Raw genomic sequence first — 72,089 nt, forward strand, 5'->3', positions numbered from 1 at the left:
GCACGATCGCTGGTAGGGGCCTGGAGGCCAAAAAGGTGCCAAACCACCGCACGGTTGGCTGAAAGGTGCGTGGGGTTCTGGCGCCCAGAAACCACCACGGGAGCGAGTGTTCGTCCGACCGGTCGCAGTCGCAGCTCTCGACAAACTCATTGAAGCACTCGTGAACAGGGCGCAAGCCAGCCGCCTCATCACAGCAGCGCACCTGCCAATTAGAGTTTGACCCCTGCTACCCCCCTGTCCGCCACCCCCGAAAGTCTGGAGGAAACGAAAGCCTTCCCCACAGCTGCGACGAGGATCGCCGGCAAGGCCGTCCCAAAGGGCTGCCACTCCGCCGACGGATGGGGGGACAACAAAACCAGGAGAAGGGAGGAGGGTCATCGTCCCGACGGAGTGTATCGGCGCTGTCATCATTACAGAAGCCTTCGTCCATAAGCAGTTTTGTGTGACAGTGTTTTTTGACCTTGAGAACGCGTGTGACAAAGCTTGGCGTTATGGGACCCTCAGCGACCTGAATTCATTCGCTGTGTATGGCAACATGTTAAACACTCTTGCCAGTTACATATCCGAAAGGACATTCCGCAGCAGTTGGGTCAGCACTGTCACACGTTCATGTGCAAGAGACTGGTTTTCCTGAATGTGGTGTCTTGAGCTGCACGTGTTTCTAGTGAAGATGAATTCGGTTCGGAAGGCATTGCCATCACCAATCTCTTGTTCAGTTTATGTGGATAATGTACAAGACTCGTGTAAATGTTGTAATATGTCCATATGTGAACCACAAGTTTAGCTTGGGGTCACCAAACTGGCTCTTGGCAGATAAAAAGGTTTTTGAAGTTAATCATCTAAAGAGTGCGGGTGTTGTATTCTCCAAGAGGCGTGGAATCTGTCCCAGCCCTGAGCTAAAATTGCCTGGTGACTTCATTCCTGTAAAACAGGAAGACAAGTTTTTAGGTGCTATCTTTGATAAAAAGCGCACATTCATTCCTCACCTCAAGCAACTTAAACACAAGTGCTTAAAAGAACATCCTGAAGGTCTTGTCAAACCAGTGCTATGGTGCAGACATTGAACTCCTCCTGCGTGTCTATTCTGCCTTGGTGGGGTCTGGATCCGCTGGACTATGTCAGTGTTGTGTATGGGTCGGCCACGAAACCAGCACTGGAGATGCTTGATCCAGTGCTGCACGCAGGGCTTCGCCTTGCCTCGTGGTCTTTCCGTACTAGGCCAGCGCAGAGCCTGTACGTAGAATGCAAGAAATGGTGCGTAGAACATCAACGAATAAGCATAAATTACTATACGCTTTTAAGATCTCATCAAAAATAGTCACGCGTTTAGGTTAGCTCTTACAGATACGTCCCTGTTCAATCTTTTTGTAAATCGCCCATCTGTTTCTCTGCCTTTTTCGAACAGAGTGAGAAAGGAGGAATTGGCTCTGACCATCTCTATTTTAGACGTGTACACATGATCAATTATTGACATTGTGCCACCATGGCAACTTCACTCTGTATCATGTGATTTATCATTTAAGAAAACAGAAAAAAACAGGGTTCCGAAAACTGCGATTCTGCAGAACTTCTTGTCCCTGCAGGATAAATATAAATGTGCTGAATTTTACAGTGATGCTTCGAAAACTAACTATGGTGTCATGTGCCGCTCATGGTCCCAACTTTAATTCCTGCAAAACCATGAGCGTACACACCACAATCTTCTCAGCGAAATTATATTACGGCATTTTATTAGGGCATCTTATTGATCGTATGGCACAGTCTTAAAAAAACAAATGTCTAAGTCAGTCATCTTTGCAGGCTCTTTGAGCATTGTGCGTGCATTGTCATCACACAGACCCAGAAAAAACCACATTGTCAATCTAATTTTAGTGCCATAATGTCTGCATAGATAAAAAATGTTTTAACTAGTCCTGTGATGGGTTCCAGGCTATACGGGAATCACGGGGAACGAGACCGCGGATCGAATAGCCGTTCTGCTGCACTTAAAAATACAGTGGACATAACAACGATACCCTACTCCCACTGCAGACAACACCTTCACAAAAAATGGCAAGCCGACTGGAGTAAACAGACAGGCAACAATTTATACGTAGTAAAACCACACTTAGGACGATACACTACTGACTAACCCAACAGATTCATTCAAGTTGTCCTAGCTAGATTGCGGATAGGCCACACTCACGCGACGCACTTCCATCTGCTCACTGGATCTCCAAGACACTTGTGTAGCAGGTGTGGGGAGGGCCTATCCGTAATTCACATTTTAATTACATGCAAAGCTTTCCACAGAACAAGACGCAAGCATTTCCCGCAACTATACAGGCAACATATCCCACAACCAACAGCACTGTTTTTGCGGATGATGCCATGATTCTTCTACTGCACACTTTTGAGTTTCTTAGTGAAGTCAAGTTTTTACACCTGATTTCCTACCCCACATAGTTTTTGCACCTAATTTCATGCCATGCACTATCACACCCTGGCCTTTTACACCAGCCATCCTCATTGTCTTTCAGTGGTTTTAATTTTGCTTTTGTTGAGCGATTTGTGAGTTTACATCTTCTGCCGTCATACTTAATATTGTTTCGGCGCTCTTTCCCCTAGTTGGCCTTGCGCCATAAACATCGAAACCTCATCAAAACCACGCGAAATAGTACCTATAGGAGATGGGGTGAAAGAAATAGAAACATGCCATAATTGTGTCAACGCTATGAAGTAAAGTTACCACACTACAATTTTACACTGTAGCGCTGCGATAATCTCTAAATGTCTTGCTAAACCAAAAAGGTCATGCATAGCACCAATTCTGAGCGATCTTTTCTTAGCCCACCTACATAAACTGCTGCATGATAAAGTACAGAGTTCAAGTGTAACCAGAATCTTCCGATATGTAGATGATTTTTAGGTAATTCTTAATACTGACGAGGTGGGTCTCGAACCGGTATTGTTTCAGGTTTTACACCAGTTTCGTGAATGTTATAAGCCTCTTGTTTTAACATTTGAATTACCAGTGGAAAAAACAATCAGGTTTTTAGACCTCAAGCTTCGGTTTTCGCCAAATCACATCTGCTGGGCGTATGATCCACGCGCCAGCAAGCCACTTCTTCCGTTTCAGTCATCCCATTCCAAGCTGGTAAAAAGGTCAATAGTTACCACGTGCTTAAAAATGCCTTAAACAAATCATGTATTCACTGTATGCCTGACAGTTTTATTAGGCAGATGGACAGACTTCAGATAGCGGAGTACCCAAAACAGTTGCTATCATCCATAGCGGAAGCGTTTCTACAAAAATTAAAAGGAAACACGCAGGACAGCCTACCAGTATTAGATCAAAACAAAAGCAAAAAGATAACTGTGATTCCCTACTTGCATCGAATTGCGCATAACTTGAAAAAAATAGGCAAACGCGCTAACGTGGAAGTAGTAATTTCCGCCCCCAATAAATTGTCAGCCATGTGCTCAAGAGTCAACAAAACAGCAAGAAGAATGCAGTCTTGCTCAACAAAGCATGAAAATCGGTTTGTAGACTGCATAGAAGGTGTAGTATATTCAGTTCCGCTGTCCTGTGGTAAACAATACATAGGGAAAACAGGAAGGTGCTTAAATGAAAGGCTAAAAGAGCACCACTACAAAGTAACCAAGGCAATCAGTGGCCACCTGGGCCTCCACTGTAGGGACTGTAGCGTTAACGGATGCAGCCCTATTTTTTCAAAAACAAAGGTCATAGCAAAAAATAAGCATAAAACCACCAGAGAAATAATTGAAGCTGCCGAAATCGCCCGCCTAAAAGATAAATGCGTAAGCATGCCCTCTCTGACCCTCTCCCAAAAAGAATTAGATTTTTTGACCCCAGGCTAGTGCAGCACGTGTTTTTTTGTGGCGCAGGGTGAATGGTGATGTGTGACGAGCAATGGTGATAAGAGACACTATCGTGTTAGTCTTGCTTTTCCATGTATTTTTAACCGGGGTGGTATATATGTGCCCGAGCGGTAAAGAATAAACTGTTGTAAGTCAGCGCTGTGCGTGTCGTCTCCTTCTTCTCGTGTCTGTCAAATTTGCGCTGTTCCCCTCCTTTTAGTCATGAACCAACATACCCAAGCCTCAGTCCTTGCTCTAAATGTCATTTTCTTTGAGTGAGTTATGTGTTACTAACCGCGGGCATTTAAAAAATAGCTCATCTACTGAAGCAGAATGGCGAGGTGGGATAGTATAGGTGTATAAGTTCAACCCGGCCATAACGAACAGCGTGACTCAACGCGATTTGTTCGCCATACGAAGTACTTCCATTTAACAGAGCCCGCTTATAAAAAACTGCAGCATCAAGTTCGTCATAAACAATGTGAGCAGTTGATTCAAAACGTGATAACAAAAGAAATACCGTACCTCCCACTATGAATAGTAATCTACTCCCCAAGAAATTTAGAGAAATGTACAGCTATTTGCAGCAGGCGGCACTTCTCACCTGAACAATACGTTTACCACCATCAATGAGAATAGCATTCTCTACACGTGACGTCATATTCACGTTCTCCTGCCAACTTGGCTATATTTTGGCAAAGCTTGCCGCTGCTTTGCCGTCATCTTGCTATAAAGCGCTTCAATGCAACTGCACAGAAACACATTTTACAGGCGTAATGGCAGAGGAACTTTTACTGTTCGCTATAAAGCATATTTCGGTCTATTAGAATTCGGTATATTCGGGTTTTACTGTATGAATAACAAAGCATTCAAAAAGCGTCACACTGAAAAAGGTTATACAGACAGTACAACAGGATGAGCGCTACTATCGACTAAAATTTAAGCAATAAAAACGAGAAACTTATAACCTCCGTGTAAACTTACCACACATGCGTCATAAAAAACAAATGGGGTCCACCGAAGTAAACACAATCACAACTGCTACTAAGTGTGCGACTAACTGCCGATATAGGCAATGTCATAAGGTAACCGGAGGTGGACAATTGCCCACGTGGGGGTATGTGCCGCCCAAAATTTCACTACAAGTGAACCGGTAAAATAGCCCGAAGCGTTACATTTAGTGACGCCCGATGAGGAAGAAGAGGAGCAGGTGATTTCGGTGACGAATCAGGGAAGAATAAAAGGAGCCAGGTTTTCAAAAGCTTCCTGCAAGACGCCCGCAACGCGCAGCCATGGTCTCCCGAAGCCGTCATGGGGACGCCAGGAAACTCAGCCACGCTGCCGAGCCAGCAGCGTCTACTAGCTGCTCATCGACCGCGCATTGAATCGCAGGCCTCGACTGTGTGACGTGGTGTTCCCCGTACCGATTTACCAACAGCTACCGACAACCAGGACTGCCCAACACATCCGATTTCAGTGCGCCGTACTACGTGAGACGTTTTATCGATCACGGGCATGTTGCAAAACTGAACGTGGAGCTGTTATTTTTTTCTTCCTCCCGAACTTTGTGTCCTTTTTATAGAGTTTATTGTCGCATTGTGTTTGCCAGTGTAACCTCCACCTCGCTAACTTGTCCCGCTTCGATAAATGTTCGTCTCCATCTTGTACGTGCCTGTCAAGAGCCAGTCTCATTGTCGCAACATGAATTCCGATGACTAGCCACTAATACCATCACAGGCAATCTCTTTCGTGTGTAAGGAATAAGAAGCCTGACTAGCACAACTGTACCCCCTTCATTTTACTCGTGACGCTTCTTTTATCATCCTAGTCAATTGGTGCGCATGCTTAAACGCAATTTTTGTATCACGGTGGTAGGAATGTGCGCAATGTGAACCATTATACCAGGGTTGTGGAGGAGGAGGGGTGCCTTTATGAAGACAAGTCAGCCTGGCATCGAAGTTGGCCTCCTACTCTAAATGAACATGAGAGGTGGGAAAAAAAGAAAAGCGAAGACATAAAAACGCATACAAAACTCATGCACTACGAAACACAAATAAGCACAGAAACTTACAGACGCAGGAACACGTACAAAGCACACGTCCAATATTAAAGTTAAGGCGAACGTTCACAGGGTTTCGTTCAGGCCAGTGTCACGGAGAAATAACGGCAAGGCCCTTGTACACCGTGCTACTGGGCAGTTGAGTGCCATGGAGCAATGACGTCGCAAAGGTTTAGTGGTGCATCAGCACGAAGTGCCAAAGTTGTCTTCAAGGTTAGCCGAGGGGTGTCATAAGGGGGACACACACACAGTACATGTTCTATGCCCGCACGAACACTGCAAGCATGACAGTGAGGGGAGGCAACTTGGCACGTTTTGTGCAAGTAGTGGCTATAAAAAGCGATGTTGAGGAGAATGCGGTGAATAATTGCTTTGTCGCGCTTTTTCACGCCACACTGCATTCGGAAAGTGCAGGCGGGATCACTACTGTAGAATGGCTCATGCGTTTATGACCCGTCCATACATAATGAGAGTTGTATCTGCCGCGCCGCAGAGTACGCAAGCGTCGTCGCGTTATGTCGAAAGTAATGAATCGCGATGATGACGCTAGATTGGTTGTGGGCCGCGCAGGCTACCGCTTACCCCCTCATCCCGCAATATCCAGGTAGCCACTGTAGGACTACGTCGTGAAGCACGCTGGTAGCATGTGTATGCAATGTTGGTATGTCGTGGGCCAGTTGTTCCGGCAGAAAGGGTGCTAGTTGTTCAAGCGACACCTGTGAATATGTGAAAAATCAGCCACACAGAAGCTTCTCCCCAAGAATATACTGCCCAGCAGATCGCAAAACAGCAAGTTTTGAGGTCGTCGACGTTGTTTTGTGGCTTGATGTCGCCGCAGGTGTTGTCTGCATCGATGGAACCAAAATTCCGACCTCGGATGAGGTGGACGCCACCGATGCCTCGGTGTAAATGTGCTTTCGGTTAGGGTAGCAATTCGAAATTTGCTTTAGAGTAAATTACGTTTGGGCTGGAATAGGCAAACTGAATTTACTGCTTATGCCTGGTATTGTGTTGCCAATTTGCAATGGGCATACAGGGCGGGAGATGAAGCGACACAGGGTACTTCTGCCACAAGGGTGTTAGAGTGTAGTGTACCTCTAAGGCATAGCTAAACTAAACAGATGTCCAGTTGCCCTGGTCGCCAGCTGCAGATGTGTGTGAAGCTGCTTCTCTTTGACCAGTACACAGGGTGAAAAGCGCATAGATTCTGGTATAGTCCCAAGCACAGAAGTTATCTCCGAAAGGTCAAGGAAAAACCGCAAAGCGCGGGCTTGCATACTTTCTAGCAGCCTTGTGTTGGTCTTGGAAAGGCGGCAGAGTGCTGGGAGGTTGTATTGGAGCAGTTTTTCGCAGAGTGATGTGTAGAGACGTGGGAGGGGACCAACAAAACAGCCTCCTGAGCCGCTGGTCAGCATGCGTAACTTCTGAGCAAAAGAGCCCAAATTATCATACAGGAAACGAACCTAGGGGGACAGCGTCATCGACCTGTCGAGCATTTACGCCAGGGAATTGGTGTGACTCTACAAAGGGTAAGGGGACCCCTGCCGCTGAAGATGATAGCGGGAGACATCACGCCTGGTGAAGGCTATTTACGCACATTTTCTAGCCGATATTTCGAGGCCGCGTCTTGACATAAAGCCAGCTGTTGAATTGGTGGCTTTTTGAAACCGAGCTCATAAAACTCTCCTGTTGCGGCCAGAGCTCTAGATGCAGATATCATCGGCATAGAGAGATATTTCAATAGTGTGTGGTATGCACTTCTACATTGCGATGGGGCTAAAAAATAAATAGGGTTGGACTTGAAATGGGCACACCTCGCATGACATTGTGAGATGCTGTTTCGCCGTCCTTCGTGGACAATCTGTCGGAGGGGCAATCGTATATTTCATGTATACATGCGACCTCCGATGCCTACCGATTTCATCGCAGATCTTATGGCTGTATGTCCCACGCAGCCAAATACTGCTCTAATGTCAATGAACACTGCTAGAGTGATGCGACGCTTGGCTTTTGCACTCTTTATGGCACTCAGTCGTTGACAAGGACAAGCACGTTGTCAAAGCTGCTGCAAAACTGTGAATACAGCCATCTGTGGGGTATACACGTTCCCGGTTGTCAAGTCCCAACCTGGGCGAACAAGTATCATTTTCTCCATCAGCTTTTCCCCACCGGTTACACTCAGTTTTAGCAGGGATTATGTGGGGTTTTAGTACAGAAACAAGACGACCGCGTTTCCGGCCTGGTTCGGGGCGGCCCGTTTCCCAGATGTGGTTGTATGTGCCGAGGACACTGTTAGCTTTGTCTCCAAGGTGCGACAAACCTGCACAGCTGATGCCTTCTGAACCAGGTGCAGAAACCTTGTTTTTAGAAGGCAAGGCAGCAAGTAATTCTGCCATTGTGAATGACTTGTCTATGACAGTCACATTTGCAGAGGGAAAAGAGACACAGCTATCAGGCTGGCGGGTAAGGCTGGAGCTGGTAAGCGGTGGTTTTCGCACAAAAATATTTAGCGACGTCTTGTTCACGGAATTTCTGCAGCAGAGCGATAGAGTACAAAGGGGGCCGCGAAGTAGGCGGTGGCCGTAATCTACGTACAAAGGTTCAAATCCTCGTGAGTGGTTCTCGCGGGACTACCTTTCAGCAGAAGGACTGCCATTCCCGCTGAGACAATTTCTTCATATGTCACTGTACGTGCCTGTGTGCACGTCTAGCGACTCGTATATCTTCAGATGTTCGCGCTTTACGAGCATGTCTTTCACGCATGCTAGTAAAGCGCGTTTCAGCGCTGCTGCGCACCGCGGGGAGCCTTTGGTACTCCGCATCGGCCACAAATAACCTGGAGTGTAGCCGGAAAACCTTCGTACAGGAACATATCGCCCCTGTCATTGCGTCTGTTAGGTCCTGTAGGATTCAAATTCCCATTGAACGTCGCAATTAGAGCAGAGTAGGGTGAAGAATTTCTCGGTTCAATGGCCCTCCACATAGACCATCCAGCAAGATATTGTGTAGGCAGGAGATCGTTTCCATTGGACTTGTTGTCAACGTACCAATGGGCACTATATGACAGTCCGAGGGAGACCATGGTGACATCGAGTATGCTCGACACTGCTCCTTGGCTAAATGTGCGCTCACCGGTGTTAATGAAAGCCAAGCTACATGGGCGAGCCGCGTCGAATAGGCGCCTTCCTCTTAGTGTGGTATTAATGCAGTCTTTTGGTCTTACCCACAAGACCACAATAAAGTCTGAAACGCGCACTATCCCCACGAGGGATGCAGGCGTTAAAATCACCATTTAACACGTGCCGTGCCGGTGTGGATCGTACGATGTCCTGGAGACGATTCACGTTAAATGCGGCATCAGGTGGAATGTATGCAATGATAAGTGAAAATAGCAGTGCCACTCATTTAATAGTAACTGTGACATACTGTTTTGTTTCATCTGGAGGTGTGGCATGCTCCATGTCCATCAGGTCATTTTTGATAGCGAGCAGAGCTCTTGAAAGAGCCGCACCTGTTGTAGACTGCAGAACTGTGTAGTCAGAGAGAAGGATGTTTGCGGGTAACCGTGACTCAGATATTGCGATGATTGGAATGCGGTGCTGTTGCATAAAATATTGGAAGTCCTGAAAGCGGCTCCGAAGGCCACAAGCGTGCCGTTGAAAGGCAGTGACCTTGTTCCGTATTTCCAAAGTTTTTCGTGCCACAGCCCCATCATTGAGTGTGCAGAGGCAATACAAGAGAAATATTAGCGCTAACACCCTTGGACCCCGGAAGTGAGAGTGGGGCCAGGAAACCTCGAATGGCCGGCACTACTGAAAGGATGACCATACAAATGTTTCCAGAGTTTTGAAGAACACGGCACCTTGGCCTGTTAATGTTGGCTGTGTGTACAGGCGGTCACAGAATAAACCGGACCAAGCGTGCGGTGCGCGAAAACTATCGGCGCGACACCTTCCGGCCCAGCGCCTGCTGTCGAGATAGCGGAGGGCGCATGCGTGTCCCTCCCTACAGTTTGTGCATGTCAGTTTCCTTGATTTCGGCTGCAGCACTTCGTTCCTGTCGAATGCGACGCGCGGTGGCGCCTTTCCCGGCGCACCTACACAGCGGGCGTGATGCTTGGCAGCAGCCGGCAGCGTGCGACATGCGCTGATACCGCGTAACTGTGCGTTCATCTGAAAATGTTCGTTCGGCGCTCTTTTTATCATTTTATTGACTCGAACGCTAACTGGCGTTGAAGAAAAGCTGCGATAAAGATTCACACATGACTGAACCAGTGCTGGTCGTTATGCGACGAACACACAGTTGATAGCAAGAACTGAAAACAGCGATGGTTTATTCGCTTCGGAAAAATAGACCGAAATACACAACTATCGGTGTGAGTGAATTGCTATCGAAAAGCAATTAGGCGTTTCCTTCTATGTCACCCATTGCACAGTGATGGCTACGAAGCGTATAAAGCACGTAACCCGTCCTGCATGGCCATATTCATGAAGAATGCCGTCCCGCGTTCCAATCGAGCAACGGACGCACATCGTGCGACTTTTCATCGAAGGGACGACCCGTCTCCTCCCGCCGGACAAATAAAGTCATTTCTCTCTCTCTCTCTCTACTCAGCGGGAAATTTGCCGCGTCACCGGGAGGACTAGGACTTCTGTAAGCCGCATTATTCAAGCCTACCGCGATGATCAGGGCAGACTTATTGACGCTGAGCGCAGCGGGTGGCCTTAAAGTCACCAGTGAGGAGCAGGAACTACTGATTGTCGCAGCCGCTGTGGCAGATCCCTGCCTGTCTGCAAAAGAAATTTGACAGGAGCTGTCATTGAATGTCTCTTGCGAGACAATTAGAAGACGACTGAAGGAGGCGGGACTCAGGAGTTGCGTGGCAGTGCAGAAACCACACTGCCACGCAACTCCTGAGTCCCGCCTCCTTCAGTCGTCTTCGAATTGTCTCGCAAGAGACATTCAATGACAGCTCCTGTCGAATTTCTTTTGCAGACAGGCAGGAATCTGCCACAGCGGCTGCGACAATCAGTAGTTCCTGCTCCTCACTGGTGACTTTAGGCCACCCGCTGCGCAGAGCGTCAATAAGTCTGCCCTGATCATCGCGGTAGGCTTGAATAATGCGGCTTACAGAAGTCCTAGTCCTCCCGGTGAGGCGGCAAATTTCCCGCTGAGTAGTCCCTTCGATGAAAAGTCGCACGATGTGCCTCCGTTGCTCGATTTGGACGCGGGACGGCATTCTTCACGAATATGGCCATGCAGGACGGGTTACGTGCTTTATACGCTTCGTAGCCATCACTGTCTAATGGGTGACATAGAAGGAAACGCCTAATTGCTTTTCGATAGCAATTCACTCACAACGACAGTTGTGTATTTCGGTCTATTTTTCCGAAGCGAATAAACCATCGCTGTTTTCAGTTCTTGCTATCAACTGTGTGTTCGTCGCATAACGACCAGCACTGGTTCAGTCATGTGTGAATCTTTATCGCAGCCTTTCTTCAACGCCAGTTAGCCTTCGAGGCAATAAAATGATAAAAAGAGCGCCCAACAAACATTTTCAGATGAACGCACAGTTACGCGGTATCAGCGCATGTCGCACGCTGCCGGCTGCTGCCAAGCGTCACGCCCGCTGGGTAGGTGCGCCGGGAAAGGCACCGCCGCGCATCGCATTCGACAGTAACGAAGTGCTGCAGCCGAACTCAAGGAAACTGACATGCACAAACTACAGGGAGGGACACGCATGCGCCCTCCGCTATCTCGACAGCAGGCGCTGGGCCGGAAGGTGTCGCACCGATAGTTATCGCGCGCCGCTCGCTTGGTCCGGTTTATTCTGTGGACGCCTGTACGTGATTCCTTATTCTGGATGTGAGAGTACATTTGACGAACTAGCAGGCGCGTCGTCGTGCCACTCTGACAGCTTGAATTTTCCTTCAAAGGAGCTACCTCGTGTCCCCTCGCAACGCATTGCAGCGCTTCCCGGTTCAGGGGTCGGTACCACACTGTTTTTGTGGCACAAAAAATGTGTTTAATTGATGTGCCAATCGACGTAGAAGATAGCCGAAGCGTTCCAGATAAGCGGTAGAGGTGACGACTGTGTTAGTCACGCTTCCTTTTCTTACGAATGAGAGTGATTTCCTATATTGGAAGCTAGTGGGTCACGCACTTTCTAACAGTTGTGATTGTTTTTACTGGGGTTGAGTGATATCTGTTTATTATTGCACATACATGGCCAGGTCACTGAGAGAATATATCTTCTTCGTTTTTCTTGATTGAATTTCATTTGCGAGCAGCGCCCTCCCTGTTTCTCTGTCTGTCTTACGTCTTTTCAATGTTGCACTTTTTGAAAGTTTTGCCAAGCTAACCTAGGCTACCTACTAAATGAGACCCGTGGCACGAGAGGTGGGGAATCCCCGCGGCTAGGAAGAGTTGGTGCGTTTGCTGCTTCAGTTAAGGCGAATGCGCGCACGGTAATACAATGCTAGTCATCTGCAACGACCCCTTTGGTGCACCGTAGTTGCCACGAACACTTTACCTATCTAGAAATATTTTGGCATATTCGCTGGGAGTATTTAACCAAATGCATCTACAAGGTCACATAAGCCGCTAAGAAAATAAAGGCAATGATTGACTGCTTTGCTTGCAATGATGGGTTGTTGAGAGCCTGCTTGGCTGCATCCCCAGATTGTCCAAAAATCAAAACATACTATTCCCTATGCCTTCCGGGCGAAAGGCGCCTAATTCCTCCTCTTAGCGTCGCCTCATTCCATTCCCATGCTCTTCCCGTGTTTTTGCTTTTCCGGATTGGCAACTCTGCAACACTACCTCCCACGACACATTACTTATTGCACATCACCAATTATCTCTTTGACCTGCTCACTTCTGTATGAGCCATTCTTGTGCTACCCCGCCTTACACAATCACTGGTCACTGAACACCGTTTTGGTGTTCTGTTGTTTAGCGACAAGTACCGTCGCCTGGACTGATTCTTCCAGTCGGAATTTTAACAGCAAAGGTGTTTAGAAAATTGTAATTGTTCGTGTCCTCCGTTAAAAATTACCAACAAATTGCCGAGCACGTGAGTGCGGGCCCTGCGACGACCGCCTAGGGTCCTGGGCGCATGTTTTTTTCCAGCCAAGCATACCCCTTAGGGAGATTGGCAATGATTACGGCGACTACCCGGCAGTTAAAAAAAACAAGAATATGCCGAACGCTCGTGAGCGCGTGCCTCGCGGCGACCCCCCAGCGTCCCCTGTGCGCGTTTGCAAGCTAAGCATACCCACTTAGAGGGATTGGCCAAGATTGGCCAAAATAAAACCCCAGCGTTCGCTGTAATCCTGGCAACACTTGCTCCGGACGAAAAAGACACGTCATAGCGTACGCCCCTCCAAGGTTCTGTTCAATGATTATGACAAAAAAATGAAGCTCACACTTATAGCAACAATTATGGAGTAACTCTCGTTGCGGCAGCGAAGAAGAAGCAAATCGGCTGCAACCATGAACTTAAACCATGGTCATGGAGGTTGCGTACAGGTTCGCCGCCTTGAAGTCGTTGGCGTTGGTGCAAGCTTCCTTCATTTTTTTCCTGATCGTAGTTACTGGAACAGGTCTATCTGGCTGAAAAGACGTGACTATACGTTTTTTTGTGATTTTGTGCGAGGCTGGCGAACTTTAAAAAAATTACGTTTTGTTTTTCTTCGCAATTAGGGAAGTTCAGTTCTTTATGCACATTTTTCATATTCACACTTGCCCTAAAAGTCCTATTTCTCCCTAAAAAACAGTTTTCCCTTGAGCAAGTCGTAAGTGCCCACATCGTCTTTAAGTATGTTCTCAGTGTTTATTGTCATTTTTTTCATCAAAAAACCTCCAGTCCAGATCATAACGCTTTTCTGGAACCAGTTGTATCTAGAAAAGTATCTTAGCAACCATTGCATAGCTGATTTTTCAGCGAGGGCAATCCAAAGGCCCTGGTGCACGTTTTTTCCACGTTTTCTCTTCAAAGCCGCGCACGAAAAAACATCTTTTTTGGGCTTCACACTCTCATGATTGCAACATTGGATGCTGTTATTTCATTAAATGATGATAGCAACGCATGAGCCACCATTTTGAAATCATTCAGACCAAAAACTGGGCGCAACACCACCATAAAGTGGCTTAAAGATGTTGACCACAAGCGAAATACGAAAAAACGGGGAAACCATCCCCGTTATGAGACACGCCTTAATGAAACTTGGTATATACCGCACGCACGTACTAACTATGGCACCCAGATGTTGAGCTATGCGTTACCATTTTTACTGAATTCGCTATAACTTTGAACGTAAAACTTCAGCGTTACCTGTATGAACTCCACCTGTATTTCTGATCATGCAATTTTTCGATGTGTTATAGTGTATTATAATTTCATATTTCGCCTGACTAGCACTATGTACAAAATGTGTTCAAACAATTTCGCAATGCTCCAGTTGTGCATTGCCCCATTCTCTTATTCTAAACGTTGTATAATAACCAGATTGACACTATTCTTGTTGCCGTTTGCTTTAGTTTTATTTGTTTTTTTTTCTATGTTCTCTTTTATCTCTGTTTCCTCTCTCTCTTTTCCACCACTCTTTGTTTTCCATCTCTCTCTTTTTATCTTGCTACATGATGCAGCAATGTATTACTATTACGGGGGCGCAGACCTTTGTCAAGCCGCGTATCGCAGGCTTTTTGTCTGCCCCCTGGCACCTGTATGAACTTGCAGTTGTCAAATAAAAATTGATTGAATTGATTGATTGATTGATTGATATGTACGATGTTGCACAAAAATAGTCAAAGAAGGACAGAAAAGCGGCTGAAAAGCAAAAAATGACTTCGATGGTGATTACGGAGCTGGTGCTTTTTAAATAAATGGCCCCAGTAGTGTTTTTAGCAAAAAAGTATTGTTTTTCACCTCTTTTTCAACTTTAAACTCAATTATGTCAAAACAATGTTTTTATTACATAGGTACCATTATTTCCTATATCTTCCTGGACAACAAGCTGATTTTCCCCCTGTAATCTACGTAACTTGTCACACCTGCTGAACTAGAATTGAAAATATGCACGCACCAGTTTTTTTTGTTACACAACTTTTAATACTAAAATAATGCCAAAAGTTAGGTACTAACGAACAAAGATTATAAAAACTGATTTTTTAAGGATGTTCATATTTATGGTTCAGTTAAAAGAGCACAAAATTGAAAAGAAAATGATATATACGGTTTTTAAATATCGTTATTAGAAGCCGAGAAAAATGTACCTGAAAATGGCCAAAAATGTATTGAAAGTATAGGGCTTACCCTGTGCCCTTAAAACTCATTCCTTAAGTATGGTGGCAATTTCTTGGAATCCCTTTAGTGGGGCACGACCCTGCTATGTTCCCCGTCATCATTTAAAGACAGGCTTCACGATGCACGGCTTTAAACCATGTGACCTGGACCTGCCTTTCCTTATTTTGCATGCACTACAGGAAGTAGCGCATTCCTTCTCATTTCGCATGGCAATTCCTACCATTCGACAGCCACACAACGTGATTATACCTATTCCGGTCTTGGCGCTTTCTGAAGCCCAAGTGCTACGTTCTGGCGTACTTCAGTCGAGTGCGAATTTGGGCTTATGCCGGCAGTGGGTCTTCGCCAAGCCGGGCCTTCCTTGCTCAAACCTGTTTTTACTATGCCGAGCTTACCACTTCCAAGTATTAATAAGCATTGGTTGTAGCTACCCCTTCATGCATGTACTGCCCTTGTCCATTGTGATCTTATAATTCGGTACGTAGACCTGCTGTAGGCAAAGGGTACGGCACAGCCCTACCGAGCGCTTACCTTCGTACAGAGCACGAAGTCCATTGTAGTCGGCTAATGCAGCATGGCGTGTATTTTTGTTGCCTGCAGTTGTTACGGGCTCTGCCTGGCCCACTAAGGACGTTTACGGCATGGACACACAAAGCCAAGGTCCACCTCGCGAGACCAAGCATTATCTAGTATGGCTGTAGCTTCTTGAAAAGACCATGCTCGTCTTGCCAGACATCGCCACTCAAGCCCTGGACGACCTACAGGTAAGGACTAGGTGCTGCCCGACCTTACCCCACACGAAGTCACCATACCTCGCTTTGCGTTTCCTTCGTCCAGTCGAGATTTCTCGTAGACAGATTGTGCAGGCTGGCGTGCCTTTCTGCAGGTGCCTCAAGTTACCTGGTCCTGCGTCACTCTACATGACCATACCGGGCTCAGCTATATAAGGTTGTGAACCACCTCACCTGAGCTTGAGTTGTGTGGTTGTGCTTGTCCTTGGATAAACTGCACCGCCGGTTTGTCCTCACTACTTAATTTAGAACCTCGTGCAGACAAATATCACACACAGCCTTACTTCGGCTTACTTTTGTCTAGAGCACGAGGTTGGTCGTAGCCTATTCCCTGCATACGGGTTTCTATTTCTGAAATCGCGTCCATTAGGACGTCGCATTGCGTTGAATATTCTAAACATACCTACCTAAGCCATGTTTCACTCACAACTACTGGACTTCACGTGCGTTTGTCTGGTTCTGCCTGTTTTGTTTTATTGGACTAACCGGGAATGTCTTCTGTCTGGCCTGGTCATTCAAGGAGCAATCATCCTTCAAATTGAGGTTTTTTAAACTTCTATTTGGGATTGGTACAATGCGACTCTACCTCACCTGGCACTACCTTATTCTCCATCATAACTTATTTTGTAGCGAGAACCTCCAGCCGATTATCAATTTCTGATATTGCGTGAGCTGGAACTGACGCGGCCTATTCTTCTTTGAGCAACCTTACTTTCGCATGCAAAACTTAAAACACTTCACGCAGGCCTGCGTTGCCTGGTTCTGCTTGGTTGTCTTGCCAGAATCGTTTTTGTGCTGTCCACCCTCAGCTTGAAGATCTGTGCCTCCTCCCGGGTGAGATCAAGAACAGTCCGACCTGGGTACACCTCCCTCCATACCTGGAGCTTTGTAGTCGCCCGGCACGGCAGTCTGGTGTCAATTTTAAGGTATGGCAGGCACCACCCTATACTTTACGGTCCTCTAACTATACCACGTATATGGCCATGGCAGCCTTAAGACCTGATCTTGTGTTTTCTGGTGCTGTGTACCTCTTCTAGTCCAGTATATCCGTTTACTATCGGGCTAAAGTTGAGATAACAATCGGAAAAGTCGACGATTACCGAAAACAATACATACGTGCAAGTCAAACGCTGAGTCTCAACTGTCTAGGGAACACTAAGCATGCTACTTATGCTGTAGAAAGGCAAATGTTCATTGCAGTGCTAACGTTCTAATTGTGTCAGCCATTTCCAAGACGCACCACACTGCCCTGGCCCGCCCATAGCATATCTAGATGATGCTACAAGAGTATCCAGGGCCTTCAATTCAAGAAATAACCCACGTAGTATGCGCTTTATATAAAAATGCAAAGTGCCACGTAATAGTGACGTTTAAACTCTAGGAAAAAATTCACGATACCGTTTTGTCTAGCACCCGCTTAGCGCTGGAATCTTATCAGCGTAGGATTTCAGGGTCAAGGTTTCAGGCTTTCTATGAGGGAGCAAGTTGGTAGGATAATTTTTGGGGTGAAGAACCTTAGGGGCTCCGGCTGTCGGCGTCTGACGTCGTCGTCGTCTTCTCATGTTGTCGTATTTCTTGTGGTCCCGGTACTAAAACAACGGGAGAGTCGTTTTCCAACGCCTCGCGCTAGAACGTTTCGTCACCATGGGGCGAAAACGCCTACAAAAAAAAACACACCGTGACAATCGGTTTTCGTTCGCGCTTGATCGCTTGCTTTTATTTCGCTCCGCACTCGCTATAACTTTAAAATTTGTAGTTCACTGTTTTGAATTTCACTTCTCCTCCGTATTCGAATTGGAATGCCGCGTATATCAACACGTGCGGTGTGGCAAGAAAGAGACTTACAATCTTTAAATGCACTTTCACCCCACATACTTTGCCCCTCCCCAGTTTTGACGTTAGTGGAGATGGCACGGCTTTTTCGTCAATTCAAAGCATACTGCCATAAACGGCCATGTAGACACAACGTCGTGCTGGTCTAATAAAGTCCACCCATGCTTCGGAGGGACGTTGTACAGGGCCTGTTACATTTGTTGCATCGAAAAAAGCATCTCGAGGAAGATGACGAACAGTCACCCGGAGAAGTGTGGTGTGCTTGAAAGAAGAAGACAACAAGAATCAGCGGGCGCCATTGTAGTTGCCAACAGTTCAAATTCAGTGTAATGTAAAATACACCAATTATTCCTCTTTTCATGGTGTTGGACTCAATTATCGGACGGGGCCCATGCCCGGAACCCAGGAAGGGGCTGGGATGTTCACCTTGACAACGTTTGTTCAGCTTGCTGCCTTCTTCATTTTGTGCAGGGGTCCCTCAAACTTGTTTGGTACTGAGAAAATAGTGGCCACTTCTTGCATCTTCAAGAAATCTTCCAACTTCTATTGTTCACTGAGTTGAAATATCAGCACGTTTTCTGCCTTCAAGCCTATTTTATTCCGCAAACCCCTGCCAGAACACTTAGCTTCCGGCCTACAGACGGTCCTTTCGGTATTGATATTTGCACTATTCAGAATCCCCGTGTGTCTGTCGGCACGAACACGTTGATTCAGCATGGCGTAGGTCATATCAAGCTTGAGGCTTGCCACTAAACCAGCCCCCTTTTGCGAAGAATGCTTGTACAACAGTTTGCTTAGGTTTGTGACTACCCACACGTCGGGTAAAGTGAAATATTGGTTAGTAGTTCAGAGTTTGTAGAAAAACCAACACAAATAAAAAAAATCACTGCCCAAATTAAGCCGCCTGCTTTCTTTCAACAAAGCTGTCAGCTTCTTTTTCAGCTTGTTTTCGCCTTTTTTAATGAACAGATCAAGGACAAAACGCTAGACGTTCTTGCTATGATTATCGTCCTTCTTTTTATGAACGGGCCCCTTTAGTATGAAAAAAGGAGTACTTGGTTTCCTATCGGCGTTACTTTCTGCTGAGATGGTTAGTTTCATCATTTGAAAGAGTTGAGATCGTTAGTTTCATAATTTGAAAGATGGTAGTCTTTCTTGAGCTACTTAGACACAGGAATTTGTCTGTCTGTCTGTCTGTCTATCTGTCTGTCTGTCTGTAACTCCATTGAGCCACCCGGCCAACGTAAACAGAAGCTGCTCGATATGGATCAATCTAAAGGCTTGTCAACATTGTTGAGCAAGAACAAGAGATTAGGCAAAAATACGGCATAAAATCAGTACATAAGTGAAATTTCCATTGTTTCTTTATTTAAAAATTTATGGATGCTTGGTTTTTGCGACAGCACATAAAATACTACATCAACTTGTGCTGTGCTCTTCAGAAGCTGCCTTTACCATTATACCTTTTTTGCATTGAATTGTATGCCTGCCGATAGTCCCCTACGTCAGTCTCTACGTCTTGAATGGGTCCAGAACTAGCCGAAGGCTAGAGACCCAGACGTTGTAGTTTGTATTTTGTACCTGTGGATTGTTCACAATAAACAAATTTCAATTTGAATTTCAAAACTGCAGAAAACATCAAAACATCGTTTGAACTGGGCGTCTGCAAGCTCATCGAGCCCCGCACCATGCTGACCGCCACTCACCTGACGTACGCCTGACCTACGGGATGACGTCGCCAACCAAAGAGCCTATACATGAACCGAATTTGACTTGGACCTTGAGCGGGCGAGACGGCAGTGCGTCTGCGACCAAGTTGACCAAGCCTGCCGTATTTCTTGCGCAGGTTAGTTCCTTGCCTGGCGGTAAAGGCTGCCGTAGCAATAATGTCAACCTTTCGCGGCTGCCTTGCCCCCAGAGCTTGAAGTGTGCTTGCGACGCGGTTTTGTCTGTTTTTGTTGATTCACTGGATCTGTGTGGCGACATGGAAGAAAATACAGGGCCCCATATAACTGTTTCCACATATTTGCAGGCCGATGGAGCAGTATGACTAGCCGAACTGGCGACCATGATCTTATCCTTACGGTTTTGCCTCGCCAACAAGAAATGCTGAAATGCAAGAAGGCAAGAATTGTATTCTTTTTTGAGCGCCTTAACTCGTCTCATGATAAGGTTTGCGCCATCGAAAATCAAATGAACGCAATAAAAAAAGGCATGACATTTTAAGCGGACAAGGTAGAAGACCTAGAAAATCGTAGCCGCCGCAACATTATCATACATGACGTTGATGAACCTTCAGACGGAACACTGATTACACTAAACGAAAGTATAGCCGAACATTTTTTCAACAGCAAACTAGGTATGGGCGTAACTGGAATAGAATGGTGCCACAGGTTACGCAGTAAACGCCCTAACAAAATCAGGCCCGCAATTATTAAATCCATTGACTTCCGAGGGAAGCTACTGATACTGAAAAACTGACCAAACTTAGAGGGTCTAACACGGCTAGGTCCGCTGATATACCACCAGGTAAGCGATAATTGCGTCAATGGCGCCGATTTCCCCCCTGGTGCTTGGTAGGCCAAACTGTCAAAACCAAAAACGACAAAAAATTACTGATGCAGCTATGACAAAACTTTCGTTGATGCGCGAGAAGGAAACGCCGTGCCACTTGTTGTCGGGTATGGGCTGAACGAGCGCGACTGTCTTCGTGTGCCGCAAGCGTGAACAAACGCCGCTTGCATTTTTTCTTTTCAGATTGTGTTGCTGCTGCACAACTTGTTTTCGACAGCTTTCAGTTGCTAGTTTGTTTGGACTCTCAGCACGCGCATGGAACATTTTTTTGAAATCTTTCTTAGTTAAATACGCGCGAGCCAGCACGCAGCGTGACAATTTTGTTTTGGGAAGAAAAAGTAGTAGGCGGGAAATGTGGTTTATTCACTTATTTTATTAGCAACGTATCGCAAGCGAAGCTCAATACATTCCACAATAGGAGACGGCTGTGTATCTTGTATACTAAATACAAATCTCCGTATTCTGTGCCGGTTACATAAACATAAGGGACACCTTCATAGAATTCCTCATATACAGAAAATTGCGGCAGAGGTGACCACGTTCATTTTCTGTTCACAATACAATTCTACAGAAACGATGTTTCATAAAAACACCCTTTCATAAATAATAAAATGACTATGAAATGAGATGACTAGCGTGTTTCGCCACACTTAACAACCACTCCATATTCTTGTTCTCGTAAACTTGCTAGCCCAAAAACCATTTTATAGCCGCCGAATTTTCTGCCTAATTCAGCCGTACGACACACCTAGAAAATGTAAGAAATACTGCCATGGATATCAATAAACAACATGTAAATGCGAAACAAATATTTAGACTGCAAACACGGAAAAAAAAATGTGTCCTAGCACAGGTTGAAAAGCAAAGTGCAGCTCAGCGGTCGCGCAAGTAACTCCAACTTCTCGTAACACAGAATGCAAGCGGTCAGCTGCCGTGTAAATTTTCTTGGGGGCTTCTTTCGTAATTATAAACATTCAAAGGTGGTAATGCCACTATAAGAAACTGATCTTCGGAACTCTCTAAAGCCGAACCAGTTCAATAAATAAGCATTTAAGGCCATTCGGCGAATATAATTTCCACGCGTTTCTTGGTAGAAAGAAGATGAAGAGTAACCGGTCACCTGACGGATACTGAAGCAAAATTTCCGTCTGCGTGTCCCCTGGCATCAATCGGCCAATGAGAAACGGTCAAGTAGCTTCACATGCTTACAACTGTACTAACAAATGCGTTGCACCAAACAAAGACAAATTCACTGTAAAGCAACAGCAGAAGGTTTTTCGGTTCGCCCTGCAGATTTTTTGACAAGAATAGCACTTGATTCTTTATAACTTTGACTAAAAAAAAGTGTGCTGACCTGCCGTCTGCTGGGCAGCGAAAGAATTTCGCTCTGCTATTCCTTTCCGAGCTGTCGCAGCGCACAGCAGAGAAGCATGAGTTGTGTCATTTTCTCAGTTTTTCAGACATTTTGAGCCTGTTCGCACTCATCGACACCAAAAGTTTTACCTTCAATGCATACTACCAAACTTCTGCACGTGCACACAGTGAAAGCGGCAGGAGGAGACGGACAGGGAGGGAGCAGAAGAGATAAGAGCGATAAGAGCGGTTCATTCGTTGCGCCGCCCGTCGGCGCAACGAATGAAGCGACTAAACAATAAATAGGGTGTCTAGAAAAAAGGAATAGCCATGAAAACATTTTATTTGTACACATAATAGCATCACTTCACTTTGTTGCTGCGTATGTTGGAAAAATAGACACATGTGCAAAGGTTGCTGAATTTTCACTTGGCTACCAGTGTCATGGCGGCATTTTATTTATTCCCAATACCAAAACTTGCCGAAGTTCCCGGCCCCTGGTTCCACTTTATGTGTTACTGAAGACTACTCTTTGAAGGTCCGGCAAACAAGAAATGAGTTATGGCACAGCATAGCCAGCCACAGGGAACAAAACAGCGTCAAACTAGTGTTTCGTAAGATTTATGGAAGGGAGGGAAAGCTTTATGGTTGGAATGATCAAACGAACGATAGAGTTCTTGTTGCGAAGCATGCGCAGACATTACCTCAAGGGTGCAGTGATTCCCTGAAGATGATATATGTTAATTGCCGGAGTGTCATAAAAAAAGCCTGAATATTGAACACTTCATAGCAATTCATGACCCCTACCTTGTAGAACTCAGAGAAACGTGGCTCCATGATAGTGTTCTGGATAATAAATTTGCGCCGCCAGCGTACTGTGCGTACAGACGAGACCGTGATTCGAGGAGTGGGGGCATCGTCCCGCTCTTCAAGAGACACTTGAAGGTAATGGAAATGCTGGATGCTGCAGGTGTTGAGGCGTTATTCTGTAAGTTGTTTTGAGATAGCGTCTGCCTAGTAATTGTAGTTGTTTACAGGCCACCGGGGCTGATCTTACGGTGTTAGAAAGCCTGAAGCACCATTTTACTTTAATAACATCCCGAACTACAAAGCTTAATTTATTTGGTGATTTCAAATTATCCACAATCAACTGGTCTTCTTTCACCACCGGTAGCAATAGCTCTAATAATAATGAACACCTCAATGATATTGCATTTAGTTTTGATTTAACCCAACTTATAAATGCTATACCCGGGTACGGGGCTAGAGGAAGTCGATTCTTGACCTTGTGTTTGTTCAGAGCAATATACCAGGTGAAAATGATTGTGAAGTAGAATATGGAGTTTTAGACCGTTATGCTGCTCTAGTACATTTCAGTTCGATTGAGGCCAACCAGGTTGTTATATCCACTTGTTTACTCGTTTTCTCGTTAGAACGTAGCCGTTAGAAAGTACCCGTACAAACTAGAAAGTATCCGTAGGAAGAAAGTACCCGTTTTCTTGAATGTCCGCTTAGAGGCTGTTGTACAGCACGTGCTGAACACCACGACAGTCAGTGTACACCGGTTCACCGACACATGAAGTGAGCGAGACGTGAGGGAGGTTCTTGCTAGTGAAGGGTTTGCTGGGTTTGGCGATGAGGGCGTTTATAGAGTACTTCCATCGGAGAGGGAGTGTACCTGTCTTCCAGTTGGAGTTGAAGATTTGCAGATATTTTTGAGCGGCAACGTATTCAGGAATGCGGAAAAGGTTTTTTTGGTACCCGGTCCTTTCTTGGTCTGTGCGGCGGGTTAGTCAGCGGCTTCTTGTATTTCCGACATGGTACCAGGGGTGCACATGCCTGGATAGCGTTTGCCTGTGTGTAATGAAAGTGGCCGATGAGTAGCGTATGTGGGTGCTTCAAGCGGTTGCTGAAACTCTTGCAATAAATCCGGTTCTGTACCCTGGTAATTATGTATAAAATTATTCAGATGGTGTTGCTTGCTGGGTATTGATTCTTTGCTCCCTAGATGAATCTAAGCACCAAATTTGTTGGATACCGGTCATTCTTTGTAGTTTGTTTCAGAACTGAATCCAGATTTTCTGGGCGAAGAGCTTAGCGTAGTCATCTCCCTCTCCAGACGGTAAGTTTTTGCTTGTTTTGTTCCTTTTCAACCTTCGAAACAGGCCTTTCCGTGCATACCGAATATGGGCGAGGTGTGCGTCGGTGGTCGTGGTATTCTCGGGTTAGTGCAATTTACTTGGTATGCTTTCTAGCTGCATCAACAACCGTTGGGCCAAGTCATGTAGTTTAGTGATGGAGTCCACGGGAATGTATCTGCGATAGTCTTCCCAGTTAGATAGCCTGGCTGTGCTGATGCGTTGATTATCATGTCTTCGGCGTGTAATTTGCAGTTGTATAATATGGTGGCCACTGCCAAGTGTCTAGTCTAGTTGCGTCGAGAAGGCTCTTTTGATATGTTATATGTGGAGGTGAAGTGAGGAGTAGTATCTCGGCAAATGCTGCTGCCATTTCTTGTTGGGAGATCTGTAATGTTGCATCAACGCAGTTGAGTTTTAATAGAGGGAGCCCGAGTAGTCCGAGCGGGGCCGGGCCACGGTAGCCTCGGGACCTAGGCCCGACACACGCCTATGGGACTGTAGACGTAGTGTAAGACGGGGGAGCACCGCGCCCTGCGTGGCCGGATTTGCTCCCTCCCATGCAGGATGCTTTGAATAAAGTCTTTTCTCTCTCTCTCTCGAATTGTTTAGGGTTTTGACTGTCTTGGTTTCTTTTCTGTATACCGAGGCCATGTATTGGGAATTGACGTCTACGAGGATGATTTGATTGTGTGGGCTCATGCGCTGATAATAGAAAAAAGCAGAAGAATCGACATCGTCCCAGGAAGATGAACATATGGTTTGAAGGCTATGTTACACATAATGCTGTCTAGGCTTCTCGTGTTATTAAATTCGAGGCGGTTACGACATTCTTCTACATGGACGAGTAGGATTTGGAGGGCAGCAAAGGCTTCATTTGGGAGAAACGAAATTTGTTTTCGTGCTGGTGATTTCATTCGAAAAAAAAACGTTGTTATTCGTCTAAGCGATAGGAGACTAGGACTTAGGCACAGGCGGCCGCCTGACAAAGGGTCCTCAACCCCCTACAGACTGTGTCAGCAGCGTTGCAACGCCAAAAAAAATGCAGAATTTATATAACACTACAACGGTCTGTGTATACAACAAACAGAGAAATCATTAACGCAGAGGATAAATAAGCAAGAATAATCAAGAAGTCCGAAAGAGAACATGAGAAATGAGCAACAAAAATGCAAAGGATTACAACACAAAAGTTTAGAAATAACTCTGAATCATGAATAAAAAGATGAGTAAAAAGGGATATCTGCCTACATATACATATAAATAGAAACAGACCCACTCATACACAGATAGTTTGAGAGAAGACGCGTTCAAGTACTAAGTGCAAGACAAAAAACGGAGGTATGAAAAATTGTATGCATCTCGAAAATCACCAATCGGAAATAATAACAAGGGGCGGAATATCTCCTACTTGCGCGGTAATAAAAAAGCAGAGGAAAACCCTTCATCAGTCTGAGGAAAAAATAAAAAAACAAACACAGAAAAAGTATAAGCCATTCGAAAAACCTTGCATTGTCAGTGCGCAAATTTGTGTAACGTCCTTTTTGAATTTTTTTTTTTGAGAAACGTAAGCTTACTTCTCATTTTTGTTTAATATTTCCGCCGACAAAAAGGAAGTTTTTTGTTATTTGTTCTTGTTTTTGGTAGGTGCCGGTTCTTATGTGTAAAAGCATAGTAAGATATATCGGTGGTTATTGTATTTTATATTTTTTCTTCATGTATGGTGCACAACATGCGTTTGTTCCCTGACCAACTCCGCGCTCTTTTCGTCCCTTAACGTTGTACTTATCATCTTCTGTTCGATGGCTCATTGAGTTGTTCTCAATTTAAGTTGAACTGTTTTGTGACCCTCCAAGTTTATTCCCCGTAGGTGGGTGCCAGTGAGGTGCAGGTGAGTACCGGTAATATGGGCGTAGGCGGGGCATGTAATGCGAAGGCCAGATAACCGGTGGCCATTAAGGGTAACAGTGGATTCCTAGAAAAGGCAAGCATGACAGGGGCGGCAGAAAGCTAGTTGGGCAGATGAGATGAAGTTTGAGGGGATAAATTAGTCCCAGTTAGTACAGGACCAGGACAATTGGAGAGCTGTGGGAGAGGCCTTCGCCCTGCAGTGGGCGTAGACAGGATGCTGATGCTGATGTGGAAGCACAAAAGCTTAAAACAATATATCCTATCAGCTTGAAGCATACGTGAGCTCTCAAACAACGGAGCCGTTCGCAGATCTGCATGGTGACCGTAGTAACTGCAACAGAGGAGAAGCATTCGTTTTTGTAGAAGAGTTAGTTTGGCGTAGTGTGCTTTCGTTCTGCTCCACACGAGTGCGCCATAGCCCAGTTTTGAATAGAAAAGTGTGTTATATAACTGTTGCTTCACCCAAAACGGTATCAAGTGTGCAATTATAAATATTACACCGGCACATTTAGACAATTCCCTTTATTGCGGAATGGAGTGTTCAGTCCACATGACATTTTTCTAAGAAGACGCCCATGAAATTTGTTCCTTCATTTATTCTCTTGTCGCACAATTAAAATCAATGAGAAGTATCTTTTGTACTTGTCACATGGCCTAAATATTGTGTAGATGGTCTTTTTTAAGTTAAGTGTCTCGCTGTTCGGCGATATCCTTATGGACAAACACTGTAAGTATTAAATAACCTCCGATTCCAGTTAAGGTATATAAAAAAAAACGTTGTATCATCAGCGCGCCTAACAAGTTCAGACATCTCGGTATACCTATATTATCATTGAAATTAATTAGGAGCAACAAGGGCCTTATTTCGATTCTTGTACACCTCGTTGAATACTCAGTACTAAGGACGAAACTTTCCCAAACTGCACATAGTGTTTTCTATTAAATAAGTAACTTCGCAGAAGACTATTTGCGATATATAGCTTAATTTTCTAGCTTCCCTTTATTAGCGAAATTTTGTGAAGTCGAAAAATAACTCAATATTATATTTTTGCTATTCTGTGTTCTTGAGTATTTTCTGTTTTATGTTTACAAACATCTGTTTACGTAGATTTGTTTTTGAAAACCTATGCTGGCTCTGCGCTATAACGTCTTGCGTGTTTAAAAATATCGCCAGTCTATCAAAAATTATTCCCTCAAACAGGTTAATGTTCATGTGTTCATTTTGTGTGTGTTTTGTGTGGAAACTGAGAGTGGTTATTTGTGCGGAAACTGAGAGTGGTGGATTCGGTTGAGTCATTTTGAACTCTTAGCGGGGGTAGTCATGGGGTTATTTTGTGAAGTAGGAGGGGATGTTGCAGGAGCCAGTTGAGGGAGGTTCAGTGCGGGTAGGAGGGTTAGAGGGGTGGCTTGTCAGTTCTTCTACCTTTTTATGGAGATCGTCTGTTTGGATTGTCAGTCGTTTTATCTCTGTCAGGAGAGCGAGGATTTGGGTTTGCTGCATTCTAAGTTCAGATTGCAGGCTTTCGTTGTCGTTGCGAAGTTGAGCAAGTTCAGAGACATCTAAAGTGTGTGTTTGTGCAGTGTCTTCTTGTGTGGGAAAGGTTACAACATCGGTGGATGGACAAGCAGCGACTGTTGGCCCGTTCACATCACGCGCCATGTTTTGCATTTGAAATCGCAATTTAAAATAACGACCGAACCAAATGTATTGTTCCCAAGCCGCGTTCAAACATTCCATGTCTTTCCATGTCAGCTTAATTGACAGCTTGTTCACATGTGCCTTGTCGAGGTGTTCCGTTAACCAAGACTCAACGCATTTCCTTTCGGTTTCGTTTTCAGTCTGGCATACTATAATACAATCCTCAAAATTTGGTGTGTACCCCTCTGAGCAGTGAGCGGCTAAGTTCCCACGGTTTTTTCTTTTTACGTTATATACGTTACGCTTGTGCTCGTTGAGGCGCTCGTATACGCACTTTCCAGTTTGTCCGACGTAATACTTCCCAGAACTTATGGGAAACATGTATACCACTCCCACAGTGCAGTGGTTCGTTCTGCAGGCATGAGCAGTTCCCGGTCCAGAAAGAGTTTGTTCGCTCCAAGCCTGAATTAGCCTTGTAACTTGTCGTGGTGCTGTATTCTTCGCCCAGCGCTGTACATCACGATGCATTGGAGGTATGCGAAAACTGTCGCATCCCGCAAGACAGTCTACCATGCGTTGTTGTTCCGGCGGGCAATGAGGTGCATTTTGGGCCATGGGTGACAAAAGCTGTAGTTCCGTGAACACGAACACCTTGTTGAAATAAGGGCTGCTGTGGGGCGTGCTGAAGAGCCCAGTATACTGCAAAAAGCATTTTAAATTTTAAGTAACCACACCACTTCGCCAAGTATTCATAGGCAAGCATCGCCAACATTGCCTCATGTTTCGTCTTCTTGCTAAAAGCTCCAACCTAACCGAATGAATTTTTTCGTTTCCTGCAACATCTGTTAAATTAAAGTAAAAAGAGGACAGGGCACATTCGATAGAAATAAATTACACGTTGCATTGCAAAACTTACTCCTGCTTGCACAGAAAGAAACTCCTTGGAAGGAACACTAAAGTGAGTGATGAACATTGCATGCTCTAGAATAAGTATAAAATTTAAGGCACTGCTGCGGGTTCTTACTTACAATTCTCACGAAAGGGTGTTCAAATAATTGAGTGCTCGTTCGCTCTGTGAACTAGGATGACCAACAAGATGTGCGCGGTGCAAGGAGCGCAAGAAACAAAACAAGTTTGTTTGTTATTTGTCATTTAGCGCAATTCCAGCTAATTAGTGAATGAAACTTGGAAGGACTAGAGTTTTGTTGCAGTTTATATTGGTCTGCACGTTGTCCTCCCGCGTCGTAGACACCTAAATGTCTGTTTAATGCACCAAACCAAAGAGATCGAACGCGGAACACAACGCTCAAAATCCCACGGGGCTGTGAGGCGTCGCTGTTTAAACCTTCCACCCGCTCAACAGGCGCGTCATCCATGAGTGCCTGAAGCTTGGCTGTGCGTGTACGCCCCTGCCCGTTCACCTCCCTGATATACAGACACCTCTTTCCTTCGAAATATGTGCGCCCAGTATTAAGTCGAACTCTGCCTTGCACAAGCGCACGTTTTATAACGCCGCCTGCTCAGTGGGGAACAAGTGGTCTACGCTGATGCGGCCGATTACCTGGACGGGGAAGCCATGGCCGCCGCAGTCGTAGATTGAAAGGGTAGCTCTGTCGTCTCTGGATTATTCTGCTGAATCTACCCGGAAACTCGGGGTAAAATGGACATTGCACTCGCGCTGAATTCCACATCTGCCAAGAGAATAATCTGCGACTCTGAAACTGCCCTCCAAAACTTCGGTGTGGGTACAATCTCACCAGAAACTCAACACAAAGTTCGGTGATACGTCGGTTCCCACTTACGTCGTGTTCAACTTTACTTGTGCTAGCCAAATCGTCTCCCCCACCAGGGTGGCTCAGTGGCTAAGGCGTTGCGCTGCTGAGCACGAGGACGCGGGTTCGATTCCCGGCCGCGGTGGCCGCTTTTTTGATGGAGGAGAAACGCAAAAACGCTCGTGTGTATGATATTTCTCCGCACGTTAAAGATCCACAGGTGGTCAAAATTAATCCGCAGCCCTCCACTACGGCGCGCCTCATCGCCTGCGTTGCGTCGGCGCGTTAAACCCTACAGTCAGTCAGCCAATTCGTCTGTGCCTGGAAACGAGCATGCTTAGGTGGCGGCCTGATACTTTAGATGCCGGGAGCACCTCGACTCTTCCGACAACGGGCTCAACGTGGGCAGCAGGCAGAGTCTATAGACACATATAAGAAAATTTATGCCGCCACAAACACCCGGCGCCATATCACTACCTGACCAGGTGGAAATCCTAATCGCCAAATACTATTTAGCGATGCAGTGTTTTGCGTACTGAGCCCCGGCGGTGTTTCGAGCGTCCTTTACTACTTTAAACGCGGTTGCGATCATATACACAAACTAAAAGACAAACGAAAAAACGAAGAAATAGTTAGGCGGCGCCCGGTTTCGATCCCACGACTCTGGCCGCAACGCGAGGTACGTGGCGCTCTTCCCACTGCGCTACAAACCGGGACGGGAGCATTTGCTACAAATGCGCCTTATGTCCTCCACTCATTCAAACTACGTCAAGAAGCTACTGATACAATGAAGGCCCGCGAAGCTGAACGTCAATGAAAGCGACGAACTGAAAACTAATGGAAACTTCGTCGACCCCATGGCTGCTTCGCATACTGCTCAGGGTTCCCCTACGGGAAGATGGTGTAATTTTTTTCACTTCACCCACGGTAATCATCATCGTCAAAAAAGTTGGCTTTCTTGCCGTGCGTTTTCGAGGCGGCATGCGCCATCAGTGAGACATAGTTTCGCTTTACTAACTGTAATTCTGTTGGAAAAAAATTGAAATAATTATGACTTTAGAAGACCATAACTCAGGGGCTCCGGAATGCAAGTCGAACACGCATCTTTGAAGTGAATTTGGCTCGTTGCCTTTTACTGGCTAATGGTAAACCCTAGTGATTGTGTTGTGACATATATGACTTAGAGAACGCCGACGAACGGTACACTCAGTTCGACACACGCTAGGTATGGCGTTTCTTAATAGCGTCAACGTAAGCTCACGTTAACATTGAATAATGGCACAACGAACCCACTAAGGTATATCTGTCCGTGTCAATAACAGCTACTCAGCGGCTTTGCATGGACTCGTGTCACTAGATTAGGGTACAGAGTATTGACACTTTTTTCACCTATTGTTGGGTGCTATCGCAATAATCATTGGTCAGTTCGCATCATGTTTACACTACACCGGCTCATCAACGCCGCCATTTTGCTGCCTATGCGTTTTAGTCGGTCAATTCTGCAAGACTGGGCTTGTCCCCTTTTCTCTGCGGCTGCGCGCGACTGACGTCGTTCCGAACGCACCTCAATAATAACGCCTATACTAGCATTTCGACAGCAGAAGTGTGACCGAAGATGCGGTTTTGCTTCATCTTCGGCAGTGTTATTAGCCGACGACCCGGTCGAAATTAGCGGCCAGGCTGTAGAAGCGGCAATCTCGCCATACTGATAAACGACAAAACGGCCGCCGTTGATGACTTGCGTGTCTCAGTGTCGGTATTGTGATACCTTATCTAGTGACACTAGCGTGGACCCCATTGGTGACATGAGGCTCTGCTTTTTCTTCACGAACTTGGTTCCGCTCGCAGCGAAACCTGACAAGAATGCTCTGGTCCGGGATTTACCTACCCCTAGTCTGAAAAAAGTCTGATTTCGATTGCTCCAATTACCTCAGTTAAACAACAGAAGAAAGCGTGCGTCAGTGAAAAATAGACCCTGCGTTCAAATAAGGAAGGAATTGATTGATTGATTGATTAATTGATTGATTCATTAAATCTGGGTTTTAACGCGCTGCCGCTAAACCTGGTGTGTGAGGCGCGAAGTAGTGGAGGTCTCGGGATTAATTTTTGCCCACGGGTGGAGCTTTAGCGTGCGCCCAAATCTTGGCCCACGTGCTTCTTCGGTGTTCGCCTCTTTCAGAAAAGCAGCCACCACTGCCGAGATCGGACCCGCGTCCTTGAGCAGGTGATCAGCAAGAACTGGAAGTTGATTTAACAAGCCACAAGCCAGCAATACGAATACTTTTCCCCTTGACCACAGTTGGAACAGGTGCTCGACAGCCCATTTCTTACCGTTCAAGTGCTTTGTTTTTTTTCGCTCGAGAAGCAGTCGTCCCGTGTGGAAATGAGTAGCTCAGACGTCGTTTAGCACACTCCGGAATTGGCTCTCAGGGTGCTCACTCAAAGGAATTCTCTTCCCCTCCTCGAATGGCGGAGACCCTGCATGGAAATAGCGCAAAATTACACTACAGTGAGAAAGAGAATTAAATGACTGTGACGATTTCTAGTTGAATTCGTCCGCTCATACTGACGAACTTTGAATTCTTATGAGGTATGCAGCCCATTCTATGAAAAACAACTATCATTTGTGAGCGTCTCTCGCCCTTATTTCATCACTTTCATATAAACCTGCTTATGCTACCTGCCGAAGGATTTTCAGGCAGGGAACCCCTCACTATAGTTTTGGTATTCCTGCCTCAATGGCTGTATTCTGTACTTTACAATCTGCCCGGAGAGCAGCTGTTGGAATTTAAAGTTTTTGGGGTGGGCTCGAATAATTCCTACGCACTTAAGCCTGGTTGCAATTCACCTACTGCTGCATGCTTGTGATCGTAGCTGCAGGTTCTGCAGGCCATGATCTCTGCCTGCAAGGGGGTCTGTCTATTGGCGTATTGAAAGAAAGCAAAGCTGTAAACGACACCCACAACGACTGCCCAAGCGACGTCACTTAAAGTAACTCACGTGGCTCTGCAAATAGTGAAACCGGAGACAAATGAAATGCACTTCACCCCACCGTTTATTACTTCAAAGAGATATTCTTTGCAAAGGTTAAATCAATCTGATGCATGAATGGTGTTTGGTTGAGTTGTATTGGTGAAAACACGGGTGGAAACTTTTTTTTGTAAAAGTAAAGCAAGAAGCTCGAACCCGGTGTTAGACGATCTCACTACCCCGTCTCTGCCGCCGCCGACGGAGGCGACGAGATCGGCGGCAGAGACGGAGGAGAAGGGAGATGCCATACATTGGTGAGAGCTTGCTTTAATTTTTGTAACTCCTAGCGCACGCACACGGCCGCTACACGTGCCGTGGGCAAAGCGCACAGCGGCTCGAGAGGTCGCGTGACGCTATAACATTGCATTCACCGAGAACACAAGGGTGAACCCGCAGATGGGCTTGATAAGTGCACTGCGCGTCTTCCACGTCGGCGCGTGGGCTCGTAGCTCAAAGGGTAAGACAACGTGCTCTGGCTCCGTTATGGTATTCGTTCCAGGTGAGACCCCTGGTGGTGCAAGTAACTTCTTTTATTTGTTCGCGGGAGTTTCCTGTTGACACCAACGGTTTGCGAAAGTACGCTTGGTGGGTAGAGGTAAAAAGCTTTGCTTTAAAACATCTTGTGAAACTGAAAGGCCCTGTACATGTCAGGACGGACACCAAGCCTGATTATCACACGGTTTAAAACCTGCAATTAAAGAACTCGAATACCCATTTACGCTGGTATGAAACACATTCTTATTTGCATGTTTATAATAAAGCCGTTTGATTAGGCAAAACAAAAAAAATTGAATGAGGGCTCCGAGCCAACATTTCAAACCATTAACTTGTACAGACCCTTCTTGAGTATGGAATGCACCATTCTTAACTTTCCCTAAACTACGCTGTTTGGGTGAACTTTTAAACGTTGTGTCAATTTCAAAACTCTGAAAGTCAGATCGCCTTATTCAAGTATCTTGGTAACACAATGTCTGTCAAGCCGGACATCCGCTTACACGTCACACACGAGGGTGGCCGCTTTTATTATTAGCTGTTTTTAAGTAACCATGTGTAGAACTTTTTTGTTGCTTCTTTTAAGCGCACCGAAATATTTCTTTTGAAGCGAGCAATTTTAGAAACCGTGAGGACAAGTAACGTGTTGTGCTACCTTTTCAGCGAGATTGGGTGAGGAGAAAATCATTGACAGACGGATACAAAGCCCATTGACATAAAGTGTTTGTCCCGTTCACGTTTTCTACTCTTGTGTCAATGCGTCCACCTCAACCAAGCTTTAAAGTAGGTATCCTACCTTGCTGTGCACGCTAGAAGGCAAAAAAAGTCCCAGCAAGCATGCCGAGAACCCCAGCAATTGCGTGGGAGCAATTGGAAAGAACTCACCATTCGTTTGCGTTGATTAAAAGAACAAGGGTACAGGGAGCAGGGTTATTACGAAATCGCAATGTATTCACGTGGAAGACAGTTTAGAATGAGCAGATGCTTTAAAGAGATGCTGCTTGGGTGAAGGCGCAATCTTTTCTTGACAGTGCTTCAGATTGTCTTGCTAGAATGTTCCGTATTCAGAGAACTCAACGACGAAAACTTCGCACCGAAGACGAATGAGCAAGCAGAGAGAACCCATAAAGGGAAACATTTTATTCGCAAACTGGAAGATATATATTTCTACAATTATTTTTAGGCGGCAACAGGTATGCGACACGAAGTACCAGCGTCATCGGTAACGCTATGTAAACGGAAACAGATGCTAGGAGCCTACGTCTAAAGTCGAGCGCGACGTCGCGTTTTTATCAGCTTGTTTGTAAATGTACACCTGAATTACAATTAAAGCGCAATAAAAGAACAGCGAACCGAAAAAAATGAGGTGTTAAGAAGGCAACACGTTAAGATCGCGCGATCCTGGCCTTCTCTCTCTCGCTCTGTGATAACCCAATATCACATTTTTGTAATGACGTTTTAACAAACGGATTTTAACAAAAAAGGAAGAGTAGAAAATATATCACACCGTCCTATCTCTTGGCGGTGGCTTTATGTATATTCGCTAGGACAACATTACGTCTGGGTGGACAAGTACGTGGTAAATAGTCACTACTGTCTGTGTTTTTCTGATATCTCGTCAAATTATTTAATGTTTGCTTGGAAAAGGCCCCACTATTATTGGGAAACATGAGAAGTTGGAGCTTTTGATTGTATTTTGATTTGATTGTCGTTGTAAGCAACTAAATCTTTTTTGCTCATCAACTGATAATTCCCGGCATCGAACCGGTTCTCAGGCGGCCTCAAGCTTCCGGGCCGGTACTAAGCCGGAGCAAAAGGAAGGCGCCTGAACCCGAACCGTAAACTAACTGGTGTTTTTTTTGTTTCGACAAACTAGTATATATATATATATATATATATATATATATATATATATATATATAGGAAATGAGGGGCTCGTTGAAAATAACACAGAAATAAGGGTTGGCAGTCGAGAAAACCTCGGAAAGCAAAGGGGAGGATGTGGTAGATCATTGAAACAGATTAAGAATTTGGAAAGAAAGAAAGAAAGTGAAGAAAAAATGCCCGCCAGGTGGGATCCGAACCCACGACCTCCAGAATACCGGTCTGGTGCGATAACCACTACGCTACCGGAGGGGCGATTTTCCCATTCACTTTCTGGGGTATTTATGTTAGGTATGTTTGTTTCCTGTGCTTGGGGGTGGTAGCCAGCGCCATTCGGACTAATCGGGGTGAAGGGGACCTTCTTTTTAACCCCCGGGTCGTGACTCGAGTGTCTACGACATGTCCAGAGTGGTCGACCAGCTTTGAACCCTCTTAAGCTCCCTTTGGCAACAAGACTGCCAGAACAGAGGCCCTCGCTATGCATGTAGCGAATCAGAATAGGAAATGAGGGGCTCGTTGAAAATAACACAGAAATAAGGGTTGGCAGTCGAGAAAACCTCGGAAAGCAAAGGGGAGGATGTGGTAGATCATTGAAACAGATTAAGAATTTGGAAAGAAAGAAAGAAAGTGAAGAAAAAATGCCCGCCAGGTGGGATCCGAACCCACGACCTCCAGAATACCGGTCTGGTGCGATAACCACTACGCTACCGGCGGGGCGATTTTCCCATTCACTTTCTGGGGTATTTATGTTAGGTATGTTTGTTTCCTGTGCTTGGGGGTGGTAGCCAGCGCCATTCGGACTAATCGGGGTGAAGGGGACCTTCTTTTTAACCCCCGGGTCGTGACTCGAGTGTCTACGACATGTCCAGAGTGGTCGACCAGCTTTGAACCCTCTTAAGCTCCCTTTGGCAACAAGACTGCCAGAACAGAGGCCCTCGCTATGCATGTAGCGAATCAGAATAGGAAATGAGGGGCTCGTTGAAAATAACACAGAAATAAGGGTTGGCAGTCGAGAAAACCTCGGAAAGCAAAGGGGAGGATGTGGTAGATCATTGAAACAGATTAAGAATTTGGAAAGAAAGAAAGAAAGTGAAGAAAAAATGCCCGCCAGGTGGGATCCGAACCCACGACCTCCAGAATACCGGTCTGGTGCGATAACCACTACGCTACCGGCGGGGCGATTTTCCCATTCACTTTCTGGGGTATTTATGTTAGGTATGTTTGTTTCCTGTGCTTGGGGGTGGTAGCCAGCGCCATTCGGACTAATCGGGGTGAAGGGGACCTTCTTTTTAAACCCCGGGTCGTGACTCGAGTGTCTACGACATGTCCAGAGTGGTCGACCAGCTTTGAACCCTCTTAAGCTCCCTTTGGCAACAAGACTGCCAGAACAGAGGCCCTCGCTATGCATGTAGCGAATCAGAATAGGAAATGAGGGGCTCGTTGAAAATAACACAGAAATAAGGGTTGGCAGTCGAGAAAACCTCGGAAAGCAAAGGGGAGGATGTGGTAGATCATTGAAACAGATTAAGAATTTGGAAAGAAAGAAAGAAAGTGAAGAAAAAATGCCCGCCAGGTGGGATCCGAACCCACGACCTCCAGAATACCGGTCTGGTGCGATAACCACTACGCTACCGGCGGGGCGATTTTCCCATTCACTTTCTGGGGTATTTATGTTAGGTATGTTTGTTTCCTGTGCTTGGGGGTGGTAGCCAGCGCCATTCGGACTAATCGGGGTGAAGGGGACCTTCTTTTTAACCCCCGGGTCGTGACTCGAGTGTCTACGACATGTCCAGAGTGGTCGACCAGCTTTGAACCCTCTTAAGCTCCCTTTGGCAACAAGACTGCCAGAACAGAGGCCCTCGCTATGCATGTAGCGAATCAGAATAGGAAATGAGGGGCTCGTTGAAAATAACACAGAAATAAGGGTTGGCAGTCGAGAAAACCTCGGAAAGCAAAGGGGAGGATGTGGTAGATCATTGAAACAGATTAAGAATTTGGAAAGAAAGAAAGAAAGTGAAGAAAAAATGCCCGCCAGGTGGGATCCGAACCCACGACCTCCAGAATACCGGTCTGGTGCGATAACCACTACGCTACCGGCGGGGCGATTTTCCCATTTACTTTCTGGGGTATTTATGTTAGGTATGTTTGTTTCCTGTGCTTGGGGGTGGTAGCCAGCGCCATTCGGACTAATCGGGGTGAAGGGGACCTTCTTTTTAACCCCCGGGTCGTGACTCGAGTGTCTACGACATGTCCAGAGTGGTCGACCAGCTTTGAACCCTCTTAAGCTCCCTTTGGCAACAAGACTGCCAGAACAGAGGCCCTCGCTATGCATGTAGCGAATCAGAATAGGAAATGAGGGGCTCGTTGAAAATAACACAGAAATAAGGGTTGGCAGTCGAGAAAACCTCGGAAAGCAAAGGGGAGGATGTGGTAGATCATTGAAACAGATTAAGAATTTGGAAAGAAAGAAAGAAAGTGAAGAAAAAATGCCCGCCAGGTGGGATCCGAACCCACGACCTCCAGAATACCGGTCTGGTGCGATAACCACTACGCTACCGGCGGGGCGATTTTCCCATTCACTTTCTGGGGTATTTATGTTAGGTATGTTTGTTTCCTGTGCTTGGGGGTGGTAGCCAGCGCCATTCGGACTAATCGGGGTGAAGGGGACCTTCTTTTTAACCCCCGGGTCGTGACTCGAGTGTCTACGACATGTCCAGAGTGGTCGACCAGCTTTGAACCCTCTTAAGCTCCCTTTGGCAACAAGACTGCCAGAACAGAGGCCCTCGCTATGCATGTAGCGAATCAGAATAGGAAATGAGGGGCTCGTTGAAAATAACACAGAAATAAGGGTTGGCAGTCGAGAAAACCTCGGAAAGCAAAGGGGAGGATGTGGTAGATCATTGAAACAGATTAAGAATTTGGAAAGAAAGAAAGAAAGTGAAGAAAAAATGCCCGCCAGGTGGGATCCCAACCCACGACCTCCAGAATATATATATATATATATATATATATATATATATATATATATATATATATATATATATATATATATACCGTTGAGCGAACAGACGAACGGGTAACAAACAAACTTTATTGACGTTTCGGACTGGGACAGGCCTTCGTCAGAATAAAACCCAAGCGCACGAGCATAAGCTTATAAGGTTTCAAGGGCGAATCACAGCAAAGGGCCAATCACAGTCCTATCGTAACCGGCATCGGCACGGTAACGGAAATACTCTCTTGTTATGTGGACTCGCTGATAAACAAAATGCGAACTAAGTTTCCTTCGTTTGTAAAAGACACAAACCATTTCTTGAGTGATATTATTGAACTTCGCGTCCCACCCGACTCACTACTCGTCACTTTGGACGTCGCTTCTCTGTACACCAATATTCCTCACGACGATGGCGTCCGAGCTGCCGTAGAAACGTATGACGCCTTTCACTAATCTAATCCCATCGACAGTGAAACACTGGCAACGCTGCTCAAACTAGTTCTAGAGCTTAATATCTTTGAATTTGATGATATGCACTATATTCAGATCAACGGAACGTCAATAGGCACGAGGGTCGGACCAAGCTACGCTAACATTTTCATGTGCTCTCTCGAAACCGCATTTCTCGACAAACGTTCTCTTAAACCTTTCTATTACAAACGCTTTATCGATGATATTTTTCTGATTTGGCAACACGGCGAACAAGAACTTCTTTCATTCATTAGAGACTTCAACAACTGCCACCCACACATTTTTTTCTCGCACCAATATTCGGCTGAAACAATCAACTTTCTTGGCGTCTGAGTGTCATTGCATGACGGAAAATTAACCACAAAGCTTTGCAGAAAGCCCACAGATCGCCATCAATATTTACACTTTGAAAGCAGCTACGTAAAGCATAACAGGACCAGCATACCTTACAGTCAGGCGGTTCGCTTCAAAAGAGTATGCTCGCAAGAAGCCGACTTTAACCGAAACTGCGCAGTACTCCGTGACTCCCTTACAAAGCAAAAATACCCGGCACAGATTATTGATGACGCAGTAAAACGCGATAGCAAACTTGAGCGGAACGAACTATTGCTCCCTACCAGGCCGCCTCTTGCCCAACCAACTACTAATCTGATTCTAAGTTATTCAGCCTCAGCCCCAAAAGTTACTTCAATTCTTAAAAAAACACCATAATATCCTCATGCAAAGCCATAAACTTCAACGCGTTTTTCCACATCCGCCCCGCGTAGTCTATCGGCGTTCCACGAACCTACGAGGTTCACTCACTTCATCTAAAACCACTCGCCCATCTTACATCGGTTGTCGGTTCTGCCGAAAACCGCGATGCCAAATTTGCCCCCATATGACGACCACCACAATAGCCACTAGTACAGCTTCACATTTTAAGCTTAATATCAAAGGAAATTTAATTTGTGACACAGAAAATGCTATTTTTCTGCTAGAATGCGCACAATGCCGACTTCAGTACATTGGCCAGACCACCAAGTCTTTCAGACTACGTTTCAACAATCATAAGTCACACATTAGGACCCTTCCCAATCTGTCGTTATCCAAACATATAAACGCAGCAGGCCATGCGTTCGATAAAATTAATGTGACAATTCTTGAATCCGGTTTCCGTTCGAACAATGATAGAGAAGTCAGAGAATCCTATCTTATTCATAAATTCAAATCCATGACACCAGGCTTAAACGAAAACATCGGCGCGCTGACCTTCTTGGCGCACTCATAGTGGTCTGTGTGAAATTTCACATCTTCATTACACATCTTTGTGTATGGGCATTCGTGTATGATAATGCGCGCGTGCTCGCAGTTTCACTGGTACAGTTTTAATGTTTTTACTCTATTATCAGTTTCTTTGGCCCCACTTATATTGTTTAACAGTGACACATTGGTCGAATGTCGCGGTTGCTCTCTTTCTACTTTGCACTGTAATTTAATGCTGGTCCTGTTGTACTGCACCCTCTCTTCGTTTTTTCTGTTTTTGTTTTGTTCGCTACAGCCATGAATGACATGTTACTGTGAAAACCAGTTATATTTTGTAATTGCATCGCACATCACTTTTAAAGATTTATCAGTTGTTCTGACGTACCACGCAGCACATGTAACCCTCTTTGCTATGATTGGCCCTTGAAACCTTATAAGCTTATGCTCGAGCGCTTGGGTTTTATTCTGACGAAGGCCCGTCGCAGGCGGAAACGTCATTAAAGTTTGTTTGTTACCCGTTCGTCTGTACGCCCTACGGTATTTTCACCGGGCCCATTGCATCATCTTCTGAAGTGTATATATATTTTAATGAAGAGAAGTGAAAGGACTAACGGACCTCGATCGTCCAATCCCTGCTCGGGTATGTGCCGGAAGCATCAAGCTGGCATCATATCTGTGCGTCCTCGTGGTCAGATCAGCGATCCCCTATCCGGTTCACCTGGAACAGACGGCGCTGCTTCCCGCCTCTTGCTTTTACTGCTTGTTAGCAATTAAACCGCCTTTCAATATATATATATATATATATATATATTGTAGTGAACAATATTAGCTATGTTCCCCACAAGCATCAGGGTCGTCATTACCCAGAATGGGTCATGTTGACCAGTGCGAGCAGCGTCATAATCAGCAAAAAAGCCGCCCGCATCTTCCAACGGGGAGAACTCGAGTAAATGCGTCGCATCTACTCGAGTCAAGCAAAGCGTCACGTCAAGCGAAAGCCAAGCAAACACGCCCTTGACTGAATTCCGAACGCGCGCTCCGACGCTTATATACGTTGAGGGGACTGCGTAAGCCGGTCCCAGTCGACGACATTGGCGTACTTGTAAAGTGGCGTGGACTCTAGGTGTTTGAGCCAAGCGCGGATGTTGCTTCGCCGGAGAACGGCACACCGGTTATATGCGCACCGCGCCCGAAGGAGAGGAAACCGAGGAAGAGAAAGTACTGCACATGCGCCGGCCCCAGCGCGTCTGCCGCGGCTATGATGCAACGTGCCGGGGCTATGACGCAACACAATCCAACACAATCCACTTTAATCCAATCCAATCCAATCCAATCCAAGCCAAGCCAAGCCAATCCAATCCAATCCAATCCAATGCCCCTCGTGAGAGAGTGTTCGCTATCGCCTCGACTCGACGCGCATGCGCAGTGAGCGTGCGGACTACGACTACGGACGTCAACGCGGGTGACATCGTGAGTTACTGAAATGCTCTGCATTTAAAAGACTGTCGGTAATTCTCATCGCCATCGCCTAGAACGACGGGGTTCACTCGGACTGCTTCGATCGGCTCGTGTCTGCTTCCCTGATCGCGATTCCTAACCTCTTGCATTCAGAAAGATCTTCGTCAATAAATCACCTTTCAATATAAATACAGTCGAACACGGGTATATCGAACACGGGTATGTCGAATTATTGTCTATATCGAACACATAAATTATCCCCTCGAAAATTCTGTGTAAAAGTATAGAAATTAGTACGTTTATATCGAACGGTTTTTTTCCTGTCATTAGCTATATCGAACGCCAAGTGAGCTGGAAGGTGGTGTTTGGCAGTCGCTTAGCGGGCGACATCGCGCCCTCGCCGGAACCCGACAGGGACAGAAGCCCGAAATGCCAGGAAAATGCCACAGTTCGAGGTAGGGATGCCCCGACTGCGCTCCGACTGCACACGTTCTCCGAAATGAGGAACAGCTCTTTTTTTCGGCTAGCTACGTTCCCAGGCTTGCCGAAAATATTTTTTCTCTCTCTCTGGGTCTGTCTTCCCCCGATGTCGCCTCGGAAAAGGGAAGAGAAGGAACGAATGCTCTGACGGCCTCCTCCTCCTTTGGCATTTTGCTGTTGTTGCTCTTTCCAGAGTTGTCTGGCACCTTCCGTACATTGCTGTTTGTGTTGGAAGTGACCATCGCGAGCGCTTTTTAGAGAACGTTCAGAGCACCTTGGAATCGTTACCATCAAAGCTTTTGTGTTGTGTGCGCGTTGTTCTTCTTTTGCTTGCGTGTTATTTGTGCATAGTGTGCGAAGGCGCAGCGAACGGCTGGAATTTTGGAGTTGTGCAGGCGTCGTGTACGTGTCTCACGACACGTGTGACTGGGTGAGGGTGAACCGACCCGGAAGGAACGGCCGCTACAACTGCTGCCAGTGTAGAGAAGCGCAAGAACCTGGACTTTGCGACAAAGCTGAAAGCCATTCAGCGGATGGAGGCGGGAGGAAAAAATTCGACTGAGTGTCTGCCGACGACTTAGTGAACGCTGACAGCAATGTTGAGGCTGTTTCGAGCCTTGGTGACGAGAATATCGTAGCTGCGGCCGCAGTAGCCCAGGCTGATAAGCTCGAGTGGCGCAGATCGTCCGGACGAGGAGGCGGCTGCGCGATCGTACTCCGCCGGTGAAGTGGCGGCTGCGTTCAGCTTGATTCGCCGTTGTTGCGGCGACATGGAAGGAACGGGGCTGTCGCACCTGGATAGTCTCGAGAAGATCGAGACCAGCGTCTTGAATTTTATTTCCAGGACAAAGAAGCTGGCCAAGATCAGAGATTTTTTTTTCACGCAAATAAAGCACCCTGTTGCGTCGTGAGTTTGGAATTAGTTGTCATTCTTCAATGCACAGATCGGTAAATGATCGTCCACCACAGGTGAGGTCTCAGAGCCCATATTGTTTTATATCGAATTTTTCATATATCGAACTATTTCGCGATCCCCTTGGAGTTCGATATATCCGTGTTCGACTGTATATACATAGTCTGGAAACAAAAAACAAAAACTCACACAGAGCGAGAAAAAATAAGGTTAGTAGAGACAGAGACTAACGAGAAACATATTAAAAATAAAAATAAAGGTTTACTGACGTTTCGGGAAGAGGACTTCTTTTTTCAGAGACTTCCTTTCTTCACTCTGAAGAAAGGATGTCCTGACGCTCTTTAGGTTAGACGCTCTTTAATTCGTCCACAGCAGTACTCCCCTCCGCAGGTTTTGCTGTTTCCTCAAATCACCTGTCCGCTCACTATTCTGTAATTGCTTCTTTTAATACATGAATTGCATTTTTTCAGCCTCGCCGAACGCACTGTTTTTTTTTTTTCAATTATCGTACCAATGCCGTCTTTTCACGTGGTGTGTCTGAGGGCTATCGAAAATGTCATATGCCCTTTCCATTGCTTTGTCGTTTTTTGAACATTCCATTCCCGCTTGTGTAAAGTACTTGTGAGTGCCTTTTTCTGAATTATTGTAATAATGCAGTATTTTTTCGTGGCATGTCTTCAGCTATTTGAAATGTATATATGCGTTCTCTTATAACTTGCTTTCTTGCTTGCTGATAAGTACTTCTTGTGACTGCCTTTTTGTACCCCCCCCCCCCCCCCCACTGTAATGCCGCAAGGCGCTGTGGGTACTAAATAAATAAATACATAAATAAGTAATAAACGAGTTGCAGTAGAAATAATGTAGCGAGTTGGGCAGTCGGTACAAGTGCACCTTCGAAAAAAAGCAGATCCTAAAGAGGCAAAACTGCATCAGCAGCACGGCTTTGCCACTGAGCAGCTTCTGCGGTCACACTTGTCAAGTATTAACAATTTGCAGGTGTGGGACCTTTTAAACAAATTATGAAACGCAAAAAGTGTGCACAGATCGGGTGTGGGCTTTCGCTGTTGCGGAGTGGAGCACTCCTGCAGCCTGATTGCTCCAATAAAGTCGCAGCTACGGAAGGGGAAAGTCGTTTTTTATCCCCTTCAAGCTGCCAAGAATGACATTTCATTTGGTCAGCTTGCACTGCGCTCGCGCTTCCAGCAGCAACTGACCATTGCTGCATTGTTGCTCATTCATTTCCCCTGTTGTTACATAAAGCGTGATAGTAGAGAGTTTTAGCTGACCGTTTTTGACACTCTGCTATGCTCCCGACGTCCCTCCCAGCACAACCGGAGCGTCAGCAGCCGAAAGGCTTTTAGCTAAGCGATAACCGTATCTCCCTCGACGGGGAATGATTCGCGTGACTGGTTCGCGCGAATCATTGGCGTAACCTAACCTAACCAAAACTTCAACCTAAAGGAAACATAAAAATTTGTATTTGGTCGCCCAAACAAATCAAAATAACGTGTTTCTTGCCCTCATGAAACCTTTTTTTTGTATTATGTAGTCATTGACATAGTATAATGTTTCTAAATATCAATAAACAAGCCGATAAAATTTGGAATAGCCAAGCCAAGGCGGTCTTTCTCGGCGCTCCATAGAAGCAGCCCCGCGCTTCGGTCGACGTTTTTCGCTTCCGCTCTAAAGATCTTTGAGGTGTATTGCTCCACAGCCTATTCGGACGCGCGTTCGCGGCTTCGTCGGTCGTGTTTCAGCTGAAGAAACGAAGTTCGCCGGAGCGCGCTCGCATTGCGGGCGCAGCCAGGCTAAAATTCCGCCCGGTAGCGTAAGCTGCCGCGACGGTCCGCTAAGAGGCCCCGGTTAGTGGAGCGAGGCCCCGCTCCGGTATCGCCGGTTGCGCGCTAGCGTACCACGTATGCGCAATGGCGCTCCCGCTTGCTATCCGAGCGGAGCGGACCGTCAGAAACGGTCAGCTAAAACTCTCTAGTGTTCAATTGTCTGGAGGGGAAAGTGCGCGAGCGGGTACGAAGTTGAATGTACGTGAAAGAAAAAAAAAGCCTGAATTGCATTGACTCTGCAATATCAACCGCGGAGGGTCGAACCGTTTCGGCATAAACCGGTAACCATTATTTGTTTTTTCGGTTCAGTTCCGGTTCGGGTTCAGCCTCCTAAAAAAAAAAAACGGTTTGGGTTCGGGTTCAGTTCCGGTTCGACACCCTGATATATATATATATATATATATATATATATATATATATATATATATATATAAGGTTAGTAGAGACAGAGACAAACGAGAAAGACTTAGAAAATAAAAATAAGTTTACTGACGTTTCAGGGAGAGGACTCCCTTTCTTCAGAGTACAAAATAAGTTCGTTTCAGAGCTATATATACAGAAAATGTAGCAAGCGCGAGGGCAAGGTAAGAGGAGGGAGAGTTTGTACAAATTGATTCATGGTTGGTGGGTAGCAAAAGAATGAAGGGAGAGCGGGAAAATTAATTACAACAAGGATAATAAGAACACACAGTCACGCGGTACGAACTTGGAAAAAAAGAGAGAGAGAAGAACCAAACACAGAGAAAAAAATAATACATAATTAAAAAATAAAAAAATAATAATAAATAACAAGGTAATTTTCCTCCCCCGTGGCAACGGGGGTGAAAGAGGGGTCAAAACAAGATAGGCCCATGCCCGTGTTTGACATGGGCAAAAAGATTTTTCACGCGGAACGAAGACGTTCCAAAGAAGATATGCACACAAAGGGCGAACATCTGCCCATTCACACCCGTTTTAGGAATCCAAGTAAGGTCATTGAAACAAGAGACACGTGGCTTCTGTTGGTGGGGGTCGCGCCCAAAAGCAGTAGGACAGGCAGTTTCGACAGGAAAGAGTGTACATTGGTATACAAAGAGCGAAAAAAATAAATAAATAAAACATAACCAGGTAATTTTCCTCTCCCTTGTGGCAACCGGGGTGAAAGAGGGGTCAAAACAAGATATGCCCATGCAGGTGTTTGACATGGGCAAAAAGATTAGTCACGCGGATCAAGGAAACGAAGATATGCAAATGCACACAAAGGATGAACATCTGCCCATACACACCCGTTCTAAGAATCCTGGTAAGGTAATTGAAACGTGAGACACGTGGCTTCTGTTGAAGGGAGGCGGGGGTCGCGCCCAAAAGCAGTAGGATAGGTAGTTTCGACTCGAAATGAGTGTACATTGATAGGGGAAAACAGACAAGGTCAAACAAGTCATGACAAAAAAAAAAACAGGCAGGTGCACGCGCATGACGCGGCAGCAAGTGGTATTCATCCTCCCGGCGCATGGTGCCAGTTCAGGGAATGCCGAGGCGGTCAGCAACGAATATTAGAAAACAACAATACAAAAAAGAAAGAGAACACGAAAACAATCACACACGCTCGCGTTCACAAATTAATTGCAAGGTGAGAATATCACAGCTAAAAATGGTACTGCAGCCTTCTACCCAGAACACAATGTCCAGACTTGTTCATCAAATTTGCTTCAGTGAAGCCATTGTGCTAAAAAACGTCGTGCTAGCACGAAACTATACCCAACTACGAGAGCTCGCCAACTAATGGGAGAATATTATTGAGGGAACGAAATGAACAGGCATAACACTAGCCTGAGAAATGCAGCCGAAATTTTAATCGGAGGAAAGACAGGTTAATTTCCCATAACTTTCATTTATGCCAAACGACGCTGATTTAAACTTATAGATAAGGTAAGACTCACGAACCTCGCGATCGTGATGCGTTTTAAAACTAGATTCAAGAATTGTGGCCTTCAGTTGTTCAAAAGAATGACCAGGAGTGTTAACATGCTTTGATAGGGGCAAAGAAGGGCAGGTTTTTGCATGGGAGCGGTGATTGTTAAACCTCAAACCAAAGGGTGTTTCAGTCTGGCCAATGTATTGTTTGCCGCAGAGGGTGCATTCCAGCAGGTTTACGACGTTGGTGGAATCACAGTTAAAGTTCCCTTTTACATTAACATAATAGTTTGAAGCTGTGCTGGCGGCGCGCTGTGTGGTGGTCATTTGTGGGCATACCTTACACCGTGGTTTGTTACAGGGCATGCAACCAGTAGTCTGTGGTCGGCTGATGCTGGATTTAGTGAGAACATCACCCAAATTTTTGCTGCGTCTATAAACAACACGTGGTGGCTCGGGGAATATTCTCTTTAGGCGTTCACTTTGAGCGAGGATATTGTGATGTTTCCTTAGTATGGAAGCAACTTTCCGAGAAGAGGCCGAATGGGTCAAAACGAGGTTGGTTTGTTGAAAGGGTTTTGGAGCTTTTTTTCGGAGAATTTCGGTGCGGTTCAACTGGTTAGCTCGTGTAATCGCGTGATCGATGACGCGATTACACGAGCTAACCAGTTGAACCGCACCGAAATTCTCCGAAAAAAAGCTCCAAAACCCTTTCAACAAACCAACCTCGTTTTGACCCATTCGGCCTCTTCTCGGAAAGTTGCTTCCATACTAAGGAAACATCACAATATCCTCGCTCAAAGTGAACGCCTAAAGAGAATATTCCCCGAGCCACCACGTGTTGTTTATAGACGCAGCAAAAATTTGGGTGATGTTCTCACTAAATCCAGCATCAGCCGACCACAGACTACTGGTTGCATGCCCTGTAACAAACCACGGTGTAAGGTATGCCCACAAATGACCACCACACAGCGCGCCGCCAGCACAGCTTCAAACTATTATGTTAATGTAAAAGGGAACTTTAACTGTGATTCCACCAACGTCGCATACCTGCTGGAATGCACCCTCTGCGGCAAACAATACATTGGCCAGACTGAAACACCCTTTCGTTTGAGGTTTGACAATCACCGCTCCCATGCAAAAACCTGCCCTTCTTTGCCTCTATCAAAGCATGTTAACACTCCTGGTCATTCTTTTGAACAACTGAAGGCCACAATTCTTGAATCTAGTTTTAAAACGCATCACGATCGCGAGGTTCGTGAGTCTTACCTTATCTATAAGTTTAAATCAGCGTCGTTTGGCATAAATGAAAGTTATGGGAAATTAACCTGTCTTTCCTCCGATTAAAATTTCGGCTGCATTTCTCAGGCTAGTGTTATGCCTGTTCATTTCGTTCCCTCAATAATATTCTCCCATTAGTTGGCGAGCTCTCGTAGTTGGGTATAGTTTCGTGCTAGCACGACGTTTTTTAGCACAATGGCTTCACTGAAGCAAATTTGATGAACAAGTCTGGACATTGTGTTCTGGGTAGAAGGCTGGAGTACCATTTTTAGCTTTGATATTCTCACCTTGCAATTAATTTGTGAACGCGAGCGTGTGTGATTGTTTTCGTGTTCTCTTTCTTTTTTGTATTGTTGTTTTCTAATATTCGTTGCTGACCGCCTCGGCATTCCCTGAACTGGCACCATGCGCCGGGAGGATGAATACCACTTGCTGCCGCGTCATGCGCGTGCACCTGCCTGTTTTTTTTTTTTTGTCATGACTTGTTTGACCTTGTCTGTTTTCCCCTATCAATGTACACTCATTTCGAGTCGAAACTACCTATCCTACTGCTTTTGCGCGCGACCCCCGCCTCCCTTCAACAGAAGCCACGTGTCTCACGTTTCGATTACCTTACCAGGATTCTTAGAACGGGTGTGTATTGGCAGATGTTCATCCTTTGTGTGCATTTGCATATCTTCGTTTCCTTGTTCCGCGTGACTAATCTTTTTGCCCATGTCAAACACCTGCATGGGCATATCTTGTTTTGACCCCTCTTTCACCCCCATTGCCACAAGGGAGAGGAAAATTACCTGGTTATGTTTTATTTATTTATTTTTTTCGCTCTTTGTATACCAATGTACACTCTTTCCTGTCGAAACTGCCTGTCCTACTGCTTTTGGGCGCGATCCCCACCAACAGAAGCCACGTGTCTCTTGCTTCAATGACCTTACTTGGATTCCTAAAACGGGTGTGAATGGGCAGATGTTCGCCCTTTGTGTGCATATCTTCTTTGGAACGTCTTCGTTCCGCGTGACTAATCTTTTTGCCCATGTCAAACACGGGCATGGGCCTATCTTGTTTTGACCCCTCTTTCACCCCCGTTGCCACGGGGGAGGAAAATTACCTTGTTATTTATTATTATTTTTTTATTTTTTAATTATGTATTATTTTTTTCTCTGTGTTTGGTTCTTCTCTCTCTCTTTTTTTCCAAGTTCGTACCGCGTGACTGTGTGTTCTTATTATCCTTGTTGTAATTAATTTTCCCGCTCTCCCTTCATTCTTTTGCTACCCACCAACCATGAATCCATTTGTACAAACTCTCCCTCCTCTTACCTTGCCCTCGCGCTTGCTACATTTTCTGTATATATAGCTCTGAAACGAACTTATTTTGTACTCTGAAGAAAGGGAGTCCTCTCCCTGAAACGTCAGTAAACTTATTTTTATTTTCTAAGTCTTTCTCGTTTGTCTCTGTCTCTACTAACCTTATTTTTTTCGCGCTCTGTGTGAGTTTTTATCTTTTCAGTCTATATATATATATATATATATATATATATATATATATATATATATATATATATATATATATATATATATATATATTTATATATATATATATATATATATATATATATATCAAGGTTGCAGTCGTCATTGCCAGTGCTATTCGGCTTTTTCCGAAATATATAATAGGGCCGAATGACGTGTGCTTGTCACGTTTCTTTGATTCATTGATAAATAAGCGAAAATATAAGTCGAGAAGTTCGGATATGCCAATTTCGGATATGCCAGCTCGGAGAAGTTCGGAGAAGTTCGGATATGCCAGCAGTTCGGATATGCCAATTGCTAACCCCGACCTCTGACCACGTTCTACGTGGCGGCCGCTGGGAAAGAAGACGTTCTACGTCTCCCGCGGTAGTCGAGGGGCGGCGCTAGTTGACCGGCCTCAGAGCTCTTGTAAATATAAACCCCCGCTTTAAAGTCGAGAGAGAAGCCGCTGTGGGGATAGCGTAATTGGTTAACGCACCGCACCGGTTATGCGGAGATGTGGGTTCGAGTCCCGCTCCCGGAAAACGGCGGATTTTTTCTCGACTTATATTTTCGCTTATTTATCAATGAATCAAAGAAACGTGACAAGCACACGTCATTCGGCCCTATTATATATTTCGGAAAAAGCCGAATAGCACTGGCAATGACGACTGCAACCTTGATATGTATCTTTACCGAGTCCCTCGTCCCGTATCTCTCTGTTCTGCTATATATATATATATATATACATACATATACATATTAAGGATTATGTTTGCAGATTGTCTTTGAGGGCTAGGAAGGATTAGATTCCGTTACACGGGCTATTTTTGACTCGCATTCGGAACGACGTCAGTCGCGAGCCGCCACAGAGGAGGGAGGACAAGCTATGCCTACCAGAGTTGACCGACTAAAACGGATAAACACAATGGCGGCGCTCATGCACCGTCGCAGTGTAAACAAATGTCAAGTAATGCGAAGTGACCAATGATCATGGCGACGGCGCTGGCCAATAAGAGAAAAGAGTGCCGATACTGTGCACCCTTATCTAGTGACGCTAGAGTTGCCTAGCGCAACCGACAAGCCCCCCGAAACGACAAGAAATATTTCATACCCTCCTTCATCACCATTTGTAGTGGCTTACCACAGCTTTTCTGGACATCCACTTTCGCAGGATGGCATGGCGACCAATTTTTTGTCCTTATTTGGATACGTTAAAAACGGGAACTTCTTTGTCCTCCTCTTCATCATCATCATCAGCCCACTTAGGTCCACTGCAGGACGAAGGTATCTCCCAGTGACCTCCAACCGCCCATGTCGTGTGCTGCTCGCGTCCATATTTACCCCCGAATTCCACTATTTCATCCCTCCATCGGGTTAATGGTCTTCCTCTTCTTGCAGACCCATCTCTTGGTATCCACAATGTTGCCCTAAATGTCCACCGGCTGTCGGTTCTTCTCACTACATGGCCAGCGCAGGTCCATTTCTTTTCGATACCTTCTAACGTATTTCTCCGATCCAGGTAGCTCGTTTCCTGTCCCTGAGTGCTATTCCTAACATTACTCGTTCCATGTCCCATTGAGCCGACCTAAGTTTGCTTTTTTGTTGTTTAGGAAGGGTCCAAGTTTCAACTCCGTATGTCATCAACGGCAGTATGCACTGGATGTAGATATTTCTTTTCAGTGATAAAGGCAGCTTACTTTTTATTATTTGGGAGTGCTTGATGAGTGATCCCAACCCATACCTATTCTGCGCCGGATTTCTCTCTCATGATTGGGGTCAGCAGTAACTATGTGTAAGAGCTAGTTATCTTTTTTTACTTCTAGCTTTTCATTTCCTAAGCTGAAGAGGACGGTTTTGGTATACTTATTGGTCATTACTTTACATTTTCTCTTGTTAATGTTTATCCCGAAAGGCCGCGCTTTCTTTTCCAAGCATTCTTTTAATGTGATCTACAGTCTCACTCAGCGAGACTACGTCATCCGCAAACTTCAAATGGCTCAAGTGTTCCCCCTTTATCCTTAATCCTATGTTTTCCCAGCCAAGCTTTTTAAAAAGCACCTCGAGACATGCTGTGAATAGTGTTGGCGAGATGCTACTCCCTGTCTTTCTAGCTTTCGGATCGGAAATGTATCACTTTGCTTGTGGAGGGTTCTCCTTTCCGTGTATCCTTTATATATGTCTTCTACAAGTCCTATGTAATATCTCCTCTATTCCTTCGTCTTTTAATACGTGAAGCACGGCTGCGGTTAGCACTGAAACGCTTTATCGTAGTCTATAAATTCCATGTAAATGGGTTTAGTGTACACTTTGGAATTTTCTATCACATATGTGATCCACGGTTGAGTACCCTTTCTTAAACCCAACCTGCTGTCTGGGTAGCTGGAAATCTAGGTTGTCACCTATGCCGCCAACTATAGGTTTGGTAAACAGCTTGTATACAACTGAGAATAGGCTGATGGGTCTATAATTTTTAGGCCCTTAGGATCTCCCTTCTGATGAATCAGAATAATGTTGGCGTTTGTCCAGGCTGTGAGCACTTTTTGAGTATTCAAGCATTTCAAATATAGTGCTGCAAGCTTCTTCCGGCCAAATATCTTCTCCCTCCTTCAAAAGATCCATGGCTATTTCGCAATCACTTGCAGCGTTTCCTATTTTGCGGACCTTTGCCAGGCTTTCCAACATAAATATAGTTATTTGAGGGACATCGCAAGTCGGGGTTCTACTCTCAGTAGCTGCTGTAACGTTGCTGGAAAATACCCTTGTGTAGAATCGTTCTGGTGGACGAGATAATAAAGCTGGCAGAGCAATTCTCCTCTCGACGGGTCCTCAAATACTGGCGATTATCCCAGCCACCACAGCGTTCCCTGCCTTCACAGTGGTGACACGTTTGGTTGTGAAAGGTCGGACAAAGGAAGGGACGCATACATGAAAATATTTATCTTGGTGTTTTCCTTATTCGATGACCGAAAGCAGCTAAAAAAAGAATGAATGTTTTGTGTGGGAACTCGGCGCACAATAATTTAAAACCACGTGGGGAGTTCCTGTCTTTTTCCCTAGAAACCTGGCCCCTTCCCAAAACATATTGATGTATTTGATGCCTCGAAGCTACTCATGCCTGTGTTATGAGGTATACTTATAGTGCAGGCCGACGAAGCAATTAAACCGCCAGGAGATCTTTAAGGTGCGTCGAATTCTCGTCACATGAAGTTTTTTTGTTCGTCTGCTTAAAAAAACTGCAGCTGGGTGCAGTTTTTTTTTTTGAAAAAAACCCACGACCTGCAGAATACGCGTCTGTGGCGAAGACGTGTAATCTGGAGGTAGGTCGTCGGTTTGGATACCAACTAACGGGCATATTTTCTCCACTATCTTTCATTCTTTCAAAAAATATCTGAGCTACCACATTTTCCGCTTGCTTTCTTTGGCTTTCTTGACTGCCTGCCCTTATATCTGCATTCATTCTACAGTCACCTCCTTTCCCATTGTATTTCGCTATATGCATAGCGAGGGTCTCTGTTCGGGTACTTTGGGTGACTTAGGTAGCTTAAAAGGGTTTAACGCCCGTCGACCACTCCCAACATGTCCTTGACGCTCGAATCACGGCCCGGGGGTTAAAAAGTAGGTTTCCTTCACCCCGAGCAGTCGAAGGGGCGCTGTCCACTACCCCCAAGAACAGGAAATAATTACCTTGAGATAAGTACCCAGGAAAGTGTAGGGTAGAACAGCCCCGACGCTAGCGTAGTGGTCATCGCACGAGACGCGTATTCTGGATGTCGTGGGTTCGGGTACACCCGGCAGGCATTTGTGCGTTTCCTAGTCAGTAGTCAGCTATCACCTGAGCTTGCTTATGGGGGTTATATCGGAGTATAAACGTACTTAAGCATATAGAACCACCTGAACTGAAATAAATAGCAGCGAAAACAGACCTGGAATGGCTGAAAACCGCGGTGTAGAAAAATATTCAACAGAAATAACCGAAACCGACCTGAAAGGGGAAAACCCGCAAGAACGTACAAGGAGCAGTAGCTGAAACTCACCAAAAGGCGACAAAAATACCTGAAATCCTATTTATAACGCATAAAGATGTCATAAATAGATTATATGCATGATCACAAATAAATGCCAACCCTTACAAATAAAAAAAAAGCGGTAACGGGATTTGAACCCGGGCTAGGATGTTTACTTCGCAAGAGCCGAACCACTACCCTACGAGACCAAGCGGTTCTGAGCGATTAAATTGAGGGCCAGATGCACGTAGACATAGCTTCAAACATGCGCGTAGATGGCGCCATGCGTCGCTTGGCTGTGCTGACTAAGAAAAGCATATACGCCACCTGGCGGGCATTTTTTCTCCACTTTCTGTCACTCAAAAAATAAATATGACCTACCACACTGCCCCTCTTGCTTTCTTTGGCTGTCTTGGTTGCCTATTCTTATATATAGTCTGAAAAGATAAAACTCACACAGAGCGCGAAAAACATAAGGTTAGTAGAGACAGAGACAAACTAGAAATTCGTAGAAAAAAAATAAGTTTACTCTGAAGAAAGGGAGTCCTCTCCCTGAAACGTCAGTAAACTTATTTTTTTTCTACGTATTTCTCATTTGTCTCTGTCTCTACAAACCTTAAATATATATATATAGCGAATCAGAAAATGGGAAATGAGGGGCTCCATGAAATAAGACAGAAAATAAGGGTAGGCAGTCAAGAAAACCTCGGAAAGCAAAGGGGAGGTTTTGGTGGGCCATAGAAAGAGATGAAGAATTTTTTTAGTCGAACACAAAGTGGTGAAAAAATGTCCACCGGGTGGGATCCGAACCCACGACCTCCAGAATACTGGTCTGGGGCGATATATATATATATATGTATATATATAGGGTTTGTAAATGAGGGGCTTCCTATATATATATATATATATATATATATATATATATATATATATATATATATATATATATATATATATATACACAGTAATAATCTCGTTAACTCGAACTCGCATATCTCGAAAAATTGGCTAAGTCGGAATTTTCCACGGCACCGAACATTTTCCTATACGTCCCATGTATATTTTTCCCTTTATCTCGAAGTATTTTTGGGTCGGATTGCGGGTAACTCGAAATCTTGACTGGGAGTGGAACGAAAATTCCGCCGCCGGACCATTTCACAAGATTCGCGCGATGCTGCCACGCCTGAAGTCCGTCGATTTTTTTTTCTTATTTAGCCGCGCCTGCCATACGTCGCTGCTTTCTGCTAACGAAGGTAACGGCGGAGACGACGGCGATGACGAAGCACCTCGAGAGGTGCCGACATCTTCTGAGACGAGAAATTTGCTGCGCTTGCTTCGAAATAAGGTCGAGTGCCGCGGCGGGGAAGATCGACTGATGCGATGCGTCAAGCAGCTGGAGGACGCCTTCCTAGGCCCGAGTACGACCGCAAAGCAGACGAGCATTAGGCAGTTTATCTCTGCTAAATAAAATGGCAGTGCGGCAAAACCCAGCCGGTTCAAGTCTCTTGTATGTTATTTTTTTCTCTTTTAAACCTGCACGAGAATAAAGATTAGAAACTGCCGCTGAAGAGCCGGTAAGTAGTAGTGATTTTTCTGAAGAGCGCTCATTTTTCCCGGCGATTAGCGCAACTTTGCTTATCTCGAAAATCCGTTTATCTCGAAATTTTCCCTGGGTTTTTACGACTTGGAGTTAACGAGGTATTACTCTATATATATATATATAAGGAAGACCATCACCAGTGGCATAGTGATTTAAACAGTCGAGAAGCGTAGACAACGCCGGTCATTCGCCATGAATGGGTATGCGACAAACAAGCCACTAGCCACCCCGACATACACAGAGAAGAGGGAGCACCTGCTGGCAGTTGCATCGCCATCGCTGGGACAAAGAAGAAGTCACGTCGCGTTGGCTCTCTCCCTCGACTGACTGAACAGTGCGACTTGGTGCTAACGTTTCCATTAAAGGAATAAAGCCTGAAAACTATTGAAGTGCCTAGTTAACGCGTACTCGGATATCTCGTAATATCGAATAAGTCGAAAAAGTTTTTCCTCGTGCATTTACCTCCTTTAGGTGCTATTTATTTCCCACTCTTTATCACGAAAGGTTCTTCCGGCGAGCCACGGATATCTGGAAATGTTAACAGAGAGGACACAAAGCAAAGTCGGTTACACGCAGCTGATAAGGTCTCAACCTACACGCCGAAGGCTGTCGTGAACGGCAAATTTACGTGGAGTACGCGCTGGGCGAGGCCGATGTTCCCGTTACCGGAATATTTTTCTGCAGCTGCATAGTTCATATAGATGCGGACGACCCAGCTGATCATTCGGACGACGAAAAGCCTTGAGAATGCCTACAACGGCAGAAACAAGAAACATGCTGCGCCAGGTAGAATGTAGCGGTGGCGACCAACAATTGAGAAGCTCGGGAACGCTTTTCTTGGACTACACTCAGAAACGCCGAAGAGGCGAGCTTCACGCAGTTCTTTCCATCACACTAGTGATATTTATTTTGCCTTGCCAATCCTCCTGCATTTATTACAAAACCTCTATGCGACGTGGAGCGTTTGTTACAAGCACTATCTCTTAGTTCAGCGAGTAGGTTGCAAATCTTCGGCATTTTGTTTATCTCGAAACTCCGATTATTTCGAAATTTTAAGCGTATTTTACGACTTCGTGTAAAGAATGGATACCTGTATAAAATATGTACATATTTCATATGTATATGTATATCTTACACACCAAACAGCAATCTAACAACCATGCCTGTACAAGCAATGGGTGGTATAAAAAACCCATGGCCAAGGTATTCTACAAACCGTTATTCGAGCACCAAACAAAATTTCTACAAGTAAATTGAAGGAGAGAGAACCTGAAGTGATGGCTGCGATGTCGCCCGGCAACAAAACAGGATAATAATGGAAGCGACAAGGTAATACTCACTGTGAGACAATCGGCCAGCTGAAAAGCAAGAAGCAGCAGGCACCTACACACTGCGAGCGAGCGACCAATGAGTTTCGCGCTCCTAGTACCAGGAGCTTTGGACTAACGCCCGCCCGGCAATACTACTTAAAGATGCCACAGTGCCTTGAAAAGATTCATTTTGTATCATAGCGACTCCACTCACATAAAAACTACATTAAACGCCTCCCAGATTACTTATCTCTCCACGTTACAACTACTCAGCGCATTGCCAAGTCACGGAGTTCACGTAGGCTGAATACATTAGACAGTTTTAGCTGACAGTATTTGACGCTCCGCTATGCTCCCGACAGCCCGCTAAGCACAACCGCAGCGTCAGCGGCAGAAAGGCTTTTAGCTAAGCGATAACCGTATCGCCCTCGACGGGGAATGTTTCGCGTCACTGGTCGTGCCCTGTGCGTGTGCAAACCGAAACGCAATGCCAAAGTAAAGATACGAATTGAAATTTGGTCGCTAAATCAAAGTAAAATACCGGGTTAAGTGCTTCATTCCACCTTTCTAATAATACGATGTAGTCGCTTACACGGTGTAATGGTTCTAAATAAATTTAAAAAGCCGACAAACTTAGGAATATAGCCAAGACAAGGCTGTCTTTCTCGGCGCTGCATAGCAGCAGCCCCGCGCTTCGGTCGACATTTTTCGCTTCCGTTCTAAAGATCGTTGAGGAGTGTGGCACGTTTGCCTATTCGGAAGCGCTTTCGCGATTTCGTCACTCGTGTTTCAAATGAAGAAACGCAGTTCGAGGGAGCGCACTCGCATCGCGGGGGCAGCCATGTTGGAATTCCGCGCGGTAGCGAAAGCTGCCGCGACGGTTCGCTAAGACGTCCCTGTTAGCGGAGCGGAGCCCCGCTCCGGTATCGCCGCTAGCGCCCTAGCGCGCTACGCATGCGCAATGGCGCTCCCGCTAGCTATCAGAGCGGAGCGGACCGTCAGAAACGGTCAGCTAAAACTCTCTATTATGCTCAGACTCCCCTTTTACCGAGAACCGTGCATTGTCAGATTTATCAGATTGCGGCCATACTTGTAGTGATTGCGGAAGGCGTTTCGGTCTTAACGGGAGGTGATCTTGGTCTGAGAACAAGGTCGATATATGCCACGACGAAGCTAGACCCACATGACGTCGGGCACGCAGGAGGAATCCCGGCACGCGGCCTTGGAATTAGGAATATTCTCGACGTGCCATACTAAAGCAATAGACGTGTTGCTCGTCAACTGCTGCCGTGGTGCATCGAACCTTTACCAGTTTCTGTAGTACTTGCTCGCATGATACGTGTGCTCTCTTTAGCAGAACCAATGGATAAAATGAAAGTGTTATCTTGTTATCCTGACATAAAAATAGTTGGATTTGTTGGCCTCAAGGAAACCTGTAAGTTGTTCAAGTATTTTTTAATTGTTACTTTGATGCAGCGTTCGAAATATACAGGTGGTGCTGTTTTCCTATACCGAAACAATAAGAGAACCGGCCCTTTTTTTTACTGTTTTGTTTTTCACAATAAAAATTTTGCATCATTTCTCCTGGTAACTTCAGGTAGGCTTGCTGGATAATGCGGAGTTTGTTTTTTTCTTTCACATAAAGCGGCACTTCGGGTAGCAGTGTTGAGGAACAGCGCAAAAAAAAAAAGACTGTACGAAATTACAAATTGTCACCATCTACCCGTAGGGGAACCTTAGTAGTATGCGAAGCAGCCATGGGGTCGACTCAAGTTGCCATTTGCATATAGTTTCTTACAATATACACTAGAGAGGAATCTGGCGCTAGCGTCTATGCGGCTCACATCAAGGCCACCTGTGTCGTCATGGACCGCCATTATACATCGCGCTCGCCGGATTGAAACGTTTTATGGGCTGCAAATTTAAACAAAGTGCCACAGACACGCGAAGAATAGTGTGCAATTATGTAAGTGGAAGATAAAAACAGGCTGTTTTAAACCTAAGCAAAAAAATCGCGCCAATCCACCCTGTGAATGTGGTTGGAAAGCAAAGCTGTAAATGGCACCCACAACAATTACCCATGCGACGTCACTTAAATTCACTCACATAGGTCTACAAATAGTAAAACCAGAGAGAAGTGAAATGCACTTAACCACACAATTAATTACTTCAAAGATATATTCTTAGTAAGGGTAAATCAATGCAGTATGCATGAACGGTGGTTGGTTGAGTTGTATTGGTGTGGCACAAGAGTGGAAACTTTATTTATAAAATTAAAGTAACCTTCAACCCGGTGTTAGACGATCTGATTTCTCCGTCTCTGTGCCGCAGACGGAGACAACGAGATTTGCGGCAGAGGCGGAGGAGGAGGAGCCGGAGGAAGAAATACTTCTGTTCAGATTTCTGAACGGCCCAGAGTGCAGCCCAGGGGAGTGATACCTTCTTCTGTGGGGCCCATATACAGTCCGCGCGGCCTCTGTTCTGTCCACCCGCTGAAGCTGGGTAGGTAGAGAGGGCCTGGACAGCAGCAACTCCCATTGCTTTTGTTGGGCAGTTGAGGGAAAGAGAGCAGGGTGCTCAGGGCTAAAGTTGCACACCCCGATTACGGGGCGGAGTGTTCCTACTTCTGAGAAAAATTTACATTCAGCGTCGTAGCGATTCGGATGCATTAAGTGAAGACGCGTAGGCTGTGGGAAGGAGCCCGGATTGTATGAGCCGTAGGGTAGTTTGTTGTTCTCTGGAAAGGTCAGGGTAAGGCGAAGGTACGTTCTGTCTCAGAAGGCGATAATGCTGGCTTATCTCCCTGAACGTGACAAGCGGGTGACAGTCCTCGTGCAGCTCCATAGCACGAGAGGCAACAGCGCAGGCTTGTTGGGTGGGCGTATTCGTTTCCCTCTATGGATTCGTGAGCAGGTGTCCAGATGAGCTGAATGGAACCGTTTGGGAAGTGGTTTTTTAGCACGCGCAGTGCAGGTCAGGACACCAAACCCGACTGATAATTCCAGTAGGCTTGCTGGGAATCGGTGACTACCCTCCGAACCCCTGGTTGAGTGAGAGCCAAGGTGATGGCTGCCTCTTTTGCTGCCGTCATTTCTTGGGTCCTAAGCGAGGTACACGCAAGGAGGTTGGTTCTGGAGGTACCCACGATGATGGCGTATTGCTGCCCTGGATTGTTGGAGGCGTCTGTGTGGATAACTGTAAGATCCCCACCGAAGGTGGTGTTTAGCGCTTGAGCGCATGCTTTCCGGTGACCCTCGTCATGTGAGGGGTTCATATTTCTAAGCGAAGCGAGCATCTTTAGTTTTAGTCGCCAAGAGTCTGGGAGTACGTCAAGCGGAGTGACATTCTGGGCTGCACAGCCAATCTGGTGAAGCATGCGGTTACCTACCCAGTTCTGAGTCGGACCTTCTGGTTAGAAAGACGGCCTTCTATCAGGTCTTCAACCATGTTGTGGAGCCCCGTGCAAAGCAGCCTCTGTTTTGACGCGCTCATGGGAAGACAAATGGCCTGCTCGACCGCCTTTCTAATTACATAAAGCATCTCTATGTCCTCCTTGTCGAAAAGAAGACAGGAAGTTGACGTAAGTGACTCTCGAGAAGACAAAAGCTTCAATTATTCGAAAGGTAGCGGATTCCTTTAGGCCTCGCGTCTTGGTGGCAACTCGCCTGATCATGTGTATGATTTGATTAATGCTGCTTTTCAGGCGCTGCAAGGAGAGGTCACTCTTGGTGTTAGTCTGGAGATGTAGGCCCAGGATCTTGATGCTGGGGCTTAGAGTGATGGCCTTGCCATGAAGGAGTACTTGAATGTATTCTTGAGGGGGACGACAAGGAGCGGTGATATCTTACGTGAACACAGGCGGCCACAGGCTTTAGCCCATTGGCGTACTAGAAATGAGATTCCATGCATTGGTGTGAGCTTCCTTTAATTTTTGTAACTCTTAGCACATGTGTAAGGTGCGCTCAGGGCCGCTAGATGGGCGTGAGTGGTCGCGTTAGGCTTTCACGTGGCATTCAGCGAGAACGCAGGGGTAAAACCCGTAGATGTGCTTGGTGAGTACACTACCTGTCTTCCCCGTCTTCGCGAGGACTCGTAGCTAAATCGGTAAGACAACGGGCCGTCTCTTTGTTAGTCTATTAGTTCGAGGTTCGATTCCCGGCGGTGCCAGTAAATTCTTTATTTGTTCGCTGGAGTTTTCTGGTGACACCGACGATTGCGAAAGAACCATTGGGAGGGGTAGAGGTAAAAAGCTTTGCTTTAAAAAGAAGTAAAGCTTATTTTTGCCGAAACGGTTGTGACCGCTATTCCGCAGGCGAAGGTTGCTGTTGTGAACAAGCGTAATATTTGGTGGAGAAACTCATTAGGGACTCTGATTTTAATAATTGTACAAGTGTTTCAAATATTAGGTTGCTTGAAAAGTTTGCAAAGTGTTTTGATGGTGCGTAATAAAACGTTGCCTTCGTGGTGATCCGGTGCACCGACCGCAAGCTAGTTTAACAAGACAAAAGAAAACGTGGCGTTAAACATTCGTGGACGATTGCAAGATAGGACGCATACAAATGTCCGTATCTGTCGTATCATGTCTTCGTCGAAGTTTGTTTTGTTGCTTCTTTTCGTCGTCTACAAATTCCGCGGCGGCACATTACCAGCTCAGTCATAAGTCCTTCGATGCAGCATGACCAACGTCAGACGCGACCACGCACTGCCTTCTGTTTCACCGAACACGGCTACCACAGAACAGGGAAGATTTCGGTTTCCTTGGAGCTCGTAAACGTGTTAATGCAAACTGAAGAAAGCAAATCCCGAAAACCGCTTAAGAATCGAATTGTCATGCCAAGCCCAAGCCAAAAAGGGGGGTCTTCAAATGAACCCCACGACGACATGGCTTACGAGGCGCAGTTTCCTCTCTATACTCGGTTACAACTCAAGAACCGCACCACTTCATGTAGTGTATCACTCCGCCAAAGCGCCGGACCCGTGACGTCAGTGCGCGCGCGTTTTGAAAGGGGTTTGCTATGAATGCGTGATATCGTCTGCCTTGTCTCACGCAGTGTTTGTGTCGTCATTGGAGTCGTTTAGAAGCATATTAAGTCCAAAAAATCACGGGAACGGCTCACGCCATGTTCAAAATATCCCCCAGTAACGCCCTACTTGCGCCGCGCGAAGAAACATCCGGCTACGGTGATAAGGCACAGCGGCAACTTCCGGTGCCGTTCTTAAGTTGTCATCGAGTATAGTATAGTTACTAAGAAACTCAATGTCCATTTGTTTCCAGTTCGATCGCGGCGTTGCGGGAGGAGAATGAGGGGAGCGGAGCTATAGACCTTATGCAAAAGTGCCGCCATCCACCGGAAGAAAAATGAAACGAGCACGCGGCGCCGTGTTGGGGGATGGCTGTCGCGGGATTGCTTGGTACTGAGCGTGGGAGGGGCTTTCTCGGCTTGGCGATCCGTTTATTTTCAGATTTAAGCGCAGCAAAATGAACGACGAGGGATCTGTGGACCGTTCTCTGTTGTCCACAATTGCGGGCGACTTCGTAATTACGCATTATGCATCGAAAAAGCAGTCAGGGAGGCACCGGCCGGGAAGCTGTTGGAGGCTGTCGCGTTTCTTCGCTGTTTCTTTTTTTTTTTTGCTTTGAGAACGCAAACATTGGAAGTACTTCCGTGTTGGTTCGCATCCTCCGGGTTTCTCAGGAGGTCATACCTAAAACGCTTCGAAACTTGCGGGCTCTCCTGAGGTTGAAATGGGGAAGGGGGGCACTCGCGATATAGCTATACGCCGAGGATCCTCTGGGACGCAGAGGAAAACCTCAAAAAAAAAAAAAAAACACTTAGCAAAATAAATTTGCTACCTGGCATTCTTTAACATCGGAGCTGTTGTAGCTGGCCGTCATGTGTAAGCGCGTAACGCGTGTGGCGTGGAACGCGTTAAAAATTACCAATAAATTACCAATAAATTGCCAATGAATAATTAAATTACCAATAATTTGCCGAGCGCTGGTGAGTGCGTGCCTCGCGGCGACCGCTGAGCGTTCTTTGCTCGCGCCGTCGACAACAAAACTGGGTGCACACTACCGCTTACAAAATTCCCTTCGAAAAATTTGATCTTTGGAAAAGAGGCTATACGGTCGAACAGCAGGTGACGAGCGGTAAATGACCGATACACGGAATTACTACGTACGTTACTTGCGCTACTCCTGGCTCTACGTGAAGGTTGCAACTCTCGCGGATTCCTTATTTCCTGTAACGTTTGGCAAACGAAAGAATGCGTAGTACTTCCATAAATGCCTACCGCACGTCAAGAATAAAAAAAAAAAACGCGGGCGCAGACTCAAAACCCTACCAGCACGATAAAGTACGAGCTGACCGATGCAGTGCGACTGAATTACCAGCAGGGAGGAGTGCTCCGCGGCAAATACAGGGATAGAAAATAGCTCACTTTAGGACCTTTTAAGTCCTGCACATATTTTTCGTTTCGTGACTATGCATGCGATCTGTCTATAATATTACTGCGCAAAGGGAAGTCAACACCAGCAAGCGACTTAACGCAGGGCTCGAGTATTGCTTCCGTGTAGAGAAAAAAAAAACGATGTGTACGCTATTTCCGTGGTTGTACTTGTATCATTTTTGTGCACAGCAAGTTACACGCAGTATTTGGGCATCTTGGACAATGATAAATGCCGACGTGCGCGTCGCTAACCCCGGGCTATCATTTACACAGCGCTATCCGGAGAGCCGGGAATCCCACAACATGGCGGAAGCGCACGTGGGTCCCACAAGAGGGCGCCAGTTTTTGCCTAAACTTTATACCGCGGAGCTACAGTGGTGCCCCCAGCGGAGTATGCAGCGGCTACCGTCGCGTCTCTAACCCTAAGCTGCTTCGCATGATCGCGCGCGAGCCGCAGGTGTTGCCATTCGTTGCGCAATCCCGGAGAGGAACGGAGCTTCGGAGAGCAGAGGAGGAATGCCAAAAAAGAGAGGAGTGTCGGAGAGGAGAGGAGGAATGCATCGCATACTACTCAGGGTTCCCCTACGGGAAGATGACGACGGTGGTTGAAGGCGAAGCTATCTCGTGATGGATTCTTTGGTTGGCCAATTCCTAGGGGCATTCTTCCACAATCATCATCAGCGGTGCTAGGCCAGGCATGCGCAGTGGGTGTGCGGACGGCGGACAACAACGTGAAGGGAGGTTGGGACACAGTCCCGGGCATTGGATGCTTCGCATCTAAAACACACACGAGTTGTGTTGTCGTCTAATTCTTCACTTTTACAGCCTCATTTGCCCTGGATTAGGCATGAAATACCTGTGCCCTTTGCCATTAGGCTCTTTAGCTCATATCAGTTTACGCGCTATCAAGTTCTTAATAGTCAAAACGAAGGCTTTTCAAAAATTAAAGTCGCGTTTAGTCGAGATAATCTTGTTTGTTTGAAACTTGCAGTAATAGACGCACACTCACCGTTCAAGGCGTTAACAAGAGTGGTCTCCTAATTGGTGGGGTAAATTGCTACACGAGGTGTCTAGTCTTACTCCGTATCTGTGGGAGATTTGCACTTTCTTCCTGGCACATTCTCTCTACGACCCGGGCTAGCGGTTTAATAAAATCGGCATTGCGAAAAGCAATTATTAAGGCGACAGCTTTCTACGTCTCGTCGTTGAGACGACCTTTAACATTCTTGAGCGGAAACTGGTCACCACTGTAATGAAGGATTCTCCTTTGGAAGCGGCCCATCAATAAAAAAAGATTCTCATTGGGAAACTTTCCGCAGCGTGAGGCATTCCACCGCAGATCAAGTGAACGGAAGAGCGCAGCCGGACTAACGAACTTACTTAGTAAAGCTAATAATGCAAACTAATTAAAGGCCACCTGCACTCCAAATTTCGACCGCGCGAAAGCACTGTTCCTACGTAGTATGACTAAAAAGACCGTTATGTACGAAGCATGCCGCCTGAAATGGGGGTATTACGGCGCGAGCGACCAGCAAAAATCGACGACTTTGAAACCGAAACTGGGCAAAACGCGGCCATTACCGGCAGGCGGAAGTGACGTATCTGCAGTATCAGCCGTCGGCGCGAGCGGCTTGACGGCCTGGTATGACGGCGCGAGCTAGCTGTGGGGACCGGCCGGTGCGGCCGGCTCAGCCAGCGAGGAAGAAGGAAGGAAGGAATACATTTTTTCGTCCATCGGGATCAGGTGTTGGTGGTGGAGGAGGCCCACAGGGCAGCCACGACCGCCAGGGCCCGAGAGGTGAACAGGACTTTGCCTGACTCCCCCGGGTCACGCAACATCTGCTTCCAGAGGTGAGGGAAGGCAACGGGGGGGGGGGGGGGGGGTACGGGTCTGCGGGGCATTCGCAGAGGGAATGGTAGTGAGTGTCCAGTGCCCCGCATGCTGGACAGGTAGGGTCTGTAAAGAGGTGTGGATGACTGTGTTTCAATTGCGTTCTGTGTGGGAAGGTGTGTGTTTGTAGGATGCGCAGCATGTGGCCTGCCTCCGGAGAGAGGTGTGGGTGCAGGGGGTGGGTATCGGCGGTGGAGAAGGCGGTAGTGCAGGGAAATATCCCTGTATTGCAGGGGAGAGGTTGGCTTAGCTGCAGGGGCATGACGTGTAGGCGTAGTGAAAATGGCGACACGATGATTTAGTTCGCGAGCACGCACGTGCAGCACTTCATTAGCGCCTACGCCTTTGTTGGCTGGTGTCCACAGGAGGGTCACGATGTCGGATAGAGGATTTTTGGAGAGAATTTGCAATGCCATGAGCGAGATGTTACCGCGAATAAAACTGCGTATGGTCTAGTGACAGTCAGAGGACGAATTCGGGGGTGGGGTGATGGATGAGCGTGAGGGAAATAGCTGCCTACTCCGCCGTGGTTGTGTTGCTAGTTAGGATGAGAGCCACCGCGACGTTTGGTGGTGTATGTTGGCCAACAACCGCTAAACAGTGTGCAGGTTTGTGAGGGTAGGGGGTGGCAGCAGTGTATAGTGTGCATGGTGATGGTGGGTATAGTTTGGTGTGGGCGTTGGCTCGTGCTAGTCGCCGCTCTGCATTGAAAGTTGGGTGCATGTGGGGAGGAATTGGGCGGATTCGGATGCTGTTACAGACGTGATGTCGAACTGGGAGGGGGGGATTGGGATGATAGGTGGTAGTACATTTATAGAGTTGAGAATGCAGTGCCTGGTAGGGGAGGACGCGAGGAACGTGAGTTGGGAGATGTGGGGGGCGTCTAGGTGCTCCCGTATGGTGTTGTGTATGCCGAGGTCGAGTAAGTGATGCGTTGGTGCGTATGGGGGAAGCAGGAGTGCATGCCTATACGGCTTCCGGAGGAGGGCATCAAGGGATTCGAGTTGGGTGGATGTGAGATTGAGGTATGGTAGGTGGTACAAAATACGGTTGAGTAGAACACTGTGTACGAGACGGAAACGGTCCTGTTCCGTGATGCCGCGGTGTTTGCTGGCGATCCGTCTAATTAGATGCATGGTTTGGGTAACGTATTTCTTTACGTGCTGGATGGTGAGTGCGGGTGATCAGTTGTGTGTTAGGCTGTGGCTTAAGATTCGGAGTGGCTGTGTGTGGGGTATTGGGTCAGACTGTATAAACAGTTGAGTGGGGGGTTCGAAGGGGGTTTCTGTGAGGGGGCGTGAAAGTTAGGAGAGCAGATTTTTGTGGAGAGCACTGGAGCGCCAAAGGTTCGATTTGGTCTAAGAATTGGTTGAGGCCGTGTTGGAGTGTTGTTTTAATGTGCTGGTCGGAGCCTGAGTGAACTTACAGTGCAATGTCATCTGCATACAGTGTGTTGCGTAGTGTGGGTATGATGAGGGGAAAGCGGGCAAGTGAGATTAGGGCGAGGTTAAAGAGCGTGGGCGAGAGGACCGCTCCTTGTGGCGTTCCGTGGTCTGCATGTTTAAAAGATCAGACTGGACATGGCCAAAGCGGATGGCAGCAGTACGCTGTGTAAGGAAGGTATAAATATAGTGATAGAAGTGTAGACCCAGGTTTTGGGATGAAACTGCCTGAAGGATACTATAATGTGAGATATTGTGAAAGGCTTTTTGAAGGTCCAGTGAGAGAATAGAGGTGTGGTCTTGTTACGGGGAAGTTGGTGAAATCATGATGGTACTGTATAAGGGCGTCTTGAGTGGATAGGTTGGGTCGAAAGCCGACTCTGTTAGGGGGGTAGGCTTGAGTGTGTTCGAGGTGTGCATTAACACGATTTTGCAGGACGTGTTCGAGAAGTTTGCCAAGGCAGGAGGTGAGGGAGATAGGGCAAATGTTGTGTATGGAGAGGGGTTTTCCAGGTTTGGGAAGAGGGTGATGTTGGAGTGTGTCCAGGTGGAGGGGAGGGTATGGTTAAGCTTGTGTTGGTTAAAGAGTTGCACAAGGTGTTGGAGGGCCCCCTCGGCTAGGTTTCATACGAGGGCATTTGTGATGTCATGTACTGGCGAAGTGTTACATTTCAGGGCTTGGATCACCGCATGTAGCTCTGCAAAGGGGAAGGGGCATCGAGCTGTGGATTGGGGTTGGCAGTGTATTGTGGGGAACCAACAGGGTGTGGTGAGGGCGGTCGGATGTAAATGGAGCGGAGGCTGTCGCATAGGGCAGTTGTTCAGAGTTGAGTGTCCGCTATCAGTTCTGTGCTTTTGTTCCGAGATTGTGTTTTAGTAGAGCGCGGTTCGAGTAAGGTACGGAGGAGAGACAGAGAGAGAACAATCTTTAATGAAAACTGGCGACGTCAGCCCAGCTAAGATGCCTGGCTTGCTACGGAGGATGTGCCATACTTTCTTAGCAGGGAGCTGGCCTCGCAGTTCGCCGCAAATGTTATTTCATTGGTTCTTTGCTAAGGTGAGTGCATGTGCCTCGATCTTTGTACGGAGGGTTTGTAGTTTGAGGCGAAGGTTGCGTTGGTGTTTGTTTCCGCCAGCGCTTCTCTATGCTGGTGTAAACCTCCGAAAGGTTACGGAGGTGCGTGTCTACATATTGCACTGGAGGAGCAGGGTCGATGGTTTTCGTAGCAAATTGTTTAGCTGAGAGAAGATTGGCCGTCCACTGTTCTAGGTCGGAGTCGCAGGTGGTAGTTGGCGGGAGGGGGCATTCAGTAAGGAAGAGATCCCAATCTGTGCATGTTCGCGGTGAGAGTGGGAACGTTGTGGTGATGCCCTTAGGTTAAGAGATGTGCTTTTAATATAATGATCGTTGCCGAATTTGTCTCGTGCCCTGAAGATATGATGGGTGAGTTTTCCGGTGGTAAAGGAAAGTTCGGGAATGGTGTCGCGCTGGGCAATGTTGCCAATGCGTGTGGGGGAGGAAGGGTCAGTGTGGAGTGTGAGTTGAAGGGAGTGGACAAGTTCAGATAGTAAACGACCTTTGCGAGTTGTGTGAGAGTAACCCTACTCCACACTGGGGGCATTGAAGACTCCTACAATTATGAGAGGGTCCCGATTAGCGAGAGAAAGGGCTTGGTGAAAGATGTGTATGAAAGAGATGTGTTTGGATTTAGGGGGGCTGTAGATATTGAGAACGTGCAGGCGTGTGACCGAGGATTTGGGAAGGTGGAGAGTAGTGAGTATGTGTGGGATTGGTGAGGCGAAAGTTTGATGCTTGGTGGAAATATTTCAGTGAACAAGGGTGGCTATCTAGGGGAAGTCTGGCGGGGAGTGAGATGTATAGTCTTTTAGCTTGGGTGGGTGTACGTTTCCTGTAGTGCCAGGAAAATGGGGGGGTTGGGTATGGCTGCGATGTGAGCTTGTAGGTTGGCTCTTTTAGTTCATGAACCACGGTAGTTCCACTGTCGGATGTGTTGAGGGTTAGAGGACCGTGTCATTTTCGGGATTAGAGGTATGGTGCTGCGTGTGAGCTTCGCTTGTGTTATGGATATTGGTATTGAGGCTTGGTTTGGCTGCTATAGTTCGAGCGTGCCTTCTCTCGTGCGATCCATTGCTGCCGAATTGGACACTCTGGTGCGAGGACATCGTGTGGCGCTTCCATACCAGCTGTCCAACCGGACGGTCAGAGAGGATTCTCAGTAGTCCCCCGGTAGAGGCACTGGTCTACTGTGTGTGGCTCAGCGCACTACACGCAACGCCTGAACTGGTTGCGGCAGTGCTTTCTAACATGGCCAATGGTAGCGCACAGCTTGCATGTGGGGATGTTGTGGTGGTAGAAGAGTGCGCACGAGACCCAGCCTTTGTTGAGGTGTCAGCTGTTTCAGTTGTCTGTAAAGGAGGATGGACGTGGTGTTGTGATGATTCGTATTCTGTTACTGTTTATGTTGTCTGACGTGATGGTAATGTCTTGCGGTGTTTCTTGGAGGCGAGTGTTTTGTGTGAGAATGGAGTTGGTGATGTCGGCCCAACCGGAATGCCAACGATTCGAAACATCGGTTTTTTGGGGGCCAGGATGTACATGCTGTAGCCTTGTGCCCGCGGGTCTTGTTGGATAGATTCTTTTAGGCGAGTAATTCCTTCCATGCTTGAGGATGAAACCACCACCGTGCTGTTTGTAACCTTAAGGTCTACGTCTACTAACCCCAGTTGTTCTGGGTTGAAGTCTGTGGTGAGAAAGTTCGCTATGGTGTTTGTATTTACACCTTTCTGGCTGGTTTCATTGATAACCAATGCTCTCGTTGGTATGGGGGTCTGGGGTTGCTTTTGGGATTGTGGATGATGTTTGAGTTTGTTTGCGGAGGTATTCGGAGGAGTGGGTTGGGTTGTGGGGTTTTGAGTTGGTGACGGTACGAGCGGTTGGTAACGTGAGTGTTGGGAAGCAGGAAAGGTTTGAACACGTGGTGGCGGCTCAAATGCCAAGCGGTTGGGAAGGGGTTGTTTGGGAGGCAGGGAGGTGAGTCGAAGAGCGGGTTCGTTGGAGTGGGTGGGGGTGGTTCTGGGGATTTCGCGTTTGCCTTGCAGGAGTGGGAAGTAGGGGCTGTTTTCAGAAGACGGTTTGAGGGCAGGGTTGAAGAAGGTAATGGGGTTGAATGGTAATGGGTTTGAGAGGGACCTGGTGAAGTGGGTGGGCTGGAGGGGTTTGGAGATTCAGGTGGTTGGGACGAGAGTTGTTCAGGAGGGGTTAGGGAATGAACGAGTAGCAGGCAGTCTTCACTACGTGGTGTTAAGCGTTATGCTCAGAGGTTCGTAGAGAGAGAACCAACAGAATGCCTTTTGTCTTTTGGAACGCATACAACAGGCGTTTACTTGTCTGTTCCCTGAGGCCATCCCGTTGAGCCGCAATCAGTGCACTCATGAATTCTGTTTCGCTGCGAATGGTGGCGTCTAGGACAGAATCACGTGGTTTTGCACGCATGTGGACGGTTGCGGCATTGGTGTGCGAGGGTGCAGGGGAAAGGGTCGTTTAGACCTGTGTCAAAATTTGGAGGGGGGATGCTTGGCTTTGTTGGTTTAGGGGAGGGGGGAGTGGCGACCGTGTGGTGGGTCTTGATCTGGTACGAGTGTTTTCGATTCCTTGGTGGTTGAATGCGCGAGGAGGAGGGGTGGTGTTTAAGATGGTGTGTGGGAGCGGCGAACGTGAGAGAGAATGTGATGAAGACGATGCCAGAGTTTGTGAACTTGTATCTTCCAGGTAAGGCTCAGTTGAGCGTGCTGACGAGGAGTTGGTGTTAGAAGTCGGCCGGTCAGGGTCGACGTCTTCGGCCGAAGTCTCAGGTTTCGTACTTGAGCTCTGAACCACCCGCTGGCCTCGAATGGAGGACCTCGATCGTGCTCTGGGCGTTCGTTGAGGGCTCAAAGCGGGTTTTTTGCGCTTCGAGCAAGACGTTGGTTCATGTTTGTTGGTTGTCGTGGTCAGAGAAGGAGGGGGTTCAGAAGACAAGAGGCTGGAGAAAAGGTCGTGAGGCTCATGTTTTAGGGGTGCTTGTTCCCATAGAATTTTTCTTCGCATTTGGGTTGGTCATGTTGGGAAAATATGGCTCCAAACCCTGCTTGGCAAAGTGCCGACTGGAGGCTGGAGGGTTGGAGTACCGAGAACGCGTTGGTTACTGAGACTGTTGGGGTAGCGAGAACTCGTGACGGGATGGGGCCGTACGTGATGGCAGTGGTGTCAGGTAGTGATGTTCGTGTTGGCTTAGAGCGTACTACATGAGGTCCTGGCGTAGCATTTCTGGCAAAGAAAATTTCAATGTTTAGTGCGTGCTGGAATCGTCAAAGTCTAAAAGTTAAAACTACTGTAAAAAACCCTAACTTGCTTATTCCAGTACCATTTTATCAGTTTGTGTGTCTCTCAGTTCTCCATGGGATCGCAGTTAGTGCTAAGCTCCGCTTTTTGCGCTGAGTTGTTGTCGGGCAACGTTAGCTCCCCGAGATGGGTCCGCAACGCTCTGATTCTAAGTGAGTTTCCAATTTTAAATTCCAGTCAAAAATGGATAACTGCGTTATTTAGGAAGTGCCAGGAAATACCATGCGCCAGGAAGTGATATTCCTGCTGGTTAGGAGCGGATTGGATGAGGTCCTACCCCAGCATGTCTGGTCAAAAAACTTTCTCTAGAAAAACCTTATTTGCTTATTTACAGTGTGAATTTAGTTTTCAGTGTGTTTGTGTGTTCGACATAGTCTTGCAGTTAATGCTGTGCTCCGATTTATGAGCAGAGTTGTTGCGGGGCCATGGCAGTACCCAGAGATGGGTGCGCAAGGCTCTAGGCTCGAAGTGAATTTCCAATTTCAAATTCCACATTATCCAGGATCTGACGCCCATGCTGTTTGCATGACTTGTGAATGTGAAAGGATTAATGTCCAACACAACGCCGCTGAGTATCCACAACTGAATGCCGCGCTGGACCAGTGGTGTCTGGTGCGCGATTTTGCGAGAGTAGATAAATCGGCAGTATTTCGAAGGTTAACACCCGACGTGCTTTATTCAAACAGGCGTAACTAGATGTGCCCGCCGCTTTTTCACGTGGCTGCTCGCATTCCAGAGCACTCCTTTCCCCTGGGTTTTATTGATGATGGCTCGGTTTAGAACGGGTCGCAGATACTTGCCGCCATAATTTTCTTTTCGTTATATTTATTAAGCAAGCCTAATAAGATGCGTTGCAGCCAATGGGTGCAGCTGGATTTCTTTACGCTTTTTCTAAGCAGGCGCAATGGGACTCACAGCAGACCATGAGAAAGCGCCCTCGCCTCCAAATATATATCTCGGTATTAAGTAAGTTCGCTATACAAGATACATTAATTACATGCACGCATACACACCTTGGTTATGCCGACTTTCATGAGGAAGCGCAGCAACAGCGCCGGTGAAGGAGCACTGCCTGATTTTCTCGGCTCGACAGTCGCAGGTGGCAAGACTGCAGCGGGAACTGTGGAGCTCTGTAGACCTATGTTCTCGCTTGCAGATGGCTGACCGTCTGTCTCGCTGGCGATCGTGGTTTCCGTGGATGCGGCTGGCAGAGCCGCTTTCCCAAACACTAGACGGATGCCGCACCGCGTGACGCTGGGGGTGGCATCACCTCTTCTCCTCGGAGTGCCTCGGCTGGCGATACTTGGGCATGTCGCAGCGGCGGCTCTTCAGGATTTGGTTAGTCGTCTTCACCTACAAAGAACCAGGGTTGGCGAAAATGTAGTGGCTGGGAACAAGGCGACAAAATGGGCAGGTGGATACGTGCCGAAGCTGAGCTACCCAGGCAGCATGAGCATGTGCGGCCAATCTTTGCCCAAAAAACATTTGCCAGCCCTTTTCCTCCCAGCCAACCTTCGTCCAAAGTGTTTGGCCCTTAGTCCAAAATGGTCCTTGGCCGTGTAAGGCTGGAGCTTGGCGGTAATTTATTGGCCAATCTTTTTTGGCCGCTAATGACATTGGCTAACCGACCATTGGCCCAATACGTATGGCCTACAATTTGCCAAAGCAGTATGGTCTACTATTGGCCAAGCATATATGGCCTACTATTGGCCAAGCATGTATGGCCTACCATTGGCCAATTATGTATGGCCTATCATTGGCCAGTTACAGATTATTCTATGCAGGCCAGAGGAAGCCAGCACAAGGCTGCTGCCATGTATGCCCTACAGCAGGCCATTACCTCGGCCCTGTTAATGGCACACAGGTGTTAGATAAATGAAACACAAACCAAAGTCAGTTTTATGTATTTATTTGTCCTTACGAAATGCATGCAATTTGTTTTTGTTGGCTTTCAGTCACCTAGATGGCATTCGTAGAGTATATTTATCAATTTCCTCATAATCAGCATCGCTTAGCTTCGTGTTTGTTTTTATATTGCCTTTCTATCTCTGTCTTCGTCTTTCCTTGCGTTGTTTTTCCACGAATTCTTCATAATGGCTGTCCCAAATCTCTTGTTGGCTTCTTGGTCTGGCTTTAATGGTCCTGGAAATGAAAAATGAAATAATTATGAAACAAACAAACGAAATCAAAGCCATAAGCAGACCTGCCAACTTCCCCGGAGTGTTCAGGGGACCCTTGAATTTCAGCCCCATCACCATTG

General features: G+C 46.4%; 1 long non-coding RNA gene across 1 annotated transcript; it reads right to left on the bottom strand.

Moving 5' to 3' along the window:
- Window positions 1-20,778: 20,778 nt before the first annotated feature.
- Window positions 20,779-56,015, bottom strand: LOC144179629 (uncharacterized). The gene is made up of 3 exons (XR_013324314.1): window positions 55,675-56,015; window positions 31,570-31,716; window positions 20,779-28,165 (listed from the first exon to the last, which is right to left on the bottom strand). It is a non-coding gene; the product is annotated as an uncharacterized LOC144179629 (long non-coding RNA).
- Between the last annotated feature and the right edge of the window lie 16,074 nt (window positions 56,016-72,089).

This window comes from Haemaphysalis longicornis, unplaced genomic scaffold (assembly GCF_048455015.1).
Source record: "Haemaphysalis longicornis isolate Haplotype H1 unplaced genomic scaffold, Haemaphysalis longicornis Haplotype H1 scaffold_4, whole genome shotgun sequence".
Lineage (NCBI taxonomy): Eukaryota > Metazoa > Arthropoda > Arachnida > Ixodida > Ixodidae > Haemaphysalis > Haemaphysalis longicornis.